This window comes from Folsomia candida, unplaced genomic scaffold, assembly GCF_002217175.1.
Source record: "Folsomia candida strain VU population unplaced genomic scaffold, ASM221717v1 Fcan01_Sc023, whole genome shotgun sequence".
NCBI lineage: Eukaryota > Metazoa > Arthropoda > Collembola > Entomobryomorpha > Isotomidae > Folsomia > Folsomia candida.
Window position 1 is genome coordinate 73,660 of NW_019091215.1, and position 72,089 is coordinate 145,748.

Here is a 72,089-nt window from a genome sequence, read left to right on the forward strand (position 1 = left end):
ATGATCGTATAGATTCCGCAGACCAGATGTTTTTGGATTTTAATATTTACGGAGAAAAAGATAAAAATCCGTTTAATGCCAGAATTTATAATCCGCAGCTACAAAATATTTTAGCGATCATTTTCAACGCAGCGAATGAAACACTAGTTCTGAAATACAATTGCAGATCTGCAGCTGCCGTTTTACATGACCATAATAAAGAATATAGTGATGATGATACTGACGACTATAGGCGCATAGTACATTTCGACACGATAACTATTATAGCAACTCAAAATATAGGTTTTGAATTTATAACCTGCTACCAGAATGAATACATAACTTTCAAATTTTATATCACCCCATTCCAGCCATTGCTATGGGCTACTTTATTAACTTCACTAATCATAATTATTTTAATTACGACAGCCTACGCATATTTTTCTGATAACATTACCACGTCCTTATGCGTTTGGCTTTTTGTTATTGCAACAATGTTTGAAGAGACTGGTCATTTAACCGGGAAAATTGAAAAGAATACCTTTATCCGTCTAATTCTTGGCTCTTGGTGTTTAATGTCTGTCACACTTACAAACTGCTACAATGGAATTATGATATCAGACCTTAACGCACCACTCGACTCATCACGGCCCACCTTGTTTGACCACCTCCTCTGTGAGAGGACGGAGAAGTTTGATAAATCCAAGATATTGCAGCGGATGATGGTTTATAACAATAGATTTCAAAATAACGAAACGCTACTTGTACCGGGAGAAGGGTTTGGAAAATACGGCTATGATCGGATTGGGTGGTACTTGATTGTATTAGCCCTTGTACAAAAAGACAATGACGGAGATAACTTCTACAATGGACGAGAGGTTAAGCCTATTCTTGAACTTGAAAACCCATTCGCCTTAGATAAATGTTTCCATTTACTTTCTCTCCCAAAGGCATATGAATTTGGGCAAACATAGCTTACCAGCTTTGCCTACTCCTATTCTGTTTCTTGTATCAGTCATGATGGACCCCATTGTTGGGAAGCCTCGCTCCATAGTGCTGGAAGATGCAGGAAGCAGCCCTAGTGTTCTAGCGAGTATTGCAAATCTGGCGGACAATTTGTTACCCATCAAAGTTACCATTAAATTCCACCACTGAGAACTCGAAAGCCCCAAATACCCTCGCAGAATTTCTTTCTTCATTAACCCTGAATACTAGAAAACGTCTTCATTGCTTAAGTTGAGCTGCGAGGAAGAGCGGATTTATGCTGGCCACCCAGGTTTGACCATGCTCACGGAACTTGGTAGGCAACTGTTGTCCTGCTGTTAAGGTTTTGAAAAATATATTTTCATACAACTTAATAACTTACATAATGCCTCGATGATATGGGTCTCATAATTGCGCGCACGTATATACGAGAGGGGATAATACCAATAATTGGTATGAAAATAATTTTGAAATATCTACATACCTGTTCTTGGGAAAATTGAAATAGAAGTTGACATTAAAAATCGTAGCATTAAATAAGTTGCATATTTACTGTACGTATCCCGATCAACAAAAGCTATCACTTTTACGCAAAAGTCATACAGTTAAATTGCAGCAACTGATGGCCGGCAAAAATCCGTGAAAAGATACTAGATATTTAACGTAAAATAAACTGTCAATATTGCATAGAATTGGCAGTCATATTCATGCAATTTAGCCTCAAGAATATTGCGTAGAAATAACCGTCAAATTAATGCAATTTATAGCATAGAATATTGCGCAAAAGAAACGAATAATTTGATGCAAAACTTGCAGTTAAACTCCATGCAATTACTGCAGTCAAATAACACGAATTATTAATTTTTATCAAAATCATTTATTTCATAACAAAAATTATATTGTTACATTATACAAGGGAATGCAAATGTTTTCATCTATTTTATCCGACGGGAGTAACCAACATTTCTTATCAATATCATTAATACCTATTATGGTTACGCTATTTGATAATTTGCTAACTTTAATTATTCCTAAAATTTTACTTTCACACGGACAAGTGAACAAGTTGTCCGAGTGTTTGAATTTTCTACAATTTATATGTTTTTTATCTTTACTTATACTACTTATAACAACTACTTTCCCATCCTTTAATATAAAACAATGATCCTTTCCGTTCGATTTTATAATACAGTGTCTATTTAAATTCACAGGGGACTGGTACTTATGATTTTCTCTCTCAGCAGTGCGATTCACAGTTTGCTCAAAAGGTTTATAGTGAGCTCCTAGGGAGCGCTTTATTACTTGCATATTATTTTCGAAATCGAAAGCACTAAAAGAATCTAACGGGCCATGCTTTAAAGCGTCATCACTAATATGTATAAGAGAATGCATATTATATGATAAGAACTCTTCTTCATATAAATTGGGAACATTTTTAACAAACTTCAATAAAAGCTGTCGTGCATAATCGTTCCAATTATTTGCTTGCGCCTTGGTAGTTATAAGAATCGTGACTGCTACGCAAAGATTTAAAAAATGTGTATACTTTTTCGGCGACAATAATCCTTTTAAAGCGACGGGTCCTGTATAAAGAAGAAAAGTTCTAAACTCTGTCGCTTTCCACATATCTAACTCTTTTACTGACCTCGGCTTACGACAAAATTCTTTAGGGCAACTATGCGAAAATAATACTAATTTACTTGATAAAGTTGAAATATCACGAGAAGATAATTTAAATGGCAATGGACCTTTTACCCAACTTCTTAATAGTTTTCTAACCACACCTAAGCAAATGAGGTGCATGTAGTCAAGAGGAACCGAAGAAATCATCAAAATTTTAAGCTCCGTAAACGGGGAAATGCCTACATGGTGGTGTTTATCTTTTTGAACATAAAAATCTTGATCTGTCCTAAGTGGACTGAAATGTTCTGAAAATTACACGTCCCTTCCAGAAACCTGGATCTATACATTTCTCGCATCCATTGTATGCATTATGACTTTTACATTGCTTTAAAAAACTCCTGGCTGGCGCATCAGCTATTATTTTTGAAACCTTACAAAATATTTTCAAATTATTGTAACTAATCCCAAATCGCAAACTTTTTAACTCTGCTATCAAATCCATCAAGTATTCGTCAATACTTTCTGGTTTTGTCTTGCCATCAAATAAACCCACGACAAATACGCCGTACGTACTTTCTTCACACTTTGCTTGAATTGGCCAAAACTGGTTACTGTTACTCTTAGAAATGGGCAATCCATCAAAACTAAATATAAGGTTTAATTTAATTTCGCTACCAGAAGCAAGAATACAATTGGAATCTATTTGCCGTTTTATATTTTGAATAACATCAAAATGTGCATATTGACCCTGACCGATAGTTTTCATAGAGTATTTAATTGAGTTTTTAAGCAATGTCCTACTATCCAATGGAAGAAATCTAAATTCTTGATAAAAGTTAAATATGCGTAGAAGATCGTTTAAAGCTACTCCCGTTATGTTATGTCGAAGCGACCAGTCCCTCAAGTCCCGTGTTAAATCTAAATTATTTTCTACTACACCATTGTCGCTTAGTGAATCGGAAACTAATGGCTCGTCACTATTATGGATAACATTACTGCTTCTATCATTATTGCTAATATTACTACCTGAATCGCTATCCTCAACGACTGAATCACATATATCTAAATTTACAAGATTATTACTAATAGCAGGTATGTTTTTTGCACGAGTGAGATTCTCTCTAACCCGTTTTGCAATTATTCGCCTAATGTTTCTCGGTGATTTTCCATCTCGATCCATGATTATGATGCAATTCCCGAGGGAGCGTCGTCGTTGCACCTACTTTTTGAAGAACGAAACCAATTCATTGCTGCAGTTTGAATTATATCATCGGTGGGAATACGGCCGCTGGGATTTTTGGGATCGGGAACGGACTCAACCGTAAAGACGTTTCGCACGGTTTCTGAAATTTGCAATCCAATTAAACATTAAATAGAGACCAACAATTAGAAAATTTTCTTCATTTTAGAATATATTTTAGCACCTTTTACGACTTCCAATAGTTTTAGGTTTTTCATCGATGTCTTGTTTCCTTTACCCGTAAAATTAATTCGCCTGCCAAATTCATTCGTAAATAATTTTTTCAAGATTTTTCTAGTGCTCGCCTCGATCTGTGTCGCAGTTGAAAATGCCAAATATTCAACCTAAAAAACATTAAGGTTTAATTATGCATGTAAAATATCTCGATTAAATCGTACCAGTAATTCGCGATTTGAATCCACCTCGAGCCAAGATTCAAACTCCGCCAGTGCTACCTCGTTGTCGAGGGGTAATTTTGGAATGGCACTGAAATTGGGAGCCTTCCTACCATCCGGCCTTTGTTTCACATTAATCAGTAAAGCCTTAATGTCTTTAATGTCTTCAGCCTGCTTTTCCAACAAAGTTAGCACACTTTGCGTTGTCCCTGCAACGTGATTACAAAGCGTTAACATAATACATCAATTTTAATAAAATTATTTTGCTTGTACTAACTTGAAATCAACAGCCGTAAATCATTTAACTCCTGCGAAGAGGTGTCTCCAGTTTCAACTTGATTTCCTACTTGTAGATTGCTTTGCTCTTCAGTTTCGGGAATTATTTCAGGAATGCTCAATGGTTGGTCTAAAAAGCATCACCATAATGATTAGTATAAAATATTTGTGGCAGTATTATAAGCCTACCCAGCTCCAAATTATCCAGAAGTGAGCCAGACGGAGGACTGTTTTTGTTCGCGTGGCTATCCTCCTCATCGGATGAAGACGTTACATCCCCTCGTGTGCTGCTGGGCTGAATATCGGGAATTATCTTCTTGCTCCTTAATCTGCTTTCTGGTTCTGTTTCACTTTCCAAGTTGGAAGTGTCCTCGGCTACTTGAAGTTTTTTTGTCGCAACTTCATAATCATCTAAAATAATGATATTTGTTAGTAAATGTAAAATAATTGGAATGACTTCTCATAATTTGAATTAAATAGCTATTTACCGTAATTCCCAATAATCCTGGCGTAGCTAACTCTTCCCCACTTGACATCAGGAATAGCAGTGCCCTTTTTTATCAAATTTCTAATACTTGGCCCAGAGTTTGGTGGCCAGAGACAAACTTTCTCTGCGGGGATAACCCAGTGACTTGTATTTATGGCACTGAATTGTATTTATCAGGGGGGAATGCAATTATGTAATATTTTTTGGCGACATTGAGACAACAGATAAATTAACAGGGAATTAAATTAACAGGGAATTTACGAGACTGCGAGGGTGGGAGAGAAAAGGAAATACCACGCTTCTCTTAGATTCAAACTCTCGCGCGTTGCCTGTCTCTTCGCACCCACCATTCATTGCGTATAAATTGCATGATTTTAACGCCTCATGTAATGTGGGTATTGACGAGATATTGGTGCGGTATTTTTACGCAATATCTCAGCACGTTTGGGTGCAATAATTTTTCAACCATAGGTTACAGTTTTTTAATGCAAATTTAGCGTGTCTCACGGTGCACACCAAACTTAGCACAAAATTTATGCAATAATCACGCCTTTTTTTGTTTGTTAAAAATTTTCACCATGGATGCGTTACTTTGACGCAAAAGTAATAATTTTTGTTGATCGGGATATGTAAGTCTTATCTTATCTCTGTGTCAATACATACATACATATGCAGAGGTTTTCAATTACTTAAACGTTTATATTGTACAAAATGAACACATTTTTATACCGAACCTAAATGCAAATTATGAACATCAAGGAATCATTTAATTTTTATTCCCATCTTTTGCCGCAATATGTATGTCAAAAATGAATCCATATTAAAATTAGTTTTCTACTCAAACTGAAATTAACGTGACAATAACAAGAATTCCACCACAATTAATTTCAAAATCGCTAACACACCACACAGTAGTTTGGTCAAAATATTTATTCTCATTATTTAGTAAACTTACTAATATTATAGAGTAGCAATAATGTAAACCGGAATTTCGAAAGACAAAAAAATTGATTTTGCTATATAAGATTTGCAGTTTGTATAGGTGATTTTTGTGAGTGCAGCGGTACCAATAATTTGGTTCAACTCCGCCCCTTTCCCCAGGGGGAGGGGCCCAAAGTAGCAAAAACTGCAAACGGGGATATGAATTTCTCTGTCATGGAAAAAGATATGGAAATGCCACTTTCACCAAAGGATTCCTAATTTTTTTCTCTACAATCCGAATCGAGCGTTTTTGGAAATTCGAGGAAAAAATTTCAAAAAATTTGGATGAAAATTTGGGCTCTCACGTCACCACATGAGTATGGTATCGTTAGAAAGCTCTCGGCAAGTGGATTAAGAATATACATATATATATATTTGGGGGTCTAGGACCACCCCCTGATGTTTTTGCGACAGAGGAAATTTATTTAGCAAGGATACGAATGGGCCGTTGGAAAGACATTTTTTTTATCATATCTATTTACATGTACCACTTAATCCAAACTTACTTATCAGGTTATTTTTTCAACAAGCATGTTTTACATCCTAATCCTCCACACACAACGAGTCTGGAGTATGTAAATTTGCAAATTCAGTTAACACTAAATCCCATCCTGTATAAGGAGATAATATGTACAAGGGAATGACTGGATGAGTTATTGCCAATGACTCATTGGCATCATCTCTTCACTCCAAACCCCTTAAGCAATCTCTCGTACATAGTTCAACTCTTTTATTGAGGCCATCACACTTCCATTCGTTGCCAGGAGTAACGTATCATTCTCTCTCCATCCTGCTCAACGGTCACAATTTTCCACACACTCACAAGTTTTCAATACACCACCCTCTCTAAATCATTTTAAAACATTTATCATACCTAGGAATGAACAATTAAAGGTAGAAATTCAACATTTTTATCGCAATTTTACTTAATTAATTTGTAATTGTAATTAGTTAGTATTGTGTATGTAGGGATTAAACTTGGTTTGAACTGGCTTAATCTTCTCCAAGACGATAATCACCCCCTCTAATCACAGAGGGCTTCCACAAAGTGGAATTATCCCCTCGCTATCCGAAATCTGTAGAATTACAACCCTTCAGGATACAAGGTACATATGTACGTGATTCATCCTAGAATCCAGATTCGCAATGATATCCTAGGTAAAATTTTCGAATTTCTTTCACGAATCAATTTACCCTAGTCAATATATTTGCATTGACTTTTCCTGGCTCATGAGAATTATCAATGAGCTAGTTGGTGTTATGGATTTTTGACATACAAATAAACCGTCGCAAACGCACATACGGAAGTAGCTTCAGACGTACTTCATCTCAACCACTCCCACCACAACTCGGGAACACTTAATTTCACTCTTTTTCATCTATAGATTAATTTTTTGAAAAAATCTCATTTTGCCCCGACCACACCCCCTGGCGACGAGGGGGTGTGGCACAACTCGGGAACACTTAATTTCACTCTATTTCATCTATAGACTAATTTTTTGTAAAAATCTCATTTTGCTCCGACCACACCCCCTGGCGACGAGGGGGTGTGGGACAACTCGGGAACACTTAATTTAGCTCAATTTCGTCCATAGATTAAATTGCACTAAAAATCAGGGGGGGGGGGTGGTCCGGTTGCACCCAAAAGTTGATAGGATCCTCCCCCTGGGGTCTTATGTATGATGGCAAAAACCGATTTCGATTGTCTTTATCCGTTCTCTCGTTATCCTGCTGACGGACGGACGGACAGACAGACAGACAGACAGACAGACAGACAGACAGACAGACAGACGGACAAAGTCTTCACATAAAGTAGCTGAAGCTACTTAATAAAGAATTAACATTATGTAGGATTCAACATGCTATTCTGTCCATGTCCAAATGGGATTTAGACTGACATTTTCTTATCACTTGTCAAGTGGCAAATGTAGATAATTCATTTATGGTGAAAATTTTATAGGTGGATTAATAGACTGTATGTATGTACATACGTCTCGTATCTCACGTCTCGTAATATGTACAAAATTATGAACATAATACATATGTACATAGCATCTTAACCTAACCGAACCTCGAGAGTGATTTTATCGTGAAGAAGTATGTACTTCATAATATTAAAGTGCACAAATCTGCTGTCCCTCAAATCGAACATCAATCCTGTGTTTATTGTTGTTACTGTGAACTTGGTAGACACTTGAATAAAGCTTAATCAATCAATCAATCAATCAATCAATCAATCAATCAATCCATCTATAAACTTGTTTTTATACAAATGAATTATCCACATTTGCCACTTGACAGGTTATAAGAAAATGCCAGTCTAAATCGCATTTGGACATGGACAGGACAGCATATTGAATCATAATGCTAATTCTTTATTTGTAGAGTGGTGTGATGTGCAAACTAAAACACCATCCAGCTCAATGATAATTCTCATAAGCCAGGAAAAGTCAATATGAACGTATTGTAAATTGCCATATGTTCAGACCAACTGACTCATTTGGTAAATTTGAATGTTTATGAGTTTATAAGAGGAGTGTACTCATGAACTAATACAAGCACTGGCTCACATAAGCACCTAATGTTTTTCAAGTAAACAGGTTGTAAAACATTTACCTTTTTTGATAACTAAATGAAGTATTTCGGAGTATGCATTTGTGCTCAAAGGTTAATGTCTTACTAAAGTGGGATAAATTTGCTATTTCAGAATTTTTTTGGTAATATTTTTGATTAATATTAATATATCAGGAATTACTTGCAAATATTTGAAACTGACCATGGTTCATAAATTTGTATATAATAAGTTTAAGATGCAAATTTTATAAAAATTTCAGGAGTGAAGATAGAAAACCAATACTCGACTTTGTAAATGATACACTCTAAACAAAGTTGAGCAAAGCTGGTTGAGTAAAATGAAGTTGATCAAATTTTTGTCAACGTTGGACAAAATTTATACTTCTAAAGCGTAAAATTTACACATTAAAGTTGTGTAAAGCAAGTTTTACTCAACATTGAACAAAATTTGACTTTTTTTCTGATTAAATATAAAATTAATCAATGTTGGGCGATAAATGCACAACAAGTTGACTAACTTTTACTCAACACGTTGATTAATTTTTACTCAACGCGTTGAGTAAAATCAACTTCGCCTATTTATCAGCCACACGAACGCTGTCAGTTGGTTACAGCAAGTTTAAAAAGAAGCAGCAGTAAATTTATTCGATCATCATTAGTCAATATTTAAAATGGCCCGACGACTTGAAAAATCTCTTAAAATAACCGGTGGAGTCCAATCTGCAGATAAGTTAAAAGGTAAGGTGATTTTTATTTATTTTTTTAACTATAGTTATAAAATAAAATATTTATTTGTGCTTATTTTTTTTTGCAGGGAACGATGACGACGACAGTTTTTTTAATTTGCTGGACGGTGCCGCTGGTTTACCATAAGAACACGGTTGCTGAAATGATTTCATCAGTTGCCCACACATTTAAATTAATTACAACCAGAGAGGTTAGTAAATAGATAAGGGCTTCGTCAGATTATCTCTAAAAATTATACTTGTATGTATGTATGTATGTATGTATGTACATAATTAGTATTTGGAAGTAATATCCCAGTATCTTTATGATAATTAATTGTTTTGTACTTATGTAGAATTTATAAAATGTAAAACGAGTACAATAATAATAAATAATGAATTTTAAGAAGGTAAAGAATGTATTTTAATCAGCATAAAAAGCAACCTTTGGTCAACCAAAGAGTAAATTTTAATCACTTATTGATGATTTTTTAACTGCAAGTTGAGTAAAAATTCAACAACTTGTTGAGTTAAAATTCCACAACTTGCTGAGTAAAAATTCCACAACTTGCTGAGTAAAAATTCCACAACTTGCTGAGCAAAAGTTACTCAACGAAGTTGAGTAAAATTTAACCAACGGTTGTGTCATCCTCTTTTTTACTCAACCTTGGACAAAATTTTACACAACCTTGTAGAAATTTTCTACAACTTTGTTTAGAGTGTACAGAAAACGGAACTTGTTCGTGACCTTGAAAGAAAAGGAACCTACATATAAACGTATGTTAGAAATGCATCAAGATCATATTCTTTATTTTTATTTTTATTTTGGCTGTACACAAAATAAACCAATCAGTATCCGCGGAACACTGATAACACACTCTGTGTGGACATTTAGTCTCGGTTTTCGAGGTTCCTATAATATTCTAATCCTGATCTAGACCAAACATATCCTACATTGAAAATATCCTCACCGCTCCTACGGCCACTGATTTTGATATTTTTTAGTAAACCTCTTATGAAATCTGGATTATTTGTATTTTAGGCCCAACCGAAGTAACCAGTGTCAAGTTTCCTTATCAACAATCACCATGGATCCTCTCTCGCGGGAAATTTTTTCTCTATCCAAATCATACAACGGATCGCAGGCCCGGAGCAGACTTCAGGATATCTTTGAAAATCTTCGCGCCTCAAAAATGAGTCAGGTCCAGTTCATCACGACTAATTTTAAAACTCTCATTCGAATATCTCGGTTATTTGGCGTTCCTTTTGAAGTATTTATTTCCATGCTAGAAACAGTAATTAGTACAATTACCTATGAAGAGTACGATGAGAACATACCTACTTTGCTACAAATTTTGTCCGCTTTAAACTATAACGTAAAACATTTGGACACTAAATTTAATGACACGGAGAATTCCGTGTTAGCAGAAAAGATTAGACTTTTAGAAAAACTGTTATTATCCTCCTCTCTACGGCCTGCCGTACAGAAAGTGCTTTCAGAATTAGTAAAGGGCTATTTAGACTTTTTAAAAGCTTTAGAACGTCCTTCAAATTTGACGGTTGAGGAAATCCAAAATTTAAACATTTCTAATGTCACAAAACAAGAATTGCTGAAATTCATTGGAGCCATTGATAGTAGCGAGTTTATCGTCGATTTCGATGATTACGTTACTTCAGCTAAATTTCCACAAAGCACATTGCAAGTTTTTCAATACGAGGAGGAAAAAACACAAGTTGATACTGCTCTTTTAGCAGAAATGGATTACAAAGACATTTTCTATCACGTGGAAAGTAGTAATTCACAATTGGAGTCGGCTCCCCCATTAGAACCCACAACGGGAAGTGGGAGGGGTCTATTTGATAAAGTTTTTACTCAAATTCTTATGCCAAGCATTCTCTTACAACGGGCTGAAACTCGCTGCCTAAATTTATCTGAGCTTCAGGAGGTAGAACAGTGTCTGAAACGTTCGGTATCTGGAAATTTATTATCTCCTTTGAATCCACAAATAGCATTACAAACTCTAACTGTTGCTTCAAAAAAGCAGCTTTTTCCTACTGAAACAATAGATGTACTTTTTGCTGCTTTAAATAATGAATATTGTCAAGCTCCATGTCTCAAAATAATTAAACATTATCACGCCCATGATAAAATTGAATGGACGGACAAGAATTTAAATATATTGAAAGGATTAGTAATCGATGACCACGAAATTATTGGAGACTATGCTTACCTTTTGCTAGAACACGATTCCATTAGTCCCGAATATTTATGTCACGCAGTCATCACTTGCTTCAGCCATAATGTTGTGAACGGTTTTGAGTCGGGAAAATTGGAGGAAGCCTTCCTAAAAATTGTTAGGAATGAAAGGAATGACATTGTCAATAGTAAAATTAGCGAAATTATTAAGTGCCTACACTCACTAAGTTTTCACATCCAGCTACGAAGAATTTCGGCAAGAGCTTTAATATCTTTTCTTGAAAATAAGCAATCGCCTAAATTATATTCGGTTTGGCCAGAAAATTTAATGAACATGACTAAACAAACTGAAGATGTTGAGCTATCAGAATTGCTAAATATTTTTATAATATTAATAATTGACCAACAACAACCTACAACTAATACTGGTCTTGACCATCTTGTACGGTCTGTAACACGAGAAAAAGAACTCTTTTCGTCAAAACTTTTGGTCTATTTGGCATATGTCAGGAAAAATGAAATCATTCCGAATTTGTCTTCTTTAATTCCTTTCCTTACTAGTGATAGAGTAGTTCAAAAAAACAATACGCGCCATATTCAAAATACTTCTGATACCGTAACTCTAAGCATGTCACTATCCTTACTGGCCGCAACTGTTATTTGCCAATCAGGGAAAGCATACGAGGACGCAAGCGAAAATCAACGGATTAACGTTGGGCTCACCATAGATCATGTCGAGTCTATATTAAAATTTGTTTCCAGTAAAGGTCGGGAACATTTGGATTCTAAAATTTTGCTGTCTAGGTCCATCAAACAAATCGTACTTATGGCAAATGCACCGCTTGATAAATTAATATACTTGAAATTGCAATCCTTCATAACCCGTGCAGACTGTCATAATGAAATTAGGATAGAATTGATCCATATTTTCCTAGACTTGTTACAAAGTCAAGAAAACATTCCGGAATCCATATTTCAATTCTTACCCGATTTGCTAAACTATGTTTCCACGACTGATGTTGTTTTTAAAATCATTCAAATCCTTAAAACATCGGTGATCTTCAACTTGGAAAATAAAATAAACTCGACATTTTCAGAAACCCATTTTCCCTTAATTGAAATCGGATTGTCAAGTCCGCTACTAGACTTGAGAAAAATATCACTTGAACTTGTACACGAATACCATAGACAAAAGCAATTTGTGCCATTATCAAGGAAAATTGTTTCATTTATTGAAACCAATTTCTTATCAAGTGATAAAGATTTGCAAGATGTAGTTTTATCCGTAATGCACAAAGTTGTGCAGAACAAAGTTGTTCTTTCTGAGGAATGTGTATATGGCATTCATAATTTCCGATTTATGGAGGGTTGTCCTTATGCTGTTTATGAATTGCATGAAATCCTCTGTAAAATTAATGAGAACCAACATCTCCCGGACAATATATTTTTGTCAGTGGAGATGGATCGCGCAGTTGATATTCTTAGAGATGCGAAGTATGACACAGAATCGAACGGTTGCTTAGACTTTTTAATGCAATCAATTGAATCAGGCTATTCCGTGACTTTGTACTTTTTTACTTCAATTTGTCCCATTTTAGAAAGGCAATCACCTTCAAAAAAAATCAAATGGTATCAAATTTTAAACAAAATTGCGAAGAATTCGCAAAAATTTCCTGTCAAGATTATTGCAGCTTTAGAAACAACAATTAATCCTGACAATGTGGATTGTATGGCAGACTTATTTACAGAGATAGTTGAGCACACCAATTATCAATTTTCAGAGAAGACATGTAACAATTTTGCAAATTATTTTTCAGACTGTGCTGAGCAACAAAAAAATCACATTGCCCAATTTCTTCTTGTAAATTCTATTCAGACGCGAACCTCAGTGTCGAATGAAGTGCTTTCCTACCTATTTGATTGCGCACCTGAAAATTTGTTCCTAATTTTTGCATATCTTGAAAATATTTGCGAATTTACGGATCTGATTGACAGTAAAAAGGTGATCGATTTTTTGCTAAAATTGCAAAACCCAACTGAATTTTCAAACGGTTTTGTTCATAGTGTTGAACTTCTATGTAAGAAAGGAATAGTTTTACGAAAAGAAATTGTTGATCGACTTTATCAAATATTTAGCGATACTTCCGTTAACCATTTGACAAAATTTGGCATCATTAAAATATATGACAAATATAAAATCGTAGATCCCAGGATCCCTTCAAACTTAATGTCCTGTCATCAAAATGTTTCTAAAATTTTCGACATCTCCAAAACCCCGAGAGATGACTTGCAGTCATTATTAGATGGAATTGAATTCAATACCGAGCCAATTCCTGAATTTGAGTGGCAGCGTATAATATCTTGTTGTGTTGATGCTAGTGTACCAATAAATGCATTGGTGTTTGCGATAACGCAAAAAATGATTTTTTACGGTTGTGCCCTACCCAATGAATTACTTGACACAATTTACAATTATGAAATTGACCCAGATTTAAGAAATAATTTTTTTACCCAGTGTGACAAATGTATTATTAATATTTCGCCTCATATTAATATTAAAGAAGATAAAGTCTCGTCTGGGGAACGATTTTCCGATCAGTCACCAAACAATTTGGTTTGCGAATCTGAATTACAACAGATTTTAGAAAGATTAAAAGCAGGAAATTATAATGACAAGTTTTGCCAAGTCGATTTAAGTAAAGTATTAAGCCAAAAATGTCACCATCCTCAACTTGTATCGCAGATTTTATCTTATCTCATCATCCTAAAAAGGTGCCGTGTAAATACGGAGGTCGAAAAAACAATTGAGGATTTCTTTTTTAACGAAAAAGTGCAAATTACAAAATCTCTGCTGCTTTGCTACAAATTCATGATTAGAGAAAACTTTTGTCTTAAAGTAGACCAGGTACTTAAAAAAATAATGGTTAAAAGCCGCAAGTCTCAATGCCCTCTGGAAACGGTTGAATGTATACTAGAAGCGGAAAAGAATGGTTTGGTATTACCAGATAATGCAAAATCCTTTTTTACCCGACAAAACAATTTATGCGAAAAAATAAATTTTACAAAATTTTACAAAAACAACTTAGAAAACGATGTGATGATAAAGGTAAATGAAAACTCGGTTTGGAAGCTGATCTTCAAATGTGTTTGCAAGCAAGACATCACACAAGAAGAAGTTACCGCAGTTTTTAACTTATTTGCACTCCATCTCGCAGAGATGGATGGTACTCGGTCTGAAAAACTCGTAGAAATTTGGACCTCCGTTAAGGATTATGTCGACGTGGCAGAATTTCTTCCAGATTTATTTTATTTCGAAAAGAAACATAGGCTGGGGTTCGACATAATTTTTACTTATTTAACCGTGATTTCAATGTTTCCAGAAGTTCAGGCAGAAATTTCCCATTTTCTTACATTTTCTGATAACAAAGGTCAAATTAATCAAAAAATTGTTTCCTGCATGTGGCTTGCTTTTGTAAAGAAATTAAGTGGAAACAATGAGTGTACTACTTCACAAGAAGAACTTGCTTTCAAGTTGCAAGAAATTTTCCCAGATTTTTTACACGCAATCAATTTATGTTCAATTACAGCGGAGGAAAGATCTTCAATTTCAATGTTAAACGAAATTGTTAATTTCATCCATGTTTTCAAAATACAGCCAGACGTGTACATTAAGATTTTAACTGAGAGCAAAACCATCCAGGAATTTTACAACCTTTTAAAAACGGAGAGGATTTTGAGTAGGGTGGAGAATATTGAATATGCAGATATATACAGAAGTTCACTCCTTGAGATAATTAGCGATGGCTTTGATTTTAGACAACTTTCGCAATTTATTTCAATCTTAACCCCAAAAACAAATTGGGAAGCAAAAGCACTTAGAAACGTGATTGAGTTGATAGCTTTCTACAAGTATAAAAATATTGTTTCGCTTGCGAATGATTTAAAAAACAGAAAATCTGAGACTTGGGTTGCACATGCGAATAAAATGATTTGGAGAGACGATGGTGTACAAGTGAAATCTGGGCAAAAAATCGTCGAAGAATATTTTGCAGATTCGAAAAATAAACCAAAACACTTGGAAGGAAATGTCGCAGGACAAAATCAACTTTTAAAAAATCTTGTTAAAAAAAAATTAAACAAAATTCTAGACCAAAATATGACTTCAAGCTTGAAACCTGAATTTGGCCTCATTACAGATTGGACAGAAAACCAGGTTAACTCCTGGGCTACAGATTTTAGAAATCATTGTCATGAGTATCACAACTGTTCAATTACTGAAATTTTATCCGTTATTTACCACGCTAAAAAAATTTCTGAAGGAATTTCTCTCACCATACATCAAACATTTTCGGTCTTAATTTCCATTTTAAATTCCAACACTAAAAATATTTACGAAATAGCTACAGGAGCCGGCAAAACTGCAATAATTAGTTGTGTCGCAGCATTTCATGCTTTGCACATGCGCACCGTAGACATTTATACGTCAAGCCTGGAACTAGCTCAAAGAGATATGAGACTCCATGAGAAGTTTCTTGAAATCCTTGACATAACTGTTAGCTGCAACGTGGATAGTTTTCCTTACTCGTCCGGAACAAAAAACTGTTACATAAAAAACAAAAAACAAATTGACATCGTCTACGGAACTGTCTCCCAATTTTGCTTTGATTTCATAAGACACAAATATTTTTTCCTTGACACTTTGGGAAACAGAGTAGGAGAAAAGGTAATCCTTGACGAAGCTGATAACCTTCTGATCGATGAGTTTTTAACAACCGCAAAACTTTCTGCTGTCACGCCAGGAATGGATTTATTCAAAACGGTGTACTTTCTCCTTTGGGAAAAGTTTTTGTATCTGCTAAAAATGTGTTTTAAATGCAAAGACGACTATTATCGTATTAAGGAAGGATTCTACCTGGTTAAGAATGATGAAAAATGTTTATTAGTAAATAATGGCCAAGTTTGTGTACCTGATTGGGAACTTTTTTTAAGAACTGCTGGATCCGGAGATATACAAGAAATTGGCATCCTACTTCCAGACGTAGTTGATTGGTTGAAAAATTATCTAGACCAATATTTAAGGTGTTTGCTCCTGAATGAAATAGCCGAAGCTGGCATCTGTGGTGAAAATGAGAGGTTCGTCATCCCCGAATATTTTAAACCCTTTGTTAAAAGACAAATCCCAAACTGGGTGGAGTCTTGCATGGCTGCTAGTTCTTTTAAAAACTTACGTGATTACGTAGTCGAGGAAGATAAAGTGATTCCCGTAGATTACCTAAATACTGGCGATATCCGTAACATGTCGCAATGGGGGAATGGATTGCAACAATTTTTACAAATTGATAACAAAGTTAATCTAGATGCGGAAAGTTTACCGAGTAATTTCCTCTCAGTGCGGGCCTGTCTTAAGAAATATGGCGATAACATAACCGGTTACACGGGTACGATAGGTGGCACAGAAACGCAATCTTTTATGAAAACTGTTTACGGCATTGATTCCATAAAAGTTCCAGAACCTTATAAAAACCGGAGAAAAAAGTTGGAAACTAAGACCTAAGGTAAAAAAGAATGGAGTAATTTCATTAAAAAGTCTTGCAAATTACAGCTAAAATGCGATCGGGGTATTTTAATCATTTGCAAAAGCATATCAGCCGCACAAGAAATGTTTGCAGAATTGCGAAATCATTTCAGTAAATGTAGACATCCTCCAGACATGAAAATTTACACTCGAAACGACAAAAGCGAGCAGTACCAAGTTAAGAAAATTACATCAAATCAAATTATCGTTGCCACAATTGTGGCCGCAAGAGGGACGGATATTTGTGCCAATGATTTAGAAGCTTTTGGAGGAATGCATGTTATCTTAACATTTGAACCGAAAGATATTTCCCGGGGTGAGTTGCAGGTGGAGGGTCGAACAGGAAGGAAAGGTGGGCTTGGTAGTACGCAAAAAGTGTTACATTTAATAGTGAACAATTCAGGACAGGGGGGCACAAATTATTTAGATAATTACTACGCCCGACTTCCACTCCAAATTGCGGCGGATAATATGTTTGAGAATTATTGTAAAAACTTAAGACAAATGCGGGATGAAATAAACTATAGCTATAAGCTATACAAATCTCGTAAACAATCCCGGGACGTAGAAATTCCAATCATTTTCTCCACCATTGAGACACAGTGGGGTTTGTTTTTACACGAAATTGAAAATGAAGCTTATCCCGCAGAAGAAATTGATTCAAAGTTTAAAAATCTTTTGCAAGTTTTAAATTCCTATATAAGAAATCCAATTTCAGAAATTCCTAATATTTTCCATCACATTCAAGTCGGCAATGCATATTTATATGAAAGCGGATGGTTTAAGAATTACACAATTAGAGCCGTTACATCTTACACCTGTGCGCTAAATATTGTTTCGCAGTCAGAAAGACATTTTGCAGCTCCGGCCTACCTGGGTTTGGCACATATAGCGATTCAAACTCGATCCGTGGATTCAGCATTTTACGGATATGATGATAATCGAGACAATTACAAAATCCTAGCTCTAAAATATTTGAATCTTTGCAGCAAATATACAACGAACGAATACCTTCACGTGTCACAATGTCGTTCCATCTCAGAAGGAAAAATAGGGTCAAATTTGTCAGATAAATATCGCACAAGGGAAGAATTGGTTGGGAAATGCTTAACGGAAATTTACTCGGCTAGAGAAATAATTCAAAAGAGTTTAAGACTTTTTAATGTCAGTGCGTTTGACGAAAAAAATAGAAAATTTGTCCATATTACAAAACTACATAGGGGATTGCCAGTGGCGGCGGAAGATGACGTCATCGGGGGGACATTAGCGTTGCAGGATATAAGAAGGCGGGACTTCTCAACATTGACAGGATACCAATGTCCCCCCGACATTTGCCCGGGATTGCACAAACAGGATGCTATAGAATTAGAGGAGTTCTCGAATTATTTAATTTCATTCAGCGATCTAACTGCACATTCTGATCTACGTTGGACGTATGACCAATATGTCGATACAATTAATAATTCTGGTGCTGATAAAATTTCTCTTGGTTTGGAAAACATATCTGTTAAGAACGCCCTTAAGTTATTGCAATGTTACAAGTTTTTCTCAAACCTTGGTAAAAATGAGGCTTCAAAAATTTTGAAGGCTGAATCAAGTCACACCAAATTAAAACTAGTCGTACGAAATATAGATAATCCGAAATTACATGATAAGATAAGTGTTTCAAAGGCAATAACTACAATTTCCCAGCAACCCTTAAATGCATCTTTTGATATTGACATTGAAACCAGTGCAGATATTCGAGACGCAATTTCCGGTTGTAAAACCAAGTTTATTACGGAACCGATGTGTTTCAGCGATGCGGATAAGATTCTTTCGCATAACAATATTACAGTGCTCTCGTTAGAAATTGAAGGATCGACAAATGACTCAAACAGTAATGTTTGGAGGGGACAAACATTGCAATCTTCTTTATGGAGAAATGGGACACTTAAATCCTACCAAGACTATCAGTCCTATTTCATTAAAAGTTCTGACCTGACAGAATTACTTAGTTTTGCAGAGGCAAATAGTGAGGAGAAAATAAAAGTTGAATTTCAAGTAGATTTAACCCGTGAAACGAATGTTGCTTGGCTGGAAGCCTTATCCTGTAGAAACTGTACTTTAAAAATTTGTGAAATTGATTCTAAAAAGTGTCTCACTTATATCAAATTTTTACGAGAAAACAACGCAGAATTTTGTCTAATTCTACAAACGGATTCTTACCATTCATTAGAACTAATAATTGGTAGGGTTAACTTGGAACAAAAGGAAATTTACGTGAAAGAATTCTTAAAATTAGAGCAACTATATATCGGCTCGTACACCTTTCCCAAGCAAATAATCCAAGAATACAAATATCGAGGTTTGAGTCACTTCTTCAGAGTTTACGAAGAAGGTCCTATTCAAGTTCTTAATTCGTGTGCTCTTGGCTCCTTTGCAATTGCACAAATCGGAGCCGGGATTTGTTTTCGTCAAACGTTGTTATTAACTGAAGGATTATTCGATCTAAAAAAACTCGTGTACAATTCCCTTTACTTAAGGGAAGAGATGAATTGGTCCAATTACGCTATCAGCAAGGGGGCTGCAATCGTACTTTATGGAACTTGTAACCTCGTTAAAGCAAGTTGGGCAGCAAAACTCTCAATTGGTTGCGCTAAAGCACCACCCGAGTTATGGAAGATGGTTCTGACTGCAAGTGCACCTTTAATTACAAATTCGGTCAGTGAACTTGCATCAAAATTCATTGTTTCAAAATTTGACCACCACATTTTCACCAATCTTGACACAAGACTAACACAAATATTAAGTGAACCTTGGTTTTCGGAACGTCTAAGTCGAATTTACGCAATTGACGCTGTTTTCGAGGAAAATAACTTACACAATTTTTTCCAAACATTAATCGGGGAATCGCATAACATTAGATACAGTCCCATAGGGAAATTGGTACACCAGTTTTTTGCTCCAATATTATCAAATGTATATACGCAGATACACTTAGGTAATAAATGGGATAACGTAATCCAACTTGTGCTTACAGCGTTACATTTGGTTTTCGGTGGTGTAGACATGTACACGTTTATTGCGAGGATTGAGAATGACGTAATAATAAAAAATCTGGAACTTTACCATGCACGCTATTCAAATAAAGTATACTTGACCTGTAAAGCCTTAAAATGGAACGAGGCTCAAGAACTTGTTGAGAGTCGGAAATATGAGAAAATGGAAGAATTTAGGAAACAGTTAGATGCAGCAGCAGGAAGTTATACTGTTGACAAGATTAGTTTATTTGTAAAAGAACTTTGTTCTGTTCTGGGTAACATGATGCACGAATTATGTTTGGACCAGGTTATACTACCATTATCAACATATGTTTCGAACATAGCTGTACAATCAGCGACGGTCTGTATACTCCAGAAGATGTTAAACCCTTCCGATAGAAATGTATTAGAGGAGAAAAAGCAGATTAACACTGATAAACCTGACAGCACCTTGGCTAAAATGCAGGACTCGAAAGAAGCAAGTGTAGTTTCGAATGACGTGAAAATTTTCCAGGATGAAATTCACCCTGTTGACGCCACGGTAAAGCAAGTTGAGTCTGAACCTCAGCACTCGAAAGCGACAAAAAATTCGAAACGTATAGATGATCCACATTCATCAGGAGAAAAGCCACCAGTTAGTAAACGCAAATCTAAAATTGAAGCCCATTTACCAGAAAAAAACATTAAATTTATTGCACAACCTCCAGCCAAATGTGGGGAAATTTTTTACAATTCGTCAAACCCTTCCGCCCAACTTGTAGATATTTTTTCAAATTTAACTTTAGCCCCTCCAAAACCTTATAAAATCAAACAAATTAATCCAAAGCTTATAACTTATATAAAAACTGGCTACCATGCAGATAAATTCGTTACTTTGACCGCTCATGAAATTGTATATGATCAAGAAATTCCTTCAAAATTCCTTCAAAAAGTTCACGATTCTTTTCGAAATCAGGGCAGAATGTTGGTTTTAGTACACGGTTTTGAAAGCGGACCTGACGCATGGTCGGATGAAGTTAAGGACAAGGTATTTAGCCTGGATAATAATGATCGCGTTATTTGTGCCCTTGATTGGAGTCCAGGGTCCTCATTAGGGTTAACGAATTACCCTCAGGCCGCCAGCAATGTCATCCCAACTGCCGAGTGGCTGGCAACTATTTTACTAAAGCTTTGTAAAAGTGACAAGGACGAGAATAAAATTTACGGAATTGGACATAGTTTAGGTGCTCACTTAATCGGAAAAACGGCTGAAATTTGCATGAAAAATAATTTACCTTTTTCCCGGGTAACCGGACTTGACCCTGCACGGCCGGGCTTTGAGAGGAATCCTCTTATGAACTACAGGTGTGCTCCAATCGTCGATTGTATTCATACCTGTGAATTGTATGGTAGTAAAAATCCCCATGGAACGGTGGATTTTTACCCGAATTTTGGGAAAAATCAGCCAGGCTCGAAACCTAACATAGCTGCTGGAAGCCATAACTTTGCTCACAAGTTTTTTATTCACAGCATTTCTAACCCTGGGAAATTTACAACTTCAAAGGTTTTAAAAGATGTAGACAATAAAGATGTAGAAGATGTAGATGTAAAATATCAGGCGGAGATGGGTTATTTTGCAGATGGGGAAGGAAATTATTGTGGTGAGAATGGGGAAGAAAGCAAGTTTTGGTATTATCTTGATGTTGGCAGCGTGTGAGAAATTTATGAATTCATAGTCTAGATATTGTTTAGTCCAGAAATATGGTTTCAAATGTTTCAAATGCGGTAATATTTAGTGAGAAATTTAATTTTAAGTTTGACAGTTTAATAGTTCAACATCAAATGAAATTGTTATTTATTTTGAATTTGTAGCAACTGTTGTAATACAATTTAATGTTTTATTTTAATTAATCATATAAAACACATGTCAAACTAGTACATGTAATGATTGTAATTGTGATTTTTGGATATAAAAAATAATACCGTAATAAACTTTGTCACCAGTAGTAGCTAAATTTTCAATAAATATGATAATAAAGTTGTTACCGATTAGTGGTAAACCTATTTCCAAATTCTACTGTATTTCCTTCTTCAGTTAATACTAACTTACTACCGATATATGTATGTATGTATATTGAAATTATGACGACTGCAGTTGAGCAATATGTTTGTGGTCGCCGCAGATTATTACTACGTAATGTTTTGACACGTTTACAAATTGTTCAATTATATCCTTGTTTGTAAATCAGTTAGCAATTAACTACCCAACTTATCTTGGCATAATAGGCCTATACAATATTTATAACATGTGCATACATACAATAAAATTTCTTCACTAATGGTCAATGCAAAAATTTGTGTCAAAAGAGTTGTAATGTTGAGGTAATATTATTTGCACACTCAAAATAATTCTGTTACGAATCCATTATGTACTATAGCCAATTATTTCGACAACAAATGAACAATTGTGAATACACTCCGACCAGTAAAGCAAGGACGCCCAACATTTTTAAAATTTCTCAAAGGCCCGTAAAAATATGTAGGTGGGTTTTCGCCATTAAGTACTATGGTGTCTATGACGATTTAAACGATTTAAATTTTATTACAATATTATCCAACGTAGGTTTAAATAATTGACACCTCACTTTAAATAATTTAGCCTGAACTACACAACTTTCTGTCGTGTTGCTGGATGTAAAGGCGAAAACAATTTTTCAATAATTATGGTTAAGAATTCTTTTCTGATATGTTGAAGCCAATACCGTTACGATATAAACATTTGTCGTGGTCGTTACCAACGTTCTGACATTTTCTCTGAGAATAAGTAAACCCCTGTGCTATGCAATTGCAAACCATTTTTGTAACTTTATATTATCACCGGATATCCCTTTAAAGAAGGATGGAAATAACAGACTAATTTTACACACACCTACGCGACTAGTGACACTGTTTCCGGTGGCTTGAACCCAATTCCGGCTTCGGCGAGGGTGGAAAAAACTTCGAAATATTGTCACTGGACGGGTGCAAGTGCCGTAATTTTCGGATGTCATATGGTCATAAATAACTTGTATGTCGCAGTTATTTTCATTATCGAAGTAGTCGTTGAGACGGACAACAGGGTCCAAGATATTGGTGTCTTTTGCTGAGAAATGGGGAAATGTGGCTAAAATCAGGATGCTTTTTACCAAGCTGGGTATCAATTTCGAAGAGTACATAGTAATCTTAGATTATGATGTAATTTGTTTTGTAATTGTTCCAGGCATGTAAAAACACTATTTATTGATTTATTTATTCACATCAAGCTTGATTAACAAAAATCTTGTTACGCTTGACGGCTACAAAACACAAAAAAGTTTTACACAAATTTTTGTCACATGTACAAGAATTTAAGTGAAAAATATAATTGATATTTACTATTGATATCCACTATGTTATCTAAGTTTTGATTGAATTTTCTTGATAAATTAATAGAATCTTGTACTACGTCGATAATATGTACAACGCTTCGTTGTCGAGCATATTTCTGTGTGTGAAGTTAACGTTAACAATTTGTATTTGATTTATCGGACGACATGGTTCTTGTAATAATGCAGATATGTTTATTCCGAGCTTTCGATACTCAATTGTATCATCACTTGTATCATAGCGTTAATAAGAATGTTGTTCAAGGTTATGGTAAAATGGGAAAGGTATGTAAGAAATAGTGTAACACCTACTTTGCCAAACAAAGTAATTCTGTAGAGAATTGTATAATGCTCATGATTTTTCTGTTCAGTTTATTTCCTTATCTGAATTTGTCTCCTTCCGAGTTTTTACATATCTTAACTATGACGCACATGCATTCATTTAACTAATGTAATTATCTGTACTTCATGCAAGCCTCCTACCTTTGTGAATCTGACCAGTTTCTAACATTGTTTTTAGCCGTCAAATTTCTCAGTACTCTGTATTCTTCCAGTTTTCAACCCAAACTCAAGGTTTCTATTTTTGCATTTGACTGGTCATTCACTCTCAAATAAGGTTATAAATATTGGTCGAGAAGTCGACCTCGCTGTCATTCTTTTACCTAAGCTGCTGTGAGTAGCGTCAATCTTTCTCATTTTTATCAAACTTGTAACAATATTTAATTTGCATAAATCCTGACTTGAAGTAACCTTAAACCACAATGTGCAATCGTCTCTGCCTAATTATTCTCAACTTGCCTCAGTTTACAACTACACCCTAATCTCTCATAAAAGTATTCACCTCCACATTGTCATACATACGATCGAACACCACACTTCAAACTCACACAAAAACCACACCCAGTTGGGAAACAACATCCCCAACAAATTCCAAGGACGAACTTTGTCATCGGCACGGCAGGACGTGTAATGTCGAAACCTTGACCGAATAACAAAACTAATTACTTTATATATTAGCATGATCCAAGTTTATGGATCGTTTAATCCAACGAGTCTAAAATGAAACTCAAAAAACCCATTAAAACCTGTAAGTTGTTAAATTTTGATCAAATATTTTTTAGCCACTAAAATATTTTTGCCAATCCTTCCTGAATTTCAATTTTTTTGTATTGTATTTGTAAAAAGTATCCAACACCAAAAACTTAATAAATAGGTGATCATCCACAAAATATTGGGGTCTTATCCGCAAGCTACTTACCGCTATTACACTGCACAAATTTTGACCCCAAATTCATCTACAATTGCACTACAACACTGCCATCATTAATACCAAACGTAGACTATTTTAACCAAAATTTATTATTACCTATCTATGTTGCTGAATACGTAGATACGAGGATTATACATACATAAATATGTACATACATTGTGTCCTAGACTTTAGTACACGCTTCTTATAAATTAAGCTATTTACATACTTACAATATTTTTAAACTTAGTAACTAATTCCCACATCTTCTCAATTAGTTGTGCAATACACGCAGCTCCAAAACCTACTCCAAGTAGGGCAAAATCCATCCACAAATGCCACAACGAGAACGGTACATCTTTCCCAATCGGCACTATCTTCCGGCCACCATTATATTTTAGGATGCCCTCCCGAACATCATGCATACTCGCCGCTTGCATAAACTTTTCCCATCGATTAATCCAATACGAATAAATCCCGGCTTCTTGCAGCCCTACTAAAACATTTCCAAAAACTTGGCCAACTCGATCCCTCGATGAAACCCAACCACACCTAAAATTTACGAGATGCCCATTAGTATTCCTCACTTCCACAAATCTTCCCGTTTGCTTAATCAATCTCGAAAATTCTCTCAAATTTTTAGAATTTTGAAAAGTTATAAATCTCCCAGAAATTTTTATGCGACGAACAAGTCCTTCAAAAGCCAGGGCAAACACCGTCTTACCAAATAAACCGTTACCAAGTATGGCACGAATTGTCTCAATTTGCCTCCTTTTTTCCTTTAAGTGAGGCACTTTGTCAAATAGATTATCCACCGAAATACTAAAGAGATTAGTGTTGGGATTATGAAATGTGTACAATTTAATACTCGGAATATTAAGAAGGCCTCCTAAATTACTTGGCAAACTAAGTGTCACATCTGACATTAAAAACGAGTAAAATATGCTAGTATAAGAATTCATTAATACTATCATCATTCCTGACCACATCGCAATAATGACGGAGCCCAATTTAACCCTGTTTCTTACTTGGTTTTCAAGTATTTCATCCGTCTGTTCAAGCGCGATGGCAAATATCCAAATTATAACTGAACCCAGTTGGGTCCACGATTTTTCAAGTAATTTGCATAATGTTACCGCTAACACGAAACCGCTCGAAAGAAACGTGACCCAAACGTAACCGTCGAAAGGTTTCGTAACCTTAATATCGGACACGAGCTCGGATTTATTGACGAACACGGAGTAAAACAAGCCATCGTGTTTTTGCCCGTGCGGAAAAATATTGAGGGCTAAGTCTTTTCCCGGGGTAGGGTAAAATTTGACGTAATGCAAGAAACCTAAGTGTTTCTTGGTCGGGTCAAATTTTACCAAAGTTACGTTTGTTCTGATCATGAAATAAAATACTAAACACATTTTGTGTTCGTAGGCAGCAAATATTTTGAACTTAAGAACAAATGAGGATGTCATATCGCTACAGACACGGTCCGCCCGAATCTTCTCAGCAGTTCCATATCTTCCCAAAAGCCCATAGAGCAGTAGAGTACCGTATTCATTGTCTAAGTTGAACCGGTCCGAAGTTGGTAAAAAATCCTGTCGGGTTGAAAATTTATTGCATCCATGACGACACAATTCTGTGAATTTGTTTGCCCTAAAAATGTAGACACTTTGTAAAGTATTGTTTTGAAATTGAGCTAAAATGTTTGGCTCAATTGGTGACGTCGTTTGGGTTTGAGGGAGGAAATGAGTAATACTTTGGGTGAGACGGAAATCGATAAAGATCCGAAATGTGGGCTGTTTTGTGAATGTTGAACGTTTTAGGGTATTAATTAAGTTGAAGAAATTGGAAAGATTTACAGGGAAGTTGGAAACTTGGGCGGAACATGAATTGCAAATTCTACTCTTTGCTGTTGCACTGTTAAAAATTGATGGGATGTTTGCTCTGTTAATAAAATTTGTTCTTAGAATTGGAATTTGAAAAGATTTTTCCAATTCTGGTTGAAAAACGGGGCCAAAATTGATTAGTTCTAGGCAACAAAATTTGCTAAAAATTTGCAAAAATGATATCAAATTCAGCATGATTGTAGTCGAGATGTTGCTCTATGAAGGAGAAAATCGGGTACGAATGTCCATCGCCTCATGCATACGCCTACGTACTCTTGCGTATTAACTAGCTTCAGCTACTTTATGGGAAGACCTTGTCCGTCTGTCTGTCTTTCGGTCATCAGGCTACTGCGTGAACGGATCAAAATAATCGAAATCGGTTTGCAGCATCAGACATGTGACCCCATGGGGAGGATCTATGATCATAATCATCTTTTTGGGGTCAATCGGATTACCTCCTACACACACGTGGGTGTGATCACATAGTTAATTTCCATGTTTCGCCCTATTGCCAAATTTCGTTTGATACAGTTCATTTATAAACTTTATCCCAGCTTTTCGCAAAGTCTGTACATATGTATACACTCACGGCACTTGTTTCTCTAGCAATTGGTCAAATTAAATGTCATTAAAATAAACATTCTAGCTTTAGAAGTATGAACAAACGGATGTTGTTTATCCTAATAGCAATGGAAGACTTGTAAGAAAAATGAAAAAATTGTGCAAATTGTATACATGAAATTTTTTAACCTCAAATAAACTTGTTTTTCCGTTCACCTGTCGTAACCAATATAGGTAACTTTAACAGTCACTTTTTTTTATTTTAATCAATACACATTGTAAGCATCATTTTAAGCAAAAAGTTGGATCTTGAAATCTGGCGAATGGCGAAGTACTTATATATGTATTTGATATTTTTTATTGGATTAAGTAATATATGTATACGTGTAATAAATAGGTATGTATGTACATATCTTTCAAATAATTCGCAATGATTAAATGCTTTTAACAAACATAAATAATATATTTGTAAAATAATAGTATTATTATGCATCCTTAGTGTAAAGGTAGGGAACTATTACTTTTAGAATGCAAAGATACGAACATGTAACCGTGGCAGATTATTTAAATTATTTCTGCAAATTAAATGTCCACCTCGTGTCCGTCGCCATAACGTCAATATTCGACTTGGTTACCTGGTAGCCACTTTCCTCCAAGTAGTGCACATACACTAGAGCCACAGATAGAACGCCGTCACGATTTGTGCTAAAAGGGTATACAGACCAAAATCATTACCACATCAAGTTCCTTAAGTCAAATAACGTTTCCATGCAGTCATGTAGGAATAAATAAATTTTATGTAAATTTAAAGTTGCAAAATGTAAGTAAAAAAGAGAAACTGAAACACTTATTTTTCTAGAATATTTGACGAAAATTTTGACAATACTTGACATATTAATTTGTGTAATGACATATCATGATTAGATACAGAGCATTATTGATATGAATAGATGAAATACAATGAAATTGAGCGTTTCGGCGATATAGTGGGAGTGGTTTGGGTGAAGTGAGATTTAAGCTACTTCGTTATATTCGTTTACCGCGGTTTATTTACCTCTTCGAGGCGGTAACACTTTCCCAACATTCGTTCCAACAATCAGCTCCAGAGCCATCTTTTCCCACGTGCAAATACGTTGAGGCTCCTCGTCCACGCACTACGAGTTCAGGACGGGCAGTTTTCATCCATTCCTTCTCTGAGGAAGTCAGTCCGAAAATATTGACGCCCCATCGATCTTCCCCATATTGCCCGAAGTTCGACTGGCAACTATAGTACCCAAATAAATAAAATAAAGCAAATAAATTAAAGCTACCAAACCCATTTACTTCATATAGCCCGAGTCAGAAATAAAAAAACCTCCGCTTATAAATCATTTTTTCTACGAATTGGTCGGACTTATGTTACCTCTCATGTATTTATTTATGTAAGTATTTATGTACATATGTTGTGTGTGCATGTAATTTGGCACTTGATAGAGATTCGATTAAGTATTTATTTAAAAACCCGTCATCTTGGTTACCAAGACCTGCTTTGTTTTAAATCTAGAAGTTTCAAAATTGTGTGTACATTTTATGTAGTTTATTTTGTGTATGTATGTGTTAAGCTTAACATGAGTATGATATGGAATGGGTTGGTGGGTGGGAGGTCTAAAAATCGGGGATTCTTTGACTCCGTAATACGTGGACATTACTTCCCTAACTTTGTACTATACTAATTATTGCAAAAATGTCAAGCTACTCATAATAGTTTCTGTTTTGACTCAATGGGACCGTTCATAAATTATGTAACGCCGGACGGGGGGGGGGAGGGGTCTGAGAGTTGCGTTACAAGATGTGACGAGAGGGGAGGGGGGGTCAAAGTCCTGCGTTACGTCACGCAAACTAAAATAGGTTAAAATCAGTGATTGTGTAAACAATAAACCCTGCGGTTTGAAAATTTAAGAAAATTAGAGTCCTCGTGTTGTCGAAGTATTGAACTGTTGAAGTTGTATTCTCTTAAACGTTCCATTGCATGTGTGTTTTGAAGTTGAATTCTTGTGTCTCAAGTTTCCATTTTCCATGTACTCGAATGGCGATTTTGAAACCTGTTCATATATGTGGGTTTTTTAGGTGAAGATTTAATTTCACATACAAGTCGATAATTTTTAAATTTGCAAGAAGCGAGGTTAGTATGTTGACATTTTCTTCCAAGAGTAAACAGAAATAAAGTAAATAAAAATTAACAAAACGGTGAACATCATGTTCACAGTTGGACGGACGGATAAGGTGGTTCCATAAGCCGTGACTTCAAGTAAATATGTACGTCAACTTACGTTACTATGCAGGTCCGCATAACTCAGAAATCAGGGATGAAAATCTTATCCAAGAGAAATATGTAAGCGTAATTGAGCATGCCTACTTAAAGTACGTTAACGCTCTTATTATTTAGCATATATATTTATTTCTTATTTCATAAACGTGTCCTATTTCATTGGGTGAACCATCAACGGCTAAACTCATTTCAGAAATTTTGTGGCCAAGTTCTTTGACACATCCACCTGCTTGAACAAATCTATGAGACTTGTTATTCGTTTGTCAGGTAATCCATATCGTTTTAGGCTGGGGGAATGGAAAATTTCCTCCAGAGCGTTTACATTGCTCACCATCTTCTCCTCTACCGCTTTCTTAATAATCTTTCCATGATATGGAAGTTCATATAGTTCAGCTAGTGAGGATTTAATTTCCTCCAAAGAAATTGTTTTCTTATCTGCATTGCTGTAATTCGCCGCCAGAGTTTCCTTTTGTTTTTTATATTCCTGAACAAGATTCTCTAGTTTTTCAAACCTTGGACTATCACAAGTAGGATTTTTGGACTTTTCCTCGTCCTGAAGTTGTTATAATCTGTCCAAATATGCATCAGCTGTATGAACCAGGGAATTTTGATTCAAAAATTGACTTGCTGTTAATTGCAGTTTTCGCATAATCTGAACCTCATTCTCAAGCCCTCTCACTCCACTCTCCACCTCCTTAATTATCTCTTTTTTTATCTCGGCCTTTGATGCTTTTTCCGCCACTAATTTTTGCACATGTGGGTTAATAATGCTGATACTCTCTTCTACAACTTTCTCGTATGTTACCAAATGGTACCACATATAACAACCACAAATTGTACAAGTGTCCTAGCCATATATGCTGCAATAGCATATGGACTTGCATCAATTTCGAAAACTGATGATGGAGTAAGCTCATCTATAAAACTTCGTTTTGTAGATGAACAGTATCTGGGTATGAAAATTTGTATCCCGCGGTCGTGTACGGTTATACTGCATATCCCAGAGAGGCAAGCGTTCCACGTATTCTCGTTGTCAGTTACGTTACTATACAGTGTTGTAGATGTGGTCTGTGCTGCTTGCAAGTCTAAGCCATCCTGCAAATCTTTTAAAACCTCATCTTTCTTCTGCAATATATTCGCTTGTGCTTCTAAAACCCGTTTTGTACAATCAGCTAACGGACCACCTAATGCCAGGCATATTTCCCTAGTCTGATTCAAACTATACGTTTTTGTAGTATCGTGCGGTGTCATCATTTGAAACACTGAGAACAATCGGTTGATTTGTTCATATGTTTCCTCCCAACTGTCTGCAGCTGAATTGGCAGCTTTAGCTTCTTTTGCAAATGGAATATTTGCAGCTTTCTGCGCCAAATACTTGACAGCATCGTTATCCACGCAGTACACAGTTTTCTCATTTATGTCGATGCTAACATCTGCCAGATCCTGCATCAAAATGCTCTTCAATGTTCCAATTGACACGGCTGGATCAAATGATGGTGCGCCATGTGTAACCACAAATACAATATTATTAATCGCGTCTTGATGCAAATGAGCGAGTAATTGCTTAATGCAGCTACGAAAGAATGGCGTTAGCCGGGATTGACAGCTGTTTATAAAAACGCAAATGCCATGGATATAGTTATAACCCTTGATATGCTCTAATATCATGGTAAAATTGGTTTGATCCTGTTCGACGCCACGGGTGTCCCCAATGCCGGGGGTGTCCAGGATACGAATTGCCAAACCGTTCCACCCCATCACATAAGTTCGTGGCTGCTGTGTGCATGATTTACCAGTTTCACCGCTTTCATTTTTGTCCAGACCAACCTCAACAGTGTTTCCGGCTACTTCGAATTTGATTGGGATGATTGGATTGAATGGATTTTTCTTTGCGTCATCAATCGTCGGATATGTGAAGTAGGTGGCGAGTCCATTTATAAATGTTGACTTGCCTGCGCCAGTCTCTCCGAGAAGCAAAATGTTCATTTTGACTACAAAAAAAACAAGTAGAAACAGAGCAAGGTTTAAAATGGCGACTCATTTAATTATTCTTATCGATATCCGACCCGGAAGTTTGAACATATTGGTATGAAATGGAATAAATAATGTTTCTTACAAGGGACACTCACGAGGTGTGAAATGTAGTTTTAAAAAAATTGAGCTTTTGAATCTTTGCAAAATTTCGCAATTTTCTTAAAGATTATTGTCCGCCGAAAAAAATCTTAAACATATCTCAAAAATTAAAAATTTGTTATTTTTAATTTTTCTCTTAAAACATCAAAATCTGTGATCATTTTAAGCACAAATTTATGAAAATCCCACGGAAATTGCAATAGTTATGGAAGTTTGAAGTTTGTCGAAAATGCAAATTTTTAAGTTTGGCGCCACGGCACGGCGCCAAATAAAAATTTAGACCGAAAAAAGAATATATCCTTCATCTGGGGTCATAGTAGATTCTAAAAAACATAGTGGGTACTCTGAGCACGACCGACACCTCGTGAGTGTCCCTTGTTAGCTGTTTATGTATTTATGTATGCTAGTGCAAAATGTGTATTAATTTCCCATATGCACATGCTAATTGATAATTTAAACTTACTTGCAGAATATTGGGTTACGTAACAGACATTTACAAAGAAGTGACTGCCCTGTAATCCAATCCAATCCACGAGTGGAGTTTTAAGTTTGTTGCAGGATTAAGCTTTGGTGTGGCCTGAATTTCAGCGTCTGAATGCTCTTCATGGAAAAGTGTGGGGTTATATACGGCTCGAAAATCAAACGGCTCCAATTTCTCGGCTGATTATAACTACATATACTCCACCTCAATGATTGGGCAATTAGGTAATCTAGACTTCATAAAGGACTATCCAAAAAGGATGTTATCCAACTCATGGGTCAAGGTATCATATGCCTACCTTGCTAACTATGACTACATGGGTCGCAGAAGGGGGCCGTGTCAAATTTCTGAAGATCGACTACATGCTTTATGTACGGCCCCTTATCTGTTTACGCTGAACTATGGAATTTTGCAAGCCGCACTTGAGTCATATAACTGACAAGTTGATCAATTTGCTTTGTGGATTAAATGCTCCACTCCAACCTCATACGTCAATTATTCAACGGGATGACGGAATTTCTGCAAAGTGAACACCATCAAATCCCAGGACCACCAAATCCCAGGAGTAAAATTGTATCAAATATTTTCGGAATTTCTGTATCCGTAATTTCCGTCTGTACCCTGTCTCATAGGACTGGCTGTAAAACTTGACGTATTTACTTGAAACTTGGTGGATATACTTCATTATTGAGGTCAAAATATACACGAATTTCGAAAATAGGCCCCTTCCGTCAATCGGGATATTAGAAAGGGGCGTTCGTTTGTTGTGTGACAATATTATTTTTATGTGATCATACGCAGTAGATACATAAATATCTCAGTTCTTTTTTATTTGAATTTTTTCGAATATTTCATACGCAGTGGAGTCTCCAAAAATTTCGAATATTTCAAAAAAATTAAGATTGTTATCGGATGTTATACCATAAGTATCTGGGATCACAAAAATGGGAATTTTATGAAAATCCGTGTAAAATTGGATTTTTGGTGGGTTTTTGAAGTGGGTAATAAATAAAAGGTTGCCTTGCAGCTTACGCAGAAGTTCTGCCTTTCCTTTGTACCTTTATTGTGAGAGTAGCGCAATTGCACAAATTGAAGTTAGACCTTTACGAACACGGTGCAATATATATGAATGACATATATACTAAATCCAGAGTAAATTTTACTCTATATAAAGCTCACCTTACTATGGACTTATTTAGTATAGTTTACTTAAAAGAATTAAGAGTGTATGGTTAAGAAGTTCAAGAAACAAAGATCATCCTGCTTCTTCTGATTGATGAACCAGGTCGAACTCAGATTTCTACAATTTCGATGTCAAGAAGTAAACGTCGTGTCAACTCATATTTGTCATGTCATAGTTGTCTTAAATGTCTGACATTATTTATAAATGTCCGACAAATATGACATTTATGACATGACAGTTACAACATTCAGACCCTCCAGCTTAACTTTAAGCGCTATAATTTACGTAAATAATACAGCACTCAGAATGATTCCCAATTTTAATTATATTTCTCATCAATTTTAAATTTGTCATCCAAACGAATACATATTTATAACATATTTTAAATTATATTAAAAATTAACTCAGTATTACAAATCCCATGGTTCTGAAGATGTATTTAAATTTGTTATACAGTAGGGTCAGGCGCTTAAAATATAACGATTTTGGCCTTGAATAACCCCGGAACGGTTTGTCGTAGCGGGTCAAAATTTTGAACAGAGGATCATGTTATCCTCAGGTAGTTGTGTGCAAAATTTCAACTCTCTACTTTCAAAAATGCCTCCCCCACAGCCCCCAGAAGGTGAGGCAGTCATTTCAATTCTTTTCAAACTCCGTCTAAAAAATCCAGTCTCCACAGAAAAGATTTTCTTTTTAAGTATCCGAACTCAAAAATGCCCATTTGACTTACATCAGGGGACTGTACAGGTATTTTACTATTCGAAATGATTTTTATCCCCAATCTAGGTTCAAGGTCTTTTGCATAACCTTGGGTTAACTTTGTCGTCTGGGAAGACGCTGCGTCCCGATGAATAATCACCTTATTTATTTATTTACCGTGCTATTTAGGAAAATGTTACTCTAAAAGCGGTTTCGATACACGGTCCACATCATACTTTGCAGATACCTTCACTTTTTGGGGGACTTTGATAAGTGGGAGGACACCACGACCCGACATTGCACCCCCAGCCATAAACTGTTTATAAAAGTTCTTCTCACGGGGAAGCACCAACTTGAGTGAATTGTTTTCGGCATTTGTCGTGTAGTAAGCTCTTCGAACCTAATTAGTAATTTGTGGGGAAAATAGTGCTTCGTCAAATGTCACTAAAAACAAACTCTTATTCCCTAACAGAAAATTTGAATAAATTTTTTTGCAAAGACGGGCACGATTTTTTTCCTGTTTTTCAGTCAGCTGATGCACACGAGTTTTCCGACGAAGTCGTTTTTCAAAAATCTTAATTTCTCTTTTCACTCAATGCTTAGACACCCCAGCCTTACGGGAAATTTCCTTTTGGGTCGATGGATTGCCTTTTGAGGTCAATAGGTCAATTTTCTTAAGCACGGTCGGAATTAACACTTTTTTTGCCTTGTTGGATGGGGTGGTGGTTGTCCTTAGCTCAAAGGGGCCATTCAACGGAACGATAAGCGCCATGTGATTTCTAATTTTTGGCTTGATTCTTTGATATAACTCGTTAGTCAATCCCGATGTAGCTTGAAAAAAGGTTCCATTGTGAGACGCGTTTTTCGATCTCCATCTCTGCCACTACATATCTGCGCTCGATATGAAGTAAAGGGAGATAAACCGAGGAGGAGGAGGCGTAATATTGCAAACATTTAAGGCTTCGCTTATGAAAAGAGGAAAATTTACACTGGTTTTCGTACGGTGTACTGAATGTATTTAAAGGTTTTGAGCTTAAGTATTTTTTTTTCAAAGGGTTCATTACTTTTTAAGAGTTCGTCTGGGTGTTTGACCGATCGGGAAAAAATGCAAGATTTATAAACCCACAATCACGTTAGGAACATTTAAACTTACCATCCTCCATAGATGATGAAGGGCATCTGCCTGGATTTCCGATTAGTTGGAATTACACCGTTTTCATTTTCGGATTTTAATACAACTAATCCTTGATTTTGAAGTTGTGCCTTAAGCAGGAAATTATCATTTAGTTTTTCATAGTTTGTGTCACGAAATAAAAAATTGGTCCCCATTGAAGCACGTGTCATCGCAGTGGGAGCGGCGTCCTGCCCACCCAGCGGAAAGGAGGATACCCTCATTGATAAAACAAAGGTTAGGGTGAGGACCTAGAAATTTAGTAAAGCAAGTACTTTTCAGTTTCAAAATATAACTAAATTTACTAAATTAATTTTTTCAAACTTACAAAAGTCTTACCAAAATTTTTAGATGACGCATTTCAATTTTTTTTCTTGACGAAAATTTTCTCACCCACAAACTTTCAGCTCAGACGGCAACAAGCTTCTGTCGGGGGACAAGGGTCGTCTCGTTTTGTACCCATTTCTGGGCAGAAGTAGGATCAAGAAACTCGTTTTCTTACTCTGTTTTATGTTTTAACATAAATACCTAAAATTATTTATGTTCATGGCAGACAGTTTTATTTATGATTGCGGATTTGTATGTGGTTAATGAATGCAGGTGGAAAAAATCAGAACATAAGTGTGTATAAACCAGCCACAGAAAACTTGATGTGGGCATTAAGCTTGACCTCGTCTTTCACTTTGCAGATTATTTTACGAGACTACATATGTAAATAAGGATGCGAACGACAATTAGTTATGAGCAGAGTCCGGGTATGTATGTATTTTAAACTTTTTCAATAATAACCCGATCGGATTGAAACTTTGGAATATTGTTCCTGGTCAGGCATAGGTCACACCGTCAAAAAAATGTTCTCACATATTTTACATATTTCCAGGTTTTGGGACATCTAAATATGTTTTAACATATTTCGACGATTTTGCCGAAATTTTTTCATACACATAAATATGTTTTGACATATTTCAGCGATTTAAAAAAAATATATATTATTTTTAATACAAATAAATATGTTTTTACATATTTCAGCGATTTTTTCGAAAAAATATATTCTTTTAGAGAAACCTCAGAAATTCACAATTTATAAAAAATTCCGATCATCGTAGAAATAATACCAGAGAATGTTGAAATGTTTTTAGTTTGTCACTTTGAAATGTAAAAGCATTTTTTGGCATTCCTGCAGTCAAATAAGTTAAATTTGGGTCAATTTAAAGCGAATTATGTTTTAAATACATATTTTGACGATTTGATTGAACATTTTACATAAATATTTCCGGGTTTTTAAGAACATATTTATCCGGACGCGGGTTATGAGTCTCGTCAAAGATGCTGTTTAAAAATATGGTGCAAACAAGTCTATAAGATTGAGCTATGCATGTTAAGACTCTTACGGTTATGTTTATATAGAAGAGGATTTTGATATAAATATGCATATTTATGTACATACATACGTGCAATCTTTTTAATTAGCAGACAAGTTTCACTGCATAAAATTCGTTACCTTTGTTGTTATCGTAACGTGGAAAAAACTTGATTATTACTAGAAGGTTTGCGAGACGCCACACTTTCTGGAAAAGTTGTCCATTAGGGCTGGCAAATCCGGATACATGGAATTCGAAAAATCCGGATACATGGAATTCGAAAAATCCGGATTTTTTGGATTTCGAATTATCCGAAATCCGGATTTTTTGGATTTCGAATTATCCGAAATCCGGATTTTTTGGATTTCGAATTATCCGAAATCCGGATTTTTTGGATTTCGAATTATCCGAAATCAGGATTTTAGTTTGGAATAAATTCGGATTCCCTTAATTTCAAAATTAATTTTCGTTTGCTATGCAAAGATATAAATTGTTGGGAAATGTGTGAATTTTTTAAAATGTGCGCATGTCATTCGTCCAAGATAGTTTCTGAATAATCTCCCAACTCAACCTCATCTTTTGTGAAATTTCGCATTTGTTAGTATGTACATCAGCTTAAAAATGCTATTTTGCTATTAATAAATATAAACCAAGTCAACAATAACCTGAGTAAAGTAACAATAGAGGTCTCCCAACGTATTCTCACAGATTTGGACCAAACCAGCGTCAACTATAATTAGTTTGAAATTTGCGAATGGAACCATTTATTTTCAACTTTCAATTTGGTTTTATGCATAATTTAAAATAATAAAGCAATGTCGGCATAAAATATGAATATGAATTAAACAAATATCACACAGGAGACAACAAAGTTTAGCTTTAAGACAATTGTTGATTTATTGTAGGCATATGTACATACTTACCTACTTTAACAAATTACAATGTATGTAACAATGCATTTACTTATGCGTTGTCATACCCAATCACCAGACCAGCATGTGTTGAAAATGCAAGCTTCACCCCAAGTAGCAAAATACAGAATGATTGATCATATTCTCCAAAATTTCTTCATTCAGCATTTTCCACGTCTACAAATACGGAATGAGTTTCAGATTTACATAATGCAGGCTTTATCACGCAAAAATTAGTAATCACATGGCACTAATGTTTCCGTTGAATGACACCTTTGAAGAAGTGATTTTTTTGGGGGCGAGGGCCGAGCTTTTTAATTAGCTACATTTCTAATCAATTAGTAATTGATAATTAGAAGGAAAATGTTTTGTTAAATTAAAGGGTAGTTAATTGGTAATTAAACTCAGGTAGCCAATTAATTACAACATTGACCAATTAATTAATGATTTTTAATGACTTTCTAATTAATTAGTAATTAAAATCAGCTTCGGTACTAGTACTAGTTAAGGTTGATTAGTAATTACTAATTCGTTTAAACATGCTAGTTAATTAGATAATTAATTAGATTGACTAATTGATTAGAAAGCCTTGGGGGGGAACAAAGTTCACAAACCCTCCTTGAGTTTCACCAATTTAAGGGAAATGCGAGACGAAACTGAACCTTGCCGCCAAAATATTTCTCCAGTGGGCTCATTCAATGGAAAAATAATTGCCACGTAATTAATACTCTTGGCTTGATTTTTAAATATAACTCGCTGGAAAATCCCGCAGCAGAAAATTTATGCACGTACCCCCATCCTTTTTGAAATCTCTTGACTTCCTTTTCTCCTCAGATCGGGGTGCATGCGTTGCTCCAACTTGTTAAAAATTCTAGCCCCTACGCCACTCATGACATCAGCCAGTGGATTAAATCTCCTGAACGGTGGGGGTGGCAGGGGAGGGGTCAGCTCGATGTGAAGCTTTTTCAGGGTTAATCCGAAATCGAAATCGGCCAAATATCTGGTCCCGTTTTCGTCCGTTCCGAACTGAGCAAACATGAAAGCGTCGACGCCGCCGGGTTGAAAGAGGAATTTGCCCTTGCCAAAGATCGGGAAGTAGAGTGGGCCAACTTTTAGACGTCCAGTCCCTGTAAAAATATTTACGTGAGATTTATAATAGTGAGGTTGCACAAAGATTAATCTTGCGCAACTTACTTAATCCTAATCATGATTAAAGATTAATAATTTAGTCACACTTCGTCGGGATTAAGGATTAGGGATTAATGATGTAGTAATATTCCGTTGGGATTAAGGATTAATGGTGTGGTAATATTCCGTCGGGATTAAGGATTAATTGCATCAGATTTACTGGGATTAAGCATTAAGGATTATTATCCTTAATCCTTAATCCAGTAATCACGATTAATTACTCTCTGATTAAAGGTGATTAAATGCGATCTTTGTATGTAAATGCAATCAAAATTACAGTCACAATTACCAAATCATTAATTCTGCTCAACCTCTCTAAAACCGGGTTTTAGTTATCCCAGACATACTTTTCTAAGGTTTAATTATGAACATTTGCAATTTTTTCTGCTGTCTTGTTTGCATACCTGAAATAGTTATCGATTCCAAAGCAATTGATAAGTTGACAAACATTTTTTCCAAGTCGGCATTAATCCCGGTGACGTTAAATTTTGATAAGTCCTTGATGTAGACATCTCTGCAAAAATAATTATTAAATAAATCTTGTCATTGAACATATGTAATGTACACCAAAATTCACATGCAAATTGCGGATATGCACTTATTTCTAATTTTTAGTAGATTATCAATATCGATAGAACTTTGTGAGTGTGGCCCCTCATTCGTACAGAGGAATAGGGCTCCCAAATTAAAATTCATTCCCAAAATTTCCAAACATATATTTATAAATTTTGTTACACATTTCATACAAGAATATTTATAAATAAACTTTTCGCTATAATCTCAAATTACACAAATGTTTTGCATATTATTTAGAAAATATGAATCCATATGCATTCATATTGTTTGCGAATATTTCAACCATGTTAGGTGACAAAGAGAACCTGACGTATTAAATTCAAAAATATGGAAAATCATTAGTTTTACGTAGTTTTTTTCGTATGTACATATTTCATAAATGTTTTTCGGTATTTTCATAAACATTTTTTCGTAAATACATACATACCCGCCCTCTGTTAATAATTATTTGACCACCCACCCAATCGTTCCTTGGACCGGGGAATTAGAATTTTCTCCACCGTCGCCGCCACCACTCCTCCCTATTTTCTCCCCATCCAAAACAATTTCCGGGATATAAATCGGGTCCAGCGGTTGTAGTCCGGTGCTATTGTCTCCTTTTGCTATGCGATCTTGCGCGTCCAAAATCAGTTTCAGTATGACTGACGTAATCACGTCGTGATCACAAAGTCCTGCCCGATTCCACTGCTTCTCTTTTTTCGGAGCTGGTTTTTTAACGGAAGATTTATTATTTGGAATTATTTCGTTTTCTTCTGATGATGACGAAAAAGAAAACCAATCATCGTCTTCTTCCTCCTCAGAATTTGCGACGACGGATGAAACCAAACACGTTAACAGGATGAGAATTGGTAAATTGTAAAATTTCATTTTTTTTTAATTGGAAGAGTGTTTTATTAAGACGTTACTAATTTGAGATCAAGTGGACATGTGAATGAAACTTGATGATTTCATCCCAATCATTACTAAACTCCGTGCAAATTTTGCTCATTACTAACCTTGAATTTATGCAGGGTTTGTGGAGAATGGTGTCTGTTTTCATTCATTTTTACCATTTATACTTATTACGTGAACTCACTTTGTAAGTAACATGTACATACACTGTGTAACGTATTTAATGATTCGGGCAGAATGTAATGCAACATAGGGCTGAGTTAAAAATGGCATAAAAATTGACTTGTAATCCTACATACTTTTATCTACGTAAGAGTTTAATCGTCTCGGGTCAAGCGAGGTGAAGGAATGAATGCTTGATCCAGACGAATTTGGCATTTGGAACATATGTAAAGTCGAATTGTACATACGTACGTACCTATAATCGTCATTAAATTAAATGAATTACTCGTACTAATTGAGGACATCAATACATATGAATATTCTCAAGTTCATGCCTGTCAACATCGCAAGATAAGTAATCAATGGGTGAAATAATGTTGAACGAAGTAAAGAAGTAAATGATTCGTTTAACATACTTGCGTATTTATCTTAAAAATGTGTACACACAATAATATTTTGTTTTATTTACACTTTTAAAAAAATTGCAATTAATCCTTTAACGTCAATATATGTACCGTAAATACTCTATTTATAGCCGGGATAAAACTCAAAACTGGGTATCACAGACCCGGCTACAATTAGGGACCGGCTATAATTAGAGACCCGGCTAAATTTTGTTCCTCGCTAATTTTTAATATCATAAAATGGCTTTTTGTCATGATTAAGTGCATTCTTGGTCAAATAAAATTAAACGTTTTGTTAATTTTGACCTCATTCGTGCATTAATCGAATGTACAGCATTTTCTTTAATGGGCTATGAACGGGGACACAGTGGATAAGACAGGCATAATTAGAGACCCGGCCATAATTGGGGACCCGGCTATAATTAGAGACGACCCGGCTATAATTTGGAAATCTTGGTCTCTACACCCGTCTATATTTGGAGACCGGCTATAATTAGAATATGGCTATAAATAGAGTTTTTACGATATATCAGATTCAACATCAAACCAGAAGAAATTTTACGAATGAATCAGTGTTAACCTTGCATATTAATTTACAATTCAAATCGTTAGTTATTTACAAGTATGTAGACAGCTTGTACATAAATTTCCTTTACAAAATTTGCGAAAGCTCTTCCACGCTTTTCCTAGTGTCTGTTTCTGTCCGTAAAAAATTAACGCATGATAGTCCAAAATTTGAGTAATTTTTTATTTAAATCAGATATGTATAATTAAATTTTAATATTTAAGAAATGTTTTTCCCAAGCCAAGACTTATGTACATACTTAAATTGTATGGTTAAATTGTGCCCCATAATTCATTTATTATGAGTAGCAATAATAGATTCACCTTATGGGTCTGACTACAACCTTTACATTCGGCATCTTTTTATGCCTAATCTGTCTCCTTAAATCTATAAATTTGTTACACATTCTCCCGAAGTGGACAAATCCATAAACGATCCTCAGGGCAACAGCCTTGCCCCCGGATGAAAATGCTTGTGCATTCTCTGCCATAAACTTAACCACGCAGAACGCCACAACCCCGGAACAGAGGGAGAATGCTGGAAAAATTAGATCCATGGAGACAGGGTGCGACTCATGGAATGTTGCCTTCTCCTTAAAACCACTAAACAAGTACTGCACGAATTCTGACCGTTGACCTGGTCCGTAGATTCTATTTTTCTCTCTTAACAATAACACCATCACGTACAGCCTGTGCCACATCTCAGTCAAACCGGACTCCTGCAAGCGTCTCCACTCTTTCGCGAAGTAGGGCACAAGCAAATTTCTGCTACCAGTTCTTAGCGCGAAAACTCGGAATGGTGAGGTCCCCTTATTTCCAACAATGTAACGGTTCTTCGAAAATTTTACTAATTTCACTATTCGTTCTAACGTATCTTTCATGACAAATAAGGCCACCATCGGATAAGGAAGGGTTGAATTTTCATAAAGCATTTTTTTCACCATACCTGACACCGACTTGTCATTATAGGATAATACCTTTGTTTGAAATTTGGTTAACAACTTGACAAATTTGGGGGTCTGAATATCACTATGGATTAATTTTGGAATTATTTCATCCACAAGAAAAGTATTCAATGAGTTTGTTCCCGTCTTGGCAAATAGGTTCATCGCCACGATAGGTATATCCAGATCTCTAAGTTCCTCAATCCCGCCAGGAGTCTGAGGGGGGAAGAGGACCGCCAAACATGAGTATATAGAGCCCTGATAATAATTATTTATGAGGATGAGATTCCCAAATAACCACAAGGTGACCAGCAGTAAGGCTATTTTCCCGACTCGGTACGCTCTTCTGAAACTATTGCCGACTTGGCCAAGAAATATAGAGAATACAGTGATCATATTCTCAGCCATTTTAGAAACCCGACACGTCAATTTGCAAGGATTCACTGGACGATATAACACAAACTGAAGAAATCCCGCAGTTGAGATCACGCTAGTCACCAGGCAGCACCACGTTTCCAAGTCGAACGGGGACAAGAATGTTGCCAGCCCATTCGCAGGAGACGGAAGACTGGTCACAGTTATGAAATTTATGAGCATAAAGTCAAGCTGGTTAACTACATCGGTTAAGCTGATCTGGTTAAACATGGAGAATAAGGGAACCCCAAAACTTTTTTCGTCGAATACAATCATTCGTCTATTGAATTCCAGTACTGTCAAATTATATTTTTCAGCAATCGTAGATACAGGGCAGAAATCTGTGTCTTGTAGCTTTAAAAAACCTTCATAGAGTAAACCACACTTTGCAATTACTGGGGTCGTAACAAAAATTAGGTATTCATGCAAATTTGTATTCTCGGCATCCCAAGCTTGCTGGATATGTGGCAAAGAAATCGTCTCCAGCTGTGAAAATGTGATCGGACTACATGTCAAACGTGGAATGAAGTGGAGTGAAGTGTGACTCTCTTCGAACAGGACGAGCTTCACGGTGCCTAAAAATTGAGCATGCCTTTGGAGACATGCCTTAGCTAAGGGACGATTAGTTCGACCAAAAACGAATTCTTGATGGAACACTCGGTCAGCAATATAAATCAAGAAGACACACTTGTACTCAACAGATGCCGGGTTAGAACCCTTAATAGCTTCCAACGGAGCAAAAAGTACTTTATTCCTGGCAGACTTCATTGTTCCATTGTAGTCATACCACTTCCTTAAGTTGAATCCATTGGGATAGTGGTGTCTTGATCGAGTTTGACAGAGAACGATATGGCGGAGAGGTGTGTAGGAATTCTCTTGTATAATATCATGAAAATAAGGCATGGAAGCTGCCACGTCTAATAATTTGTCACAGTTTGGGCTGAATATAAAGGTAAGGTCGGATTCGACGAATTTACCGTTCCAAACACTCACAATCGGTGTACTTAAAATACCAGGATATTAATGTGCACACGAGGTAAATCCATGATCCGAACGACATGATGAATAAATGCTAATTGAAACTCCACAATTTAATAACAAATAACACCCTAGTTTTATGAGAACGAGAGAAAACACATCAAGAAATAACTGGAATAATGTATGAACCAGCGTAAGTTTGTAAACTTGCGTCGCAATATAAAAAAATTAATCAGCATATTATTGTAAATAATTAATACTATATTCTATTATTTTCTATTGTATCAGTTGATGAAACCTGTTTACTGTCAAACTCGAGGCTAAATAAACTTAAAGTTCTTAGCATGATTTATTTAGGAATACATAATCGAAGCCTCCAATAGTAGTGTATACATTACTATTATTATTTTCAATTTTGAAAGTAGCCTGATATTGATTCGTTCATTACATAACCAGATATTCCTTAAGCATGACAATCTCTTACACCAACGTTTCTGGGTTTATATGTAGTGTGGATATATTGAGCTACTTAATATATATATGTACATAGATATTCCGTTAGAATATGAAATAGTACAACCCTTTCACAAACAGTAAAAACTGCTGGGTTTTATTAATTTGCGACCCAGCAAACCCCAAAATGGTCAATACTTTTGATGGCTGGCAATAGACGGAATAAAAATTATTCAACTATACTAAACGATTTAGCTTTAGAAGTCTCGCAAATTTATGATTCCCACAGTGAAAAACACTTAAAAGTTTATAATACACAAATCTATATATGTAGTATTAAATGTATAATAATAAGAGCACTAGCATACAGATTATTCGCTGTACTGTGAGAATTATGCTGACATGGGCTCACATCCGCGAATCGGGTCTCCCTATTCGGCCATGGTTGCGGGGGGACGAAATCTGCGTAGTACAGCATTCCACAAACTCGACAGAAAAAATCTTCCTGATTTCGACTTGTTAAAGTCCACACGGTTTCTGGGTTACGTCTCCAATCAAAATACTTTTGGTAAAGGTCCTCATCCCCGTCAAGCTGGAGCAGATAGTTGGCAAGTTCTTCCGGTGAGCCGAAATCATCCACGTGGATAAACGAATGGGGTGGAGCTCGGCGTTCATAATCCGACTTTGTGGCACCCATGACGACAGGGACCAGGCCGTTGCTGTCATAAAAAAATTTATAAATGCGCTATGCACTCTAAAAATTCCGCATCCATTTAAAAAGTAAATGCATCAAAAATTATTAAGGTCTACAAAAATTCAACGTCAGTTAAACTCAGAAGAGAGCTATAAAGCATTTAATTTAATTTGTAAATGTATCAACACTTTTTAGAATTTACTACTTTATGTGCAAATAAATAAAATAGTTTTTTGTCTTACTAAAGTCCCGTCACGAAAAATTTCTCGGTAATGTAATCTTCGCAATTACAGTTTTCAAAGGCCAAATAAAACTTGTAGTTTCGTTGGAGGAATTGTATGCAATCTTCTTCCGGACAGGTTAAGGTGCCACAACGTCCGTACAAATCGATATCTATGTGGCGTTTCAGAGCTCGGATATAATTAACTCGGCCGTTTTTAGTGTAGACGCAGTTCGAGATTAAAGCGGCCGCAAGTTTTAGTTTCTTGGGCTGGAGACTGGATTCGTTGAATTTTGATATTGAAGCGACCGTTTTATCGTACTTGTACCCTTAGAAAAGTTGTTACTAATTAAAACCTTCATGATATCTCACCACAAGAAAATTTGCACTCTTAAAAATAATGTGACCCCTTTGAAAAGTAAATTCACTATAAATTAATATGCAGGGTGTTGATTTAATTCGTTCCTATTTCTCCTGTCAATATTCGAAAATTTGCAGCTCAAAAACTGTGTTAACTTGCTAAACGAACTAATATTTATTTATTAGAGACGCATTAGTAATTAGTCTGTCGGAAATTTTTATTAATCGTGCACTTAACTATTCGCGTTTAAGCTTGCGCTAATTTTCGTAAATATGTATCGGTTTCTACAAAATTTTCGGGACGAATTAAATCAACACCCTTTACAATTTGGAGTGCATTTACAGACTTTTCAAAAGGGTTACATTATTTTTAAGAGTAATGACTTACCGTCCCCACCGTTTCGTACAATTTCATAGGATGACGTCGGAATATCGGCGCCACCCCAGTACGAAGCCAGCCATGCGTTCGTCTCCCCTAATCGGACAGACCTCGTGTGACACGGGCTCTCATTTTGGTAGAATATCTGCACCACCCCTGGTGGCAGTAGCTGCTCCGAATACAACGAGTCGCTTCCCCAGTAACCATTTCGTATCCCGACTACAGCATCGATTCCGTTATACCTAAATTTATAGAGGTAGAGCATTGACAAAGATAAGTGCTTATGTATTAATTGACGAAGGACTTAATGATTGGGTACCCAAATGGTCTAATTACTCTACACATTTCCACTCATTTCTCGGTTGTGGGAATTTATATGAAAATTCTGGACGAAGATTTTATAGAACGGAAATTAATACTCGGATTTTCACTATTTTTGAATTAGATCTCAAGGTTAGGATTCCTCCGAAAGAATGTCACGCATCGAACGGACTTTAAGTAACTCATGAACTTATTTAGTTACCACGAATTTGTCCATCAGAATTTTAAAATAATTCCGGAAGTCTCGACGTGACTTAAAATGGGGTGACTTTGAAGATAATCGGTCGAATCATGGATGCACTTAATGAATTTCTCGTGTTCTTACTTGTACTCGAACGCAGGCCTGACTGGATTTTGTAAAGTTTCCACCAAGGATTTGTTAGACCGTACGATATTTGGTAGACATTTCTCCACAAAATGCGGCGCATATGGACAATTCACTTTGTTATCTGTGTAATAATAATCCTCCCCTGGGCGAACATAGGCGAGCAATTTCTGGGGCTGCAGTAAATATATTTATATTTCCTTCTGAAACTTCTTAACATCAATGATTTCCGTAATTGATAATGTATGTATAATTAAATTTTGGAGAATCTTAAACCTGTGACTTCTTAACAAATTGGGACTCTGAAATTCTTTGTATCCATTTCCTCTGTTCTACGACCCTATTCGGAGTTGAGGCCAGTCTTAACTTGGGGCTGCGCACTATGGGCCAGATTTAATAAATTGTGGCCAAAAATATATAGGAGCCGAATTTGAAGAAACAAGAATTAGATTTTGGTGTGAAACGATAACCTAAGGCATATGTTATATGAGAAAATTTTTAAGACTCACATGCCACACCCCCCATGGGTGTGGCCTTCGCCGACTTTTCGATTTTAACGGAACCATGTCATGTGATATATCATTTTTCTCAGCTCAACAACGGGGTTTCGATTTAATACCTAAATTTGTTAAACCACACCCACAGTGGGGGTGGCACTAAGATAATTGTCCATTTCAACGGAACCGTGTCATGTGATATATCATTTTTCTCAGCTCGACAAAGGGATTTCGATGGAATACCTAAAATCAGCGTGCAGCGACTTTTCAGTTTTAACTAAACCATGTCATGTCATTTAATATATCATTTATCTTAACTAAATGAGGGGATTTGGACAAAATAATTAGAATTGCATTATGTAAATTAAGAAAATCCCACTTTCAACAATTGTATTTTTTAACAATTTCTTGCTGTATTTTTCGAAATTACGAAATCGCATACAAAGTTTTAAATTTTTAGAAACGTATTTTGATAATTTTATTTTTAGTAATTTTTGAGAAAATGTTTTAGTTCTTTCGTTTTTGATATAGCGTTAAAATTATAAAACAAAACTTGTTGACAAATTTAAACTTGAACTGAAAATGCAATCAAAACCGCTACAACCGAAAACACGAACTTTCATGGAAATTCAAATAATAATACAATACAATTCGAAACAAAATAATACAGGCTGTGTTATTTCGGTGTGGGGGAAATTTAAAATCGGAGAAAACAGCTTCAAGTCGCTGAACACCACACCAACTGGGGTGTGGTGTTCAAAATTCTAAAAATTCTGTCGAGATCCCGTCGTCCAGCTAAGAAAAAAGTATAAATATAGGCTCATTCCATCTGAACCCACACGATCGTCGTCGCACCCATATTTGATATCTTGTCCACAATCATATCATAGTTGCATAATATAAAATAAAACATATCATAAAAATCAAAATTTGAAAATTAATTTTTTTCGCAAAGATATAGCATTTTAAAGAAAATTTGCAAATGCATTGAAAATGCTTTCGTCACGAAAGTGTTGGTTCAAAGGGGTAGGTTACATTTACAGATTTCATTCATTGATCATTATTTGCTATGAAAAATTTTAAAAAATTCAAAAATTCAAAAAAATCTGAAATTTGAAATGTATTTAAAAACTCGATTATCGAGAAGACGGACAGGAATCGCTCATTGAGAGATAAGCCAATCGATGCCTTTGGGCCTGAGGAAACAAAAAAGTTTAAAACCCCACGCGATTTTTGTCCGTCTTGGAGTTTTGGCAATTTTTCGATAAGGTAAAATTAACATGGGCTGCTTGTGTAGACAGTAGTAAATAATTCTGTGTTCCTACGTGGCCGGGAACATTGACAAAGTGTGAGTTGTGTAGTGTTCTCTTGCAAAAGATAGAAAATACATGGCCAGGCAACCACCACCACCAGGGAGCAGGGTTTAGCACCTCTATTTCCTGGTACTTGATCAAACGTGTTGCTTACAAATGGAATGAGCCTATATCAAATGACGTAAAATCGAAAAGCCGCCGAGAGCCACATCCAATGGGGCATGGTTTTATTAAAATCGAAAATTTTCTAAAACCCACACCCACAGGGGCGCGGTTTGCAAGTTTTAGGTATTCCGTCGAGTCCCCCTTGTCGAGCTGAGAAATATGATACATCTCATGATATGGTTTCGTCAAGAACGACAACTTACTTAGAACCACACCCACTGTGGGGTACGGATTCCCAAGCTTAGGTATTCCGTCGAAACCAGCTCGTCGAGCTGAGAAAAATGATACATCATATGACATGGTTCCGTTAAAAGCGAAAAGTCGCCGAGGGCCACACCCACTATGGGTGCGGTTTTAAAATTTAGGTTAGTCCGTCGAAATCTCCTCATCAGGGTGAGAAGAATGATATATCACATGACATGGTTTCATTAAAATCAAAAAGTTTCTGAGAACCACACCCACTGGGGGTGTGGTTCGTAAATTTTAAGTATTCAGTCGTAATGTCTTCATCGCCCTGAGAAAAATGATATGTCACATGACATGGTTTCGTTAAAATCGAAAAGTCTCCGAGGGCCACACCCACTGGGGGTGTGGCATGTGGCTATTTGAACATGGCTGGTAGTGCCCACGGTGTCGAGGTATTTTTCGACAAGAAATTCGATTTTTAGTCTGAAATTTAGCGGTATTCGTTAATTATATTTTATAATTTTTTGACCTTAATTTCGATGGGGTGCGGTCGAATTTGAAAAATCTGGAAATTAATATTTCGCCCATTTACCTAAGGTTTCCAAAACAGTTACAAATTTTAAAATCGGTCAATAATTTGAAAAGTAATCCGACTTTCAACTGTCAAGGTTGTGGCGATAGGTGCCCCACATTATAATGTGGGGCACCTACATATAGCCACACCCCAGTGATAGTGGCTTTTGGATCTGGATGGGCAGTCCACACCAACGTATCTTGTCCATCAAATCGATAAGTCGCATGATGATTTTAACTGAGAATGCCGTTAAATGAAATCAATTTAGCTCATTACTTATTTAGTTATGTATGTGACTAGGAAGGGGTGTGGTTTCACTTGTAGTCGAAAGTGGCAATTTCCGGCACCAGCATTTATTCTCCACCCCAGAAGCTCTCGAGTGGTATAAGAAGCAAGTTCGTAAAGCACGGAAATGGACGGAAATGCTAAAGGGCGTTTCTCCCTATCTCCGCAATGTGTTTGGGAAAGTTTACCCCCCTGGTTCTCTGGAGTGGGTGTAACTTTTCACTTAATATTATGCATTTAGAACAACATGGTACTGTAGTCCAAAATGGTATACAAGAGCAGCCAATTCAAAGTACTGCCTTAAAGGTCACATCTTGGGCCCCCTGGCCCATAGTGCTGCGGTAGCCCCATAAATTTGGAGTGGTTTCTAGGATATCGAACATTTCTTGTAGATCTGCAAAGGATTAAGTTGGAAGTATCGATTTAGGGTACCGCGTACTCAATGCAGATCTTCCCCATGTAAAACTCAAATTTCCATGACACAAATTTTTTGTGGTTAAGCAGAAATATTTTTTCATAGTTCGCGCCAATCTGGACGCTAGGCGCGAATTTTAAACAGTTTTCAAACCAGTTTGAAAATCCGGGAACATTTTCAATCTTATCACGAATAAAAAAATTAATAAAAAACATATTTCTCCTCTTCACAATGATTTGCGTGACTTCTTACAAATCCTGCAGGATTTTTCGAAAATTAAAATCAGATTTTAATTTCCTGTAGATTTTAAAAATCTACAGGAGTTTGTCATTTTTATAGATTTCAAAGCCCGGGGAAAAGTATGAGATTACAATTCCGCGACAATATCGGTTTCAATAAATCAGGTGAGTCCCCATCTGACCATGTTTGCAATTTTTTGCGATCATGGGTGCACTACAGTTCGCATGAATGCGATTAGAAAACCCGGTTTACACCCCGGATCCAGCCAGTTTTAGATGGAAGACCAATTTAAAATTCGCGCCGACGCGTTCCACATAATTCCAGAAAAATGTGGCCATTATAATTTTTTGTGATTGATTCTTTGTGATAACAAAATAGAATTCTTCCCATCCAAATCATGAGTGCTACACGTGAAAGGCCTGCATTTAGGGCTGACAAATCCGGATAGTCCGAATTCGAAAAATCCGAATTTTTCGGATTTCGGATACTTCGAAATCCGGATTTCATTCAGGGAGGAATCCAGATCCCCTTAATGTTATGACTCGTATTCATTTACGATCTAAAAGTTCAAAACGCTAAAAAAAAGTGAATTTTTTGTTATACGTAGGTGTTTCATTATTGATTTTCAAAATGTATGTTCCGCACTGTTTCTGACCAAAATTTTGATGAAATAACAAACTTTAGATACATCTAGGATGCTGTGATTTTTTCATCCCTTTAGGTTAACATTAACACTAGCAATAAATCAGCAAACTTTACCTCGACGGAAAAAATGTCACATTTGCAAATTAAACATCGTAGTGTGATTTAAATTTTATTGCTGGAGGGGCAATATGTGTCGCAGATTTATGATCGAATGCTTAAAGTTTACGATGGAAACTGCTCAACACAAGCACAAATACAATTGGGTCGATAAGTTCAAATAAAGGCGAGAAGATGTCCCAAACAAAAAAGTCGCCAGGATACCCAAAATCGGTTTCCACCGCAGAAAACCTCCAGAAACTTAAAGACCCAATTATTAGAGATCCACGATTGAAACTGTCCTATTTAGCAGATGAGATGGGTGTTCCAAAACCAATAATTTGTTCCATGTTAACTGAAGACTTAGGTATGAAAATGGATTCCTTCTGTTGGGTATCAAAATTGCTTTTGGCATCTCAAAAACAAGATCGAGTTGCTTTTGCAATACAAATTTTGAGCTTTTAAATGAAAACTGGAACCTGTATCATATTTTAGTAGTTGAATATGATACTTGGGTTTACTATTATGACCCGACGACCACACAATAATTCATGCATTGGAAGCACGGGGGATTTCCACCACACATAAAAGGAAAAGTGCAAAAATCTGCCAACAAATTGATGATCATCAATTTGAAGGATACCAAAGGTCTCCTCCTTATAAAATTTATTGCTAGAAATACTACGCTTTACCTGCACAGACCACCCCCCGTGCAGTCCAGACAGGACCCTTAGTGATTATTATCCGTTTCAAACGTTGAAGAAAAACATCAGGGGGAAACGATTTTAGGATGATAATGGAATCAAGTCGTAAATTTTTGCATATTTTCGAGGTATATTTGGATGATTTGTTGCGGGTGTTTCTTTTAACCGATTGAGCTGAAAAAAATCACGACTTCCAAAATGTTTTTGAAGTTTGTTATTTCATCAAAATTTTGGTAAGAAACAGTGCGGAACATACCTTTTGAAAATCAATAATAAAACACCCACGTATTTCCTTTCGATTTGGTTGTTTTGTTTTATATTATTCATCCGATGTTGTTGCTTTATCAGATTCGACCTCAAACTTAATTTTTTCAAATTTCACATTTTTTCGTTGCACCAAATATACCCCCAGAAATTACCTAGATGGTCTGAAAATTTTCTAAAATTTTGAAATCCTCAAAAATAGTTGAGATTGTAATGGAATATGATAATGTAACTATCTGAAATCCACCTGATTTGTTCAAATATCAAGGAAAATGATAATTGTAATAAATAATTCAAAACCGGATTTAAATCCGGATTTAGGCCCAGGTGAAAACGGATAATCCGAAATCCGGATTTGAAAATTGGGAACGGATTTGGCACCCCTACATGCTTTGTAGGATTTTTTAAATTTCAACTTCAGTAAACGAAACCTACATACCTATATCTGTCATGTTGTCTCTCCAAATTGTAGAAGGTGCTGACGGTCCTATCGCTTCAGTCGAAGTAATGGATTGTGACGAGATTAATTCTGTTCCATTTAAGGTAGGCACAAATTCGTACAAATCAATTATGTCTTTTGGTGTCGCTTGAGTCGAAGTAATGATTAACTTTGTTTCATTTAAGACAGTTAATTCGTACAAATCTGTTACATCTTTTGGTGAAGTGCTAATGACACTAATGCAAATTAAAGTTAAACAACCAACTGCACATATGACACAGAACAGTTTCTGACATGTTGTCAGGTTTCTTCGCGTAGAAATAGAGGTTGGCATTTTGCTTGCCTTCGTTCCAATTTATTGTCCCATTTATGCTAAATTTTTCTCATCGAAAAAGGATCGCGAATTATTTATTTAGAAGTGAGAAAAACTAATTTTTGTAAGTGTGACAAATCTAATGTACAATATTTTCTAACACTAAATTATGATTGAGATGTACATACTTTAAGTAAAGTATTTTCGATGTAAATAAATAGAGCTCTAAGAAATCTGTGTTTAGCTGACTAACTTGGCTCCGGCTGAGCGAGTGAAAAATAGGATTGTGAATACTTGAGTGAAATGGGGTTCGATTTGTGGATGTGGTGCATAAGTTGTTGTTCACTTTTTTGTCACTTCAATATATGTATGTTTATCTAAGATAAGCCAGAAGAGATTGTACTGCAAGAGGGGATTCTGCGTTTAGGCTGATGTGACATGTTTAACTGTTTATAGTATTAACGGGTTATTTCTACGTATTCGCGAGCACCAGCGTATAACTGATAAGACTTCAAATTTTGCATTTCCTGATTTTTCGTGTGTATTTTGTCCTGCAATTTATTATATACGTTGACACAGATATGTGCAATTGTACTTGTCATGATTTTACGAGGTTGTCTGTCCACGTATATTTATATATAAATATATGTCGACTAAAACATATGTAAGTATCTGGAATCTATATTTGTAACTATTCAATTAGAAAATTTCATAAATTTTTTTTCTCACATTTCTTGAATTTGATCATAAACAACGTCATCCTCTTCATTGGAATTCCACGGTGCTCCCAAGCAGAACTTTGTCCGTCGATTCATATGATACAAATTGAAGGGAAAAATATTCACGGGTTTAAAAGTTGCTCTAAATTTACTTCACACAAAAATCGAAGTTATCGTAGTAACTTTTTTAGCCTTTAATTCCTCGCAAGCAACAAGTTCATCGTGTTGTCGGTCACTCTTTCCCAAAAATTGAGAAAATAGCTCATCCGAATTCCATTCTTGATCGTATCCAAGGACCCAATAAGCTCCAAATTTATACAATTCGGAAGCACCGACCTTAAAACCTTCTTCTCATATTTGTTCATCCCGTGGACAAACTTCATCCCACGAATATACTCTTTCGAAGCGGATGACGCCTTTGCCATCACGCCCACAGCGAAGTACTCTAGACCAGCGCAGAACAAAATCAAAATTCCACACAGCAAGGTGACAATTGTGGAAATTTCATGCCCGGGAGAAAACTGGATTAAAAAGTAGTACAAGGCGCACGTCGACATGGTGACGAGGTGAGCGTGGTGCATGCAAGTAAAGATACAAAAGCGCGCGAATTCGCCCTGCTGCAGCGTCATGATTCTCAGACAGGTATAGATCCGTTGGGAAAGGTGGAAAGGTAATGAATCGGCGGGATTCTGGACATTGGGCGGGATTATGAAAATAGTCCACAAGTAGAGCGTCACTATGCCGTGGATCGTTACCAAGAGGCAGATCGCGAGAATTGAGATCATTGACATTCCCATGAGCACGGTTATGAAACCAATTCCTAATCGGAGCAATGTGAGTATGATAGGATTTGTCGGGCCAAGCGTAATTTTGCTAAATTCGTAGATCGGATTGAATTCGGAGAAGGCCACGCCCACAGCAATAAATGGCGCGGCATAGTGGAATCCATCGTATAAAAGTTTTATGTAGAGGGATACCTTCGTTTTGGATTGTTCATATCGGGCCCGTTGGTAATGTGGTGATTCATGTTGGGTGACGAATTCTAGAAAAGGAATAGAACTGAGGTAAGGAAAAGGAAGGAAAATACACTCTCCAAAATAATTAATAGTAACAGATTTTCTGTAACTTTTGACTCCATTAACTCTGCGTACACTATTTCACTGATAGGAGTAAAAAGTAATTTACACAGATTTACTTTGCCAAATCGGAAGTATTTTTTCAAAGTGTGTAAATATGTATGTCTAGATTAGTGTCTAAACTAATAATTATCTCATATACATAAGTTTCCCCCAAATAGATAGATTTTTACCCGATAACCAATCTTCCAGACCAGTGAGGGCGTCAAAATACGCGATAAGAGTTTCCGATCCGGCGGGCAGGGCTAACACGAGGATGTACGGAAGCGTCATGTAAAGCAGTAATGCCATCGGAAATGTGAAACACGCCTTGATAACGAAGTCTACACGTGATGAATCGAGAGTTGTGATCTGATAACATCTCGCCAGCAGGATCGATTCGGCAACACCGACACCGAAAACACTGAAAAATTGGTAACTTCGGAATTGCCTGGATGTGGGTGGGCATGCTTTTCCCCGCTGATTTTTTACATCCCAGGTGAAACAGTATGCGGTATAAGCCGAACTGAGCTGTATGGCGGTAATACAACGACGGAGATGGTGTAGCCCTTCGGTGCGCCACATTTTTTGAAATGTTTGGAAATATTTGGAAATATTTGGAAATTTTAAAATATATATTTTGTATTTGAGGGTGACCCTGGTCGCGATAAGTTGTATTTCATGTGTAAATAAAATGGAGGATGAGAAGCCAACTAAATTTGGTGTATTTATTTATAACCTTCTTGTCGATAATATAATTTTTGTACCTAAATTAATAGAATTATTGGTCTTATGCATTCTCAGAAATCCAGTGTGGATTTAATATCAAGCCGTATTCATGATTTATGATTTTACGTTATAAATTGTACGGTTTATATATAATTTTAACGTTTTAAGTACTATGTCGGTGGGAAATTTTCCGAGATTTCAAGGAAACTTAATTCGAGATTAGTCAAATTATTGTCTGCCTGCCCGACTTTAGATTTGTTTCAGATACAACTTTGGAAATATTATACGTTCGATACTCAAAATTGACGAGGTGCATTTATGGGCTGTTTTTACGATGGACATGAAATTCTAAATTAAATGATGAATTTTGTAAATTATTTATTTTTATTAGATTTACATGCGACGATATTTGGAATTTGCAGTGTGGAGATATAATCAAACTGTGTCTGCTTGCATGCGCCAAATTGAACCCAAGTTTAGAAATTTATGTAAAAAGTTTGTACACATGCAAATTTAATCATTTGATTAAAACTGTTTTGAAACAGTTTCATATTACGCCGTTCGTCTTGGGCTGTTTTCATCTGATATGTAGATATTTGCTTACGTATGTAAACGTCTAAATAAATTATTTATGGAATGTTAGAATTTGCCATTTCCCCAGTTTTATCTAGTGTTTCTCAACGGGTACGAAATCCTTCATCCCAATCCGAATCCGATATGTACCCGAACCCGATAATCCGATTTCTTTGGGGAACGATCCGAATCCGAACCCGATAAGCTCTATCCGAACCCGAACCTGAAACCCGATAAGTACCTGATAAGCATAAAATAATTTCATAGGCTCATTTGTGTATTAATGAATTTGTTTTCCAACTATGGCTCAACTAGTACTAACAAATCACAACTTTGAGCTTCAATTTTAGAACTTCTATTTTTTGTCAAAAAAGAAACCAGCCTTCTACTGCATAAACTTTTGTTTCCTCCCCTACTATTATCCATTACTCATGGGTATATTATATACCATTGTCATAATATTTGTTGAACCGTCATAAAATATGTAACTCAAGATAGGAAGGCAGAAAGAATTAGATAAGGTTGCCAATCTTTCCCAGGTTAAAATTTCTATCCCGTCATGTGTACATGGAATGGAGAGGGAAGACTTAGAAATGATTAAAGTTTGGTTACATATTTTATGAACGTTCCATTAATTGAATCACAACTTATTTTAAACAACTCGTAATGTTTAAAAAAAACTTATTGGGACTTAAATCTTATCGCTCAATTTTGAATCGGGTTTTCGGATAATCCGAAGGTAAATCCGAATCCGAACCCGATAACAATCGGATACTGAAAGCGTGATCCGTATCCGAACCCGATAAGGTTCGGATACAGAAAACCCTATCCGAATCCGAACCCGAACCCGATAAAAACCCGAAACCCGATAACGACTCGAACCCGTTGAGAAACTCTAGTTTTATCTCACATATATAACTCCACGAAATGTATTAAGCGTATTACAGATGTAATATCTGTATGCATGCAGCTAAGTAATATGCATATGACGTACATACATACACATGTGTGGTTATTTTGAAAATATGAAGATTGTGCGTATGTACACTGCAAATAAACTGGTGTCAATTCCGCGCGGTGTAGTCACATATAGACACCACGCGGTGTTAATACGGGCAATTAACACCGCGTGGTGTCTATATGTGACTACACCGCGCGGAATTGACACCAGTTTATTTGCAGTGTACATATCACTTACCAGCTATTATCCATGAGTATAGGTGGACTATGAATGTAAACGTTAGATACAAAAAAGGCAAATTACTTATGACTCTTACAAGGGAACATATCGAGGTGTCCAACGAGTTAAGGGTCGACACCTATACCAAAATGACCACAATACATGACTTATTAAACAAACTGAAGGAATTTCCGTGTAAAATTCACTTTTCGTCACGTTGTGACGATAATTGTGACGAGCGCATGACCATCGGGTTGCCAGAGAAGGAGAGATCCACCACAGAGAAATGTCGTCATCTTCACGTCATTTTGAAATTTTGACGAAATTTTCACAGAATTTTGATTTTTTAATTAAATTTTGAAAATATTTTGAAATTTTGAAAAACTTCTTGAAATTTTGAAAAACATTTTGAAATTTTGAAGAAATTTCGAAATTTCGAAAAAATTTTGAAATTTTGAAATAATGATGAAATTTTGAAATAATTAGAGGTGTCTAAGTTATTTGAAATCTGAAATCTCTGAAGACAAAATGTGTTCGAGTCTGATCGTTCATCGGCCGACCTCTCCCGCTGGCAACCCGTTGGTCATGCGCTCGTCACAAATATCGTCACAACGTGACGAAAAGTGAATTTTACACAGAAATTCCTTCAGTTTGTTTAATAAGTCATGTGTTGTGGTCATTTTGGAATAGGTGTCGACCCTTAATTCGTAGGACACCTCGGTATGTTCCCTTGTTAGTCTTACAAGGGACACTCACGACCTGTCGTTTGAGTCCAGGGTACCCACTATGTTTTTTAGAATCTACTAGGGCCCCAGATGAAGGATTCATTCATGTTTCTGGGTAAAACCAATATTTGGCGCCATGGCATGGCGCCAAATTCGCCAAATTTGCATGTTTTTATTTTTGAAAGGGCCATAACTTTTGAAATCCTGGACGGATTTTCAAAATATTTGGCAAAAATCATAACAAGGAGTTCAACTTTCGTATCCAATGAAATTTTTTCCGAAATTATCACTTTTCGTAAAATTTCCTAATTTTCTTATAAATGGGGGTTCGTCGAAAAAATGCTAAAAGTATTTCAAAAATTATAAATTTTTTATTTTTATTTTCTTCTCCAAAATTTCGACTTTTGTGATCATTTTAAGCATAAAGTTTTGAAAATTCGACATAAACTGCAAAATTTATGGGGGTTTGAAACTGGTCGAAAATGCAAATTTTGAAGTTTGGTGCAACGCCATAACGCCAAATATGAGTTCTACACGGAAATATGAATGAATCCTTCATTTGGGGTCCTAGTAGATTCTAAAAAACATAGTGGGTACCCTGGACTCAAACGACAGGTCGTGAGTGTCCCTTATTAGTCACAGTGCTTGAGTTTATGCTACATATGTATGTATGATCATATTTATTTCCATAAACCAATTGAATACATAATAATTGCAGATTAAATAATAGCATATTATTTATTAATACGTATGTATCTTTGGACAAAAATTGATATAAATAGTTGCCTTATTTATTAATTAACTAATAGATATTTGCAAAAACTTCGCTAAGTACATTCATCTCAATTGTAAAGAGTAAGAACTGAAGAATAAAATTAAATTACTGTTCAGGGTCTTACATACGATACTGATTTAATAATTTTTTACGATGATTAAAGATATTCTTATTGTATTGTCAGTAAAATTGTATTAGTTGAAATTTTACCACAATTACAAGAACATACAGTTAACTACTTTGACTTAGACTTTTATAGAATCGGGTTCACAAACATATGGTGACATCATGATTCAATAATAACTGTTTTTACTAACCTTTTACACCCGAAAAGGTTATGACTAGCGTTCTTCAAGAGTTCATTTCAAGATGGGAAATTTTACACATTATTGATTGGTTGATTGATTTTTTGCTCCCTGGTTTACAACTACCAGGCATTAGGCTATGTTTATTAAATAAAATTAATAATCCGAAATAAATCAATATAATCTGGTAAGGAATAAATTTCTATGGCTAATTAGAAAAGGTTAAATAGAAGATTACGAAATGTAGAATTATCGATTAATAATTCTAATGATTATGGATAATAATTGTGACAACTAATGTAGAATCAACTTATTACGCAATCGCACCGACTTATCGTCATGTCAGGCTATAACCAATTCATTCTGCATAAGGCAGAGGTATAATCCAATTTTGGGATTCGTCTGATGAAAACAACTCCAGCTGCTCGGATAATAACTCATGGGATGACGACATCTTTCCTCCCCCTATGCGTCACATCAATAGCTGACACAAGCCTAAAACCTCATCTAAAAGCGACGATGTAATGATTGACACCCATCTGTTCAACCGATTGAACCATTTTTTACTTAATGGTCACGATGACCAATTCCGAACCAAACAACCCCCGCAAACTAAAGCTTTGACTTAACAACTGGGCTAGTACAAGATTTCACCATCATCAGTACTAGCACATCAAAGGAACCCCGCTACAATTCGCCGTGCAATTTCCCTCATTCGAACTTCCAGTTGGATCTGATAATGTGTTTGCGTTCAATTGGCGAGCTGAGCTTGGAGAATGGGTCAACCTTGTCCACCATCATCCTAATAAGCCCTTCAGACAAGCACCACGCACTCTGGCATGCACATACGTATGTATATTTAGGTAACCAGTTACCTACACACTGACAGAAATACCATATTTGTTCAGTGGAGTGCCACAAAAAGTCGTAGATAACCTATCCTACTTTACCTTGTACGGAAATGCGACTTCCTGCTTAATTTTGTACTGTGTATGTCAACTCACATTCTATTGCATTGTCTGCAATAACTAGCTGAACAGGCCTTTTCGCAAATACACTCAACTTTTTCGTCCTAACCTCAGAGCACTACCCCCATCTTCACAGTTTACTAAGGACGAAATCTCAGCCGATGCTTCCGGTCTTTTCCGACTCCACTGAGAGTATAGTACCCAGTGGTGAAATTGCATTCACCCGAACCCTGGTCCCCGTTACTCCAACAGATTTGTACTACAGCGCTTTCGGGCAACACGATAGCGAGCTTGCACCTTTACGGCAAACTAATTCTAAGTTTCAAGACATGAAGGAATGGGCAAGATTTTGACGGTTGTTGTTTTTTAAACTTTCTCCATCATGAAAATGCGAATAGTTTGTGATGCCTCCGCTTAATCCTCCTCGGGAAATAGTATCTAATAATTCTAATTTGTCTAATAGACCCGTTATTCAAGCTCCACTCTTCGATCAACTAATTCGGTTTCCCCACAAAATCATTCCTATGGCCACTGACATCGCTAAAATGCACGGAAAAATCTCAGTTTGCAGGCTAGCCAAGGAATCTCTTCCTATTGCAATCTCTCAATATGCTACAATGTTATTATTTTTTGTTATTTTTGATGTAGTTAAGAAGTACAGTTCCTAGCATTATCTATTTAGACATCCTCATTCAGAGTTACGGTTACTTATTTTCTACATATTCTGCACATGAAATAACATCGATAATTTCATCCTTTCCTACACCACAAAACATCTTCTACATAAACGACGCATCTTGTATTTCCTTGTGTAATTATATTATTTCCTGGTTACCGTGCATTAAAGAGGTTATTTCATGTAATAAACCCACAAATCTATGTAAACACTCATCTCATTTTAATCTCTCTTATTCCGTTCAACCTCAGGTGCCGGTAGTCTGAGTGAGGTCAGAGTGGTTCCTAGCTAACCTTACATGCTTATACATGCACACTAACGCTCAATTTTAGCTCCATTCCATGAACTTTCACTTCCGGTCAACTTTCACTTTTCGTTCCGATTGCTTTCACATTGCATATTTTAAGTTCATAGTGAAAATAAATACTTTCTCTTTGTTTTCACTTTCACTTTAACTTTCAGCGCGGAAGTTAAAATAACAAAACTATTTCTATGTGAAAAATAGTAACAAAAGTGCGAGTTATTAAAAATTTTAATCAAAATGGTGTCTCCACTACTAAAATTAATTATTTTACGACAAATTTGTAAAAACCGGCGTCGACGCAATAAGCGACTGAGCTATATTCGCCCAATCTTTCAAAATCGCTTAGTTCAGGGCGAGTTTTTCCTGGTACAGGAATTGCGAAATGACCATCATCGATATTTAAGGCAAGTAGAATACAAATTTACTTCCATGTTCATATTTTAACCTAACCTATGTGCTCGAGAAATATACAATATTGTACTTACGATCTAACGATATCAAAACATGAAATAGTGCTTCAATTTTGCATGCATTTTTTGTAGGATGGACAAAAACAATTTTGATGAGATTCTTCAAAAGATATTGCCACTTATTGAAAGACGTTCCACTCATGCATTTCCTATTCCAGCGATATCACGGCTGGCTATTGCAATCAGGTGAATTTCTCTGCTTGAAATATTTTAAAATATGTATACATGTATATTTATGATATTACAATTTTTGCAGATATTTGGCCACAGGCAACAGTCAAGCTAGTCTGTCATTCAATTTTAGAATATCACCATCGATGATTTCAAGTATATTACGTGAAACTCTTTCGGCCATCTGTAAAGTTTTAGGTATTTAAAAACGATATGGAATACATATGAAATTAGTAGTATACATATTCACAATTTTACGAAATTGACGTGCTATTGACTCTAGGATCTGAGATGCTTCCTACCCCAACAAAAGAAACGTTTGCTTTGGCCGCTGAAGAATTTGAAGGACAATGAGATTTCCCAAACGCTTGCGCAAGTTTGGACGGACAACATATCCGAATCAAGGCCCCAAAGCGATCCGGATCTCTATGTTTTAACTATAAAAAGTTCCACTCGAAGGTTTTGTTTGCTGCTACGGATGCTAACTATCGATTTGTGATGGTTGATATCGGTCAAGACGGTTCGAGTTCTGACGCGGGAATTTTTAAGACCTCCCCAATCAGAAAATTCGTAGACCAAGGGCAAAAGTTTCTTTTTCCCCCAAAGGCACTCAAAAACGGCGAAGTGTTGCCACATGTTTTTTTAGGAGATGACGCTTTCCAATTGCAGCAGCACGTTATGCGACCATTTCCTGGAAAATTCGTTGACAAATGCTGTAGAGTCTACAACTATCGCTTATCAAGGGCAAGACTTGTCGTGGAAAATAGTTTTGGGATACTAGCAGCGGATTTTTCATACATGTATAGAAGCCGACGATGACCTGATTCTGCTCATCATACACGCTGGTGTCATTTTGCATAATTTTTTGCTAAAGAAAAACGATTGGAATGGAATGAAGCCAGACATGGAAGTAGAAGGAGAACTTGTTCCAGGAAATTGGAGGGAATTAGTTCCGGCTGGAACCGATTTCACTTCTATTGGATCAATTGGGAGCAATAATTATAGCAAGCCTGCTTTCGAAGTTTGTGAAAAATTTAAAGATTATTTCAATTCTCCTGCAGGGTCGGTGAAATGGCAAAATAAGTTTGCATTTAAAGGCTACGAGTAGAAACAATTTAGCATTAAATTGGTTAAGAAACATGTTTTATTTTCATTTTTAACAATTGAAAACAAATTGTTGTTCATATTCGTGAAATAAAGAAACCATTTTTAATTGAAGATTCGACGCCTCCTTTGGATTCTTTTCTGCCAATTTCCGTAATTTCGGAGCAAGAGACAGGCAAAACATGTCATACTCATCTTCAGATTTGTTAGCCTTCTCAGCTTTCTCTTTGTCGCACCGATCAAGTAGTTGTGACTCAAAAGCGTCTAGTGGGCGCTGTCTCTATAATTTAGAATTATTTAATTAGGACTAGTTAAATTATATGATGTTTAACCTTTAACCTGTCGTCCTTGGAATTTCTTGTGGGGTCGGATTGTGGACAACTCCAACTCTGTACCATCATCATCAATTTCCGCCAACATAGGATCCCGGAGGTAATTCGTCCACGACGGGAACTTCAACACTGTCGTCATCATTATTGTTAACGTTGGAGACTCTGGAAATATCAACTCAAGTGAAATGTCTGCTGTAGCAAAAAATGAAATAATCAATGAAATAGTCATTACCGAATAACTTTCCTAGTTTTAAATTTCTCCGAACAAAACGACATAAGTGACGAGAACCGAAAGTATGGTACTGGTCCGGCTCCTGTGCCTGTCGGCAGGTCAAGTTTTTGCAGATAATTGCGATATTGGCTTCTGAGCTCTCCCCAACGTTTTTGACAAAATGCAGCTAATAAAAACAACATGTTAATAGTATGTGACGTTCATATTTAATAAAATATATAATTAACTTTGAGCTGATTTTACCCGTGTAATCGACGTGGTCCAATAACTCGGCAATTTTTACCCAGGCGTTTTCCTTGTTGTTTGTGGCGCGGTAGTCTACATGACTCATGTCGTATAAAAACGGACGCTCGCAGACAAGCCCAATTAATTTTTCATCGAGTAACAATTTTTGATTCGCCATTAAATTAACCAAATAAAAAAAATCCCAATTAACGAGTCGGAATTATAGCGAGTTTTGTGTCAAAATACTTTCACTTTTCCGCAAAAGTTGGATTTGATTCAACTCTCAAAAGTTGCGGGAAAGTAATGGTAAAGTGGAGGGTAAAATGGAGTTAAAACACCCCAAACTGAAAAGTAAAGTAATGAGTATTGACATGTGAAATGTTTTCCATTTTCACTTGGAGTTAAAATTAGCGGATGTGAAAGTAAATGGTAAAGCAGACAGTAAAAGTAATCGGAAAGTATGGAGTCAAAATTGAGCGTAACCGACCACAGATAGTGATTTATCAGCCGGCATCACTTGGGACGACTACACCATACATAATTGTCCTCTGTATGGACGATTTTTTACATAGTGAGGATGGATTCGACCGAATCATCCTGGAGAATGAAATATTTCACTTAAGTTAACAATGTTTTTGTTTCAGATGTACTGGGTAAGACTGGTAATAAATTAAATTGAAACATGACTCGCCGTGCCATCTAAAATTGACAATAATTAACCCGAGCGTTACAGGACATGCAAGTATAAATAGTATATATGTAAGCCTATAACATTACACAATAAGATCAATGTCATTCGAATGCATGAATGCACGAATTAGGTTAAGCCGGATTTCTAGGTTAAACTTGAACTAGGTTAAATCACAGTTTTATAATTATTTAGTCCATGATCTACCAAAATCATGTCAATATCATGCATCATAGTATCCATGTCACCCTGCACATTATTATTGAATATTAGTTCCTATTGCACCTCCTTTTCTTAATTTATGTAATTAGATAATGTAGATAAAAATGTTCCAATAACCTTGTTAGTTTAGCACCTAGGTTGGTATCAAAGCGTTAAGATTTCTTGAATAAAACCAGTAGTAAGACAAGAACACATCCTCTCATACAACTCTCTCTCTTGTCCATATTTGCTATCCTGGTAGTATTAGGTGACAGGAACATCTTACAATTCTAGTTAAAACACACCATTAACTAAATATCTCTGCAGATAACTACACTCAAAACAAAACGGTGTCAATATATGACTTAACCGCCTTGGTTACAATTGTGATTCCGAGTAGTTATGAATTTTTTCCGTCCGGTCATAACATTAACACTGCCGGTATAAAAATCATCATAACTCGGAATCAGCATTTTAACCAAGGCGGTTAAGTCATATATTTGTTCAAAATATAAGGAGAGAGATGCTCGACTGTTGGAGTATTTTCAGCTACTGATTTATTAAACGCAGCTCATTGTCATACATATAAGATCATCATCTTAGTCATTCAACTTTTCATGCATGCATTTATCCACCCATAATATTAGGTGGTCAAGTATGTGCAATGATGCACATTTAGCGACATAATTCATATTATAACATACACAATCAGGGTTATTTTTAACACTCCCTTTAACAATTATTTACGTATGAATAATAATATGATTGCTTGGTCCATTGATCTCCTTGAGAGGCTGCTCCTCAGCTTGGCGTTGAATCCGTTTAGGACACATATTGCATTTCTTGACAAGAAATACTATTGCACACAGAAAAACTACTAGGGAAAATAATATCCCTAAAATTAACACTGTTATTTCTGATGCTGTCCAATTGTCATCGCTGAATGAGAACACCTGCAGATTTCTGGCTTCTTGTCATTTGTGTTCCAGATTTCATTTAAGTCTTCACTTAAATGACTCCAATTGACTCGCGGATTCAAGTGCCAGTTTACGAGTTCAGAAAAAAGAGGATCTTCTCGCTCTTTATAGACGACACGTAATATATTTCCCTTGAATTCAACCTCGTTCAGAGTGAATGTCAAAGATAGTGGCAATGTGAATACTTTGTCTGGACATTTTACTCTCCTCTTGCCCACCAAGTACTCTCCTCCTGGACAATATACATGATAAAGACTGTCAAGTATTTTTACTTGTACAAACTCTTTTTCATCTCCAATTGCCGAAATCTGACACTTCTCAATCTTATAGAGTTTTCCTCCGTTTGAGAAGGACGATTCATTTCGACACTTGTTTGAAGTCGTCATTTCAATGTTGTTGTGAGCTTTTTCATAATAAGTATCATACACACATTCTTCTCCCACATGCAATGTGGCAACAGTCGGGCCTGAGTATTCCATACGACAGGTTAAATTATCTCGTTTCAACATTAAGAAAAACGGATCTGCTGTTAGTTTAGTGAGATTTTTGTTCACAATTGGCACCGAGAAATCCAAATTTATTTGAGTTCTCTCCTTGTTCATTTGGCATAAGTGAAATATTCCAAACTCCACTGGACACTCGTCTCCACAAGGCAGAGTGAAATTCAGATATTCCAAAAGGTCAGGAGTCATTTGTTTTTTCTTCCATGCTTTTTTCGTGTCCCAAATCACTTTTCTCCCCTCAACCAATTTACTTGTGAGGTAAGAGATTAAATATTGTATGGTTACAACTCCTTCCTTAAAGTTGTTTAAATCATTCATTGTTTGCTGGACTTGGTAACCAACTTTAATTATCTCCATTTTTAGAACTTTTATGTGCTGACGGTCTTCATAAACTTGTCTTTCAAGTTTATTGAAAGCAAATTCTAGTTCGTCTTGTCGAGTTTCTAGTCGGTGTGTCTCTGCTATTGCATAACTGCCCAGTCCGATCCCAGCACTTCCAACACAAGCGACAAGAATAAATCCCACAACGACAGGAATTACTCTTTTTTGTCTTCGCCTCCCTTGTGGTGGAGAGCAAATATCTTCTAAATTATTTAGAAATATTTCGTTATATGCTTTTTCACATTGTTTTTTCATGATGTTTGCAATTCTGGGTTCCAAATCATCCAATGGCAAAAATTCGCATGGTGAAATTAAAGCGATTCTCATATTTGTCGCATGAAATCCGATCACCACTGGTTCATAGCTCTTTCTCCACAAAACAGGACTTCCCTCTTTGTGTAAATCGGTTGCTCCAATAGTTAAAAATGAGAGCAATAAAGCCATAAAACTCCACAATAAACTGGGTCGCTTTGGGTTGACAATAACACTGCACAGTGCTCTTCTCTTCTCTCCCTTTGCAGGAGGAGGAGGGGACCATTCCCATCAAATATCTTTTCGTCTCAAACGACTCCCTCACCACTGATTTGGTTAAAATATCAGCAGGTTGAACTTTGTCAGGCAAATGCTCCAATACGACTTGGTTTGTTTCAACCAGATCTCGGATGAAGTGATGCCTAATGTCAATGTGTTTTGATTTGTCGTGGAATTCATCATTTTTCGCCAGTTTAATTGCACTCTGGCTGTCCGTTTTTAGACAGATAGGTTCATTTTCCAGTGAAATCATATCTAGCTCTAAGTATAATCTGGTTACCCAGACCGCTTCTTTTCCAGCGAGAGCTAAAGCTACATATTCAGCTTGGCAACTGGATAAACTTATGCAGGTTTGTCTCTTACTCATCCACACGATGGGAGAGTTGTTGTGAGTGAATAATACACCCGATGTTGATTTCCGTGAAGTTGTGTCGGAGCCGTAATCTGCATCTACGTACGCACAGACGACGTCTCGGTCTGCCTCACTTTCAGTGTACATAATACCAAGAGATTTTGTCCCTTTTAGGTATTGCAGGATTCTTTTTGCTGCATTCATATGTAGTTTGTTGTAGCTCCCAAAAAACCGGGATAAATAATGCGTGGCATACGCAATATCTGGTCGTGTACATCGCACTAGAAATAATAGTGAACCAATGAGTTGTTGAAACTCTAAATTTGGGTCACATTCACTCCCGTCAAACTGCAAACCAGGCTGCATAGGAATTGGTAGTGTGATGCAATCTTGCATTCCAAATCTCTCAAGCAAATCCTCGATATACTTGGTCTGGTGCAAGAATATTCCTTCCTCCACTTGTAAGATTTCAATGCCGAGAAATCTGACAAGGGGTTGAATTGTAACTCTGAATGAAGCTTTTAACTTCTCAATTTCTGCAAGCAACTCCTTTTTGTTTTTACCAGCAAAGAGTCCATCGTCAACGTATATTACTACGTATATATTTTTCCCGTGGATGTTGTTTTCATAAACAAGCATTTGTCGCTTTTGGATTGTACATATCCCATTTCTTTCAGCTTTGCGCTAAATGTCTCGAACCAAGCCCGTCCTGATTGTGGCAGTCCGTATAAGGTTTTGTCCAATATGTAGACCATATCAGATCCGATTTCATAACCTTCAGCTTCTTCCATGTATACTTCTTCTTTTAGTTCTGAATTCAAGTAAGCTGTTCCTATGTCGAATTGTACTAATTTTAATTTCCTTGCTGCTGCTACAGACAACAAAGTTCTGATCGTCTCATATCTGCTAACTGGTGCAAATGTTTCAGTGTAATCTACACCTTTGACTTGGTTAAAACCCTTCACCACTAAGCGTGCTTTAAATTTCTCAATTTCACCGTTTGGATTGTGCTTAATTTTATAAACCCACCGGTTTTTCAGGACCTTTTTTCCTACGGGTCGTTTTACAAGTCTCCATGTTCCATTTTCAGAATGACTTCTCATTTCAGAATCCATCGCCTCCTTCCACTCTCCAGCATATTTAGAGCTGAGAGCTGCTGAATAAGTTGTTGGCTCGGTGTTTGTTGCGTGCATAGCTACATTTGCGTCACCGCTGCCGGCTTGATAAAACTTCCTTTGTTGCCTCTCCCTTTTGGGTTTAGAGGAACTGGGCTGTGGTGGGAGGGAGGTGTTCACAAAATTACGGTCTTCTTGTGATGCTTCCCATTGTATCTCATCTGCCCATGTTTCGTTGTGCTGATGAACTTTGGGGTTAGTTTGCTGCGGAGAATTGCTTGCTGACGAATAAGTCTCAGCTTCTTCATCCTCTGTCTCACTTGCCCCGTCTGTTTGTTCAGTTTCATCATTTCTTACTTCTTCGGTAGAAAATGTAGTAATCAGGTTCATCGTTAGTAATGCTCTCTCTTCGAGAAGCATTTGTTTCGATAAAATTCACATGTTTAGCTTGGTAGTGATATTTTCCTTCCGCTGGATCATACAAAATGTAGTTCTTTGAATGCGCATCAAAACCAACCAAAATGCATTCTGTAGCTTTGTCATCGAATTTCTTTCCTTGTCCATTTGTTATGTGAGCGAAAGCTTTACTCCCAAAAATCCGAACATGCTGTAAAGTAGGTTTCTTTCCTATAACTTGTTCGTATGGAGTTTTTTCTGTATTTTTCGTACTCAAGGTTCTGTTGAGTACGTAGCATGCAGTTCGGATTGCATCCTCCCAGTGCGATTCATGCAGCTGACTTTGGATCAGCATTGACCTCGCTGCATCTTGTTCGATTCGCATTTCACGTTCTACGAATCCATTACTGGGACTGCACTGAGGTGAGTTGAGACCGAATCGTATTCCTCGTTTAGAGAAGAAGGATACCAATTCTTGGCATTTGTACTCGCCCCCATTATCCGATCTGAACATCTTCACGTTATTTCCGGTCTGAGTACGCATGAAGTTAATCGCATCTATAACATTCATTGCGGTTTCACCTTTTTTCTTTTGGAAATATACTTGTCTAAAAGCTGATGCTTCGTCCTTTACTACAAGGAAGTACGAATTTCCATTTTTCGAAATTGCATTTGCATAACCAAGATCGGAATGTAAGCATTCTCCTGGCAAATACTTTACAGTTTTTTCAACTGTAACGTAACTCTTCTTCTTGGACTTTGCTTTCATGCATATTTCGCACTTGAAATTCACATCCTCTCGCTTCATATTTTCCAGGCCATACGCAGCCTCTTTGTCCTTAGTATCGTTCAGAAACTTGGAGTTAATATGAGCTAATCTCTCGTGCCATACGACAGGCTTGATACAGGCCATCGCTCTGTTTACAATTGGCTTGAATTTCATTATTTGAAGACCGTCTCTTCGTTCGGCTTCAATATCACGCTGTCCATCGCGATAATAAATAATTTGATTATTTCCGCTTTTGCTTACTACTAAGCCTTTGTCGAGAGGAACATTTTCTGACAGTAAATTTGCCCCCCTGGCACATATTCAACTTGATAAATAGTTATTTCTACCCAAACTTTGTTAATAAGTGCTTTCACTTTCACTGCTCCTACGCCTTTTACAAGCATGAGAGAGTTATCGGCCATGCTGACCGATTTTGGGCATGGGTATTCTTTATATTCGAAAAACCAGTCTTTTCGCCCACAATAATGGCGATTTGCACCAGAGTCATTTATCCAAAGGTCACTTAGCCCACCAGCCATATAAGCTCCTTCTGATTTTTCATCAGATTTCTGTTCCTTCTTTGCAGAATCTTTATCTTTGAAGGTGCACTCACTTTTCCAGTGGCCCTTTAATTTACAGATGTGACATTTAGTTTTCTTTTTCAGATCACTAATTTCTTGTCTGGTTCGCTTTGGTCGCTCTTTCTTGGCTGCATATGCTTTTGATGTCTCTTCGACATGTGAAGCATTTTTGTACGTCTCGCCATCTTCTAACTCCCAGGTTTTCAACCTGGAGAGAAGTAGAGCTGATGTTTGTTTCGCAATCTCAACTGACCTCCAGGCCTCTCGAAATTGGCGAAACTTTTCGTCCATCATACTGGAAATTATCCTAGCGACCTCCATCTCGTCATCAATTACAGCTCCCATACTTCGCAGTTGGGTGGCATAATTTTGTATTTCAATCATTGTTTTAACTGGGGACTTGCCTGAGGTTACCATAATGTTGTAATATTTCTGCCACAGCACTTGTTTGCTCTCTCCACTGATGCTTTGGTACATCGTGTTTAGTTTATTCCAGATTTCATGGGCTGTTGCACACCCAGAAATCGACTCCACCTCGGCGTCAGTCATGCACAAATATAACGAAGTCATAGCTTCATTGTTGCGTTTATCCCATTCTTTTTGAGGATCACCTACTGCTGCAGGTCTGGTGGATGTTCCGTCCACTATTTCGTTTAGGTCATGCGACCTAAATAGGCTTGACATCCTCACTTTCCAAACACGGAAATTATCACCGTCAAGTTTAGATATCGAAGATGTGTCAAACTTTCTACCCACTATTGTCGTAGTGGTAGTTGTTGTCGTTCCCGAAGTCGTGGTAGTCATTTTCTGACTTTATTGTCTCAAACTTATATTTTTAAACTTAAAATCTTTTCAGAAATTTAAGTTTTTCAGAAACTTTGCAGAACCCGTGCTGATAACGTGTTCAAAATATAAGGAGAGAGATGCTCGACTGTTGGAGTATTTTCAGCTACTGATTTATTAAACGCAGCTCATTGTCATACATATAAGATCATCATCTAAGTCATTCAACTTTTCATGCATGCATTTATCCACCCATAATATTAGGTGGTCAAGTATGTGCAATGATGCACATTTAGCGACATAATTCATATTATAACATACACAATCAGGGTTATTTTCAACACAGACAACCACTCGTAGATAATCACCATCAGACAACCACTCCCAGATAACCATCAGACAACCACTCCCAGATAATAACCATCAGACAACCCCCAAAATCTGACTTAATTTTTAAATTTTGAATTTATTTTGAATTTTCGCGCCATTCGAAACTCAACTTTCTCTACTTTCACTTCTGTTGCGGAACATTTACTTTCACTTCCGTTGCCAACAGACATTTCCAGCTTATAATGTAGATAAGAACAACAGAAGAAATTATCTGTAGGCTCCAGTCTGGCGATGCATGCTATGGGTTTTCATGTGCCTCGTTTGTGAATTTTATTTAATACTGATGAAATAAACAGGCTTCTTTAGGTAGAAAACGTTTGAGGTCATTGCTCATATCTATCTTGTGCAATTAGTCGTAGAAAAATTTTGCCTCTCGGCAAGACACATTGACTCCATTAAACCATTTGCACAAGCAAATTCAGATAATTTGCATACCTCGCAGAGCGAGAGCAGGAATTACTTGTCTTATCCGTATTTGCATGGGAATTACAGAAGGGTTTGGCACGTACGTGGATACGAATTTGACCTTGAATAACCCCAGAACGGTTTGTCGCAGCGGGTCAAAATTTTGAACAGACGAGCATGTTATTCTCAAATACGTGTGTGCAAAAATTCAACTCTCTACTTTCAAAAATGCCTCCCCCACAGCCCACAGAAGTTGAGACAGTCATTTTAACTTTTTCCAAACCCCGTCTAAAAAATTCGGTCTCCGCAGAAAAATTTTTGTTTTCAAGTATCCGACCCCAAATAAGTCCATTTGACTTATATCGGGGGATTGTATAGGTATTTCACTATTCGAAGTGATTTTTATCTCAAATCTAGCTTCAAAGTCGTTGGTATTATCTTGGGTCAACCTTGCCGTCTAGGAAGACGCTCCGTCATGATGAAAACTCACCTTAATTATTTTTTACCGTGCAATTTATTAAAATGTTATTCTAAAAGTGGTTTCAATACACGGTCCACATAATACTTCGAAGATTCCTTCACTTTTTGGTGGACTTTGGTAAGTGGGAGGACACCACGACCCTACATTGCACCCATCACCATAAACTGTTTAAAAAAGTTCTCCTCACGCGGAAGCACCAACTTGCGTGAATTGTTTTCGGCATTTGTCGTGTAATAAGCTCTTCGAACCTAATTAGTAACTTGTGGAGGAATTAGTGCTTCGTCAAATGTCACCAATAACTCACTCTGATTCCTTGACAGAAAATTCAAATATTTTTTTTTTGTAAACACGGGCATGAGTTTTTTCCTGTTTTTCGGTCAGCTGATGCATACGAGTTTTCCGACGACGTCGTTTCTTCAAAATCTAAATTTCTCTTTTCACTCAACGCTTGGACACCCCAACCTTACGGAAAATTTCCCTTTGGGTCGGTGGAGTGTCTTTTGAGGTCAAGAGGTCACTTTTCCTGAGCACGGCCGGAATTAACA

At 36.4% G+C, this 72,089-nt stretch overlaps 5 protein-coding genes across 19 annotated transcripts; 2 read left to right on the forward strand and 3 right to left on the reverse strand.

Moving 5' to 3' along the window:
* The first annotated feature begins 6,713 nt into the window (after positions 1-6,713).
* LOC110858986 lies at positions 6,714-17,049 on the forward strand. Of its 13 annotated transcripts, none has more exons than XR_004836898.1 (5): positions 6,714-6,859; positions 6,935-7,123; positions 8,800-8,930; positions 9,126-9,277; positions 9,354-9,679. XR_004836898.1 is itself a non-coding variant. In XM_035859032.1 (5 exons), exon 5 carries the CDS (start codon positions 10,353-10,355, stop codon positions 17,013-17,015), a length of 6,663 nt encoding a protein of 2,220 aa, XP_035714925.1. In that variant the 5' UTR covers positions 6,714-6,859; positions 6,917-7,123; positions 8,800-8,830; positions 9,983-10,041; positions 10,307-10,352; the 3' UTR covers positions 17,016-17,049. The 13 variants fall into 13 exon arrangements, 4 of the variants coding, with proteins under 4 accessions (XP_035714925.1, XP_035714923.1, XP_035714924.1 ...); XR_002548794.2 differs by having other exon boundaries at positions 8,800-8,830; XR_004836900.1 differs by having other exon boundaries at positions 6,935-7,071; positions 8,800-8,830.
* On the forward strand, positions 16,986-22,392 carry LOC110858933. Its single transcript, XM_022107815.2, has one exon. It carries the CDS (start codon positions 17,121-17,123, stop codon positions 21,753-21,755), a length of 4,635 nt encoding a protein of 1,544 aa, XP_021963507.2. The 5' UTR covers positions 16,986-17,120; the 3' UTR covers positions 21,756-22,392.
* Positions 22,393-27,170: 4,778 nt separating this feature from the next.
* Positions 27,171-35,628, reverse strand: LOC118438624. 3 transcript variants are annotated; one of them, XR_004836954.1, is made up of 5 exons: positions 35,447-35,628; positions 35,090-35,358; positions 32,037-35,015; positions 28,187-31,431; positions 27,171-27,837 (listed from the first exon to the last, which is right to left on the reverse strand). XR_004836954.1 is itself a non-coding variant. In XM_035859160.1 (4 exons), the coding sequence occupies exons 1-4, from the start codon at positions 35,465-35,467 to the stop codon at positions 27,702-27,704; spliced, it is 636 nt and encodes a 211-aa protein (XP_035715053.1). In that variant the 5' UTR covers positions 35,468-35,614; the 3' UTR covers positions 27,172-27,701. The 3 variants fall into 3 exon arrangements, 1 of the variants encoding a protein (XP_035715053.1); XR_004836953.1 differs by having other exon boundaries at positions 32,037-35,358; positions 35,447-35,627; XM_035859160.1 differs by lacking the exon at positions 32,037-35,015 and having other exon boundaries at positions 27,172-27,837; positions 28,187-28,396; positions 35,447-35,614.
* A 1,712-nt stretch (positions 35,629-37,340) lies between these two features.
* On the reverse strand, positions 37,341-40,093 carry LOC110858876. The gene is made up of 4 exons (XM_022107761.2): positions 39,604-40,093; positions 38,972-39,081; positions 38,172-38,506; positions 37,341-37,556 (listed from the first exon to the last, which is right to left on the reverse strand). The coding sequence occupies exons 1-4, from the start codon at positions 40,008-40,010 to the stop codon at positions 37,485-37,487; spliced, it is 924 nt and encodes a 307-aa protein (XP_021963453.1). The 5' UTR covers positions 40,011-40,093; the 3' UTR covers positions 37,341-37,484.
* Positions 40,094-43,720: 3,627 nt separating this feature from the next.
* LOC118438621 lies at positions 43,721-52,650 on the reverse strand. Its single transcript, XM_035859155.1, has 7 exons — positions 52,076-52,650; positions 49,654-49,666; positions 46,529-46,592; positions 46,253-46,428; positions 45,616-45,848; positions 44,890-45,196; positions 43,721-44,672 (listed from the first exon to the last, which is right to left on the reverse strand). Exons 1-7 carry the CDS (start codon positions 52,407-52,409, stop codon positions 44,276-44,278), a joined length of 1,524 nt encoding a protein of 507 aa, XP_035715048.1. The 5' UTR covers positions 52,410-52,650; the 3' UTR covers positions 43,721-44,275.
* Between the last annotated feature and the right edge of the window lie 19,439 nt (positions 52,651-72,089).

What these genes read in the sequence shown, in the direction of transcription:
- LOC110858986 (XM_035859032.1), top strand. Translation starts at nt 10,353, where the DNA reads ATGGATCCTCTCTCGCGGGAAATTTTTTCTCTATCCAAATCATACAAC.
- LOC110858876 (XM_022107761.2), bottom strand. Translation starts at nt 40,010, where the DNA reads ATGAAATTTTACAATTTACCAATTCTCATCCTGTTAACGTGTTTGGTT. An exon ending in GGAATCGATAACTATTTCAG is followed by an intron (nt 38,507 to 38,971) that starts GTATGCAAACAA and finishes ATATTTTTACAG; the next exon opens with GGACTGGACGTCTAAAAGTT. An exon ending in AGATTTCAAAAAGGATGGGG is followed by an intron (nt 37,557 to 38,171) that starts GTACGTGCATAA and finishes CCGTATTTGTAG; the next exon opens with ACGTGGAAAATGCTGAATGA.
- LOC118438624 (XM_035859160.1), bottom strand. Translation starts at nt 35,467, where the DNA reads ATGCGTCATCTAAAAATTTTG. An exon ending in TGCGTCATCTAAAAATTTTG is followed by an intron (nt 35,359 to 35,446) that starts GTAAGACTTTTG and finishes CTAAATTTCTAG; the next exon opens with GTCCTCACCCTAACCTTTGT. An exon ending in AGTGTTACCGCCTCGAAGAG is followed by an intron (nt 27,838 to 28,186) that starts GTAAATAAACCG and finishes ATACCCTTTTAG; the next exon opens with CACAAATCGTGACGGCGTTC.
- LOC110858933 (XM_022107815.2), top strand. Translation starts at nt 17,121, where the DNA reads ATGTTTGCAGAATTGCGAAATCATTTCAGTAAATGTAGACATCCTCCA.
- LOC118438621 (XM_035859155.1), bottom strand. Translation starts at nt 52,409, where the DNA reads ATGCCAACCTCTATTTCTACGCGAAGAAACCTGACAACATGTCAGAAA. An exon ending in TGTACGAAACGGTGGGGACG is followed by an intron (nt 45,197 to 45,615) that starts GTAAGTCATTAC and finishes AACTTTTCTAAG; the next exon opens with GGTACAAGTACGATAAAACG. An exon ending in TTTTTCGTGACGGGACTTTA is followed by an intron (nt 44,673 to 44,889) that starts GTAAGACAAAAA and finishes TTTTTATGACAG; the next exon opens with CAACGGCCTGGTCCCTGTCG.